General features: G+C 33.9%; 2 protein-coding genes, 1 non-coding gene and 1 pseudogene across 3 annotated transcripts; all 4 read right to left on the bottom strand.

Moving 5' to 3' along the window:
* Window positions 1–24,447: 24,447 nt before the first annotated feature.
* Window positions 24,448–26,872, bottom strand: LOC114387026 (probable pectinesterase/pectinesterase inhibitor 12). The gene is made up of 2 exons (XM_028347129.1): window positions 25,715–26,872; window positions 24,448–25,286 (listed from the first exon to the last, which is right to left on the bottom strand). The coding sequence occupies exons 1-2, from the start codon at window positions 26,646–26,648 to the stop codon at window positions 24,598–24,600; spliced, it is 1,623 nt and encodes a 540-aa protein (XP_028202930.1). The 5' UTR covers window positions 26,649–26,872; the 3' UTR covers window positions 24,448–24,597.
* Window positions 26,873–56,808: 29,936 nt separating this feature from the next.
* Window positions 56,809–60,088, bottom strand: LOC114387648 (pectinesterase/pectinesterase inhibitor PPE8B-like). Its single transcript, XM_028347853.1, has 3 exons — window positions 59,590–60,088; window positions 58,617–59,147; window positions 56,809–57,810 (listed from the first exon to the last, which is right to left on the bottom strand). Exons 1-3 carry the CDS (start codon window positions 59,891–59,893, stop codon window positions 57,176–57,178), a joined length of 1,470 nt encoding a protein of 489 aa, XP_028203654.1. The 5' UTR covers window positions 59,894–60,088; the 3' UTR covers window positions 56,809–57,175.
* A 9,929-nt stretch (window positions 60,089–70,017) lies between these two features.
* Window positions 70,018–70,102, bottom strand: LOC114388794 (annotated as a pseudogene).
* A 358-nt stretch (window positions 70,103–70,460) lies between these two features.
* Window positions 70,461–70,540, bottom strand: LOC114388792. Its single transcript, XR_003661586.1, has one exon. It is a non-coding gene; the product is annotated as a small nucleolar RNA Z199 (small nucleolar RNA).
* Window positions 70,541–72,089: the final 1,549 nt, after the last annotated feature.

Genomic DNA, 72,089 nt, shown 5'->3' on the forward strand with positions numbered 1-72,089 from the left:
AGCAAGAGGAAATGTCCCAAAAGCATTTTGGCTGGAAGCAGTAAATTGGAGCATTCATATTTTGAATAGAAGTTCAACCTTTTCTGTTCAAAATATGACACCAGAAGAAGCTTGGAAAGGGAGGAGGCCAGCGGTAGATCATTTCAGAATCTTTGGATGCATAACATATGCTCATGTACCAGAGGTAAAAAGAAAGAAACTGGATTGACAAGGCTGAAAAATGTGTCTTCCTTGGTGTAAGTGAGGTCTCAAAAGCATATAAATTGTTTAACCCATTAACAAAGAAGATTGTGACCAGCAGGGATGTTGTTTTTGATGAAGAAAACACTTGGGAATGGGAAAGGCAACAGCCTAGTCAAGTCATTTACAACAACGATACTGAACACTACCAAATATCAACACCTTACATGCCCGAAAACTCCACAAATTCAACTCCTATAACAGCTGTAACTTCACCAACAACCACTAGCATCAATGAAGAAGAAGCTCAATCTCATTCCCGTGTTAGAAGAAGGCCAATGTGGATGAAAGATTACAAGGTAACTGGAATTCAAAATCCAATTACTCACTTTGCTTTGTTTGCAGATTGCGATCCTACAACTTTTGAGAGTGTTGTCAAAGAAGAAAAATGGCGCAAAGCCATGAACGATGAGATTGATGCTATTGAAAGAAATGACACATGGGAGCTGTGTGATCTTCCAAGAGGACAAAAAACAATTGGTGTGAAATGGGTCTTCAAAACAAAGTTGAATGAGAACGGTGAAGTTGACAAGTACAAGGCTTATTTGGTTGCTAAGGGATACAAGCACAATATGGGACTGATTACACAGAAGTGTTTTCCTCGGTTGCAAGACATGACACAATTAGATTGGTGGTCGCGTTGGCAGCACAACAATCCTGGCAAATTTTCTAGCTCGATGTCAAATCCGCATCCTTGCACGGATACTTGGAAGAACAAATATATGTTGATCAACCTCCTGGTTATGTTAAGATTAGAATTGAGGAAAAAGTTTACAAATTGAAGAAAGCCCTTTATGGACTAAAACAAGCCCCTCGGGCTTGGTATAGTCGAATTGAATCTTATTTCATTCAATCTGGTTTTTCAAAATGCCCTTATGAGCATACACTTTTTATTAAAACTAGGGATGAAGGGAAAATTCTCATCGTTTGCTTATATGTTGATGACCTTATTTTTACTAGAAATTGTGATGCCATGTTTAAAGAATTTAAGAAGTCTATGATGGATGAGTTTGAAATGTCTGATCTTGGAATGATGCATTATTTTCTTGGCATAGAAGTGGTACAATCAAATGCTGGTATTTTTATTTCCCAAAAGAAATATGGGAGAAATCTTGGATAGATTCCACATGCAGAATTGCAATTCTGCAACAACTCCAGCAACATTTGGTTGCAAGTTGCACAAAGATCATGAAGGGAAAAAGGTTGACAACACATTATCAAACAAATTGTTGGCAGTTTGATGTATCTAACTGCAACAAGACCAGACATAATGTATTGTGTGAGCTTAGTTAGCAGGTACATGGAGTATCCTACAGAAGAACATTTGCTAGCTGCCAAAAGAATCCTTCGTTACTTGCAAGGAACAAGAGATTTCGGGCTGTTTTACAGGAAGGGTACAAAGTCAAATTTGTTGGGATTTACTGATAGTGATTTTGTAGGAGATCAAGATGATAGGAGAAGCACTTCAGGTTATGCATTCATGTTTGGAACAGGTGCTATTACATGGTCCTCCAAGAAGCAACCGATAGTCACTTTGTCTAGCATAGAAGCTGAATTTGTTGCTGCAACTGCTTGCACTTGTCAAGCAATATGGCTAAGAAGAATTTTGGAGGAATTTCAGTTCAAACAATTAGAAGCTACACAAGTCTTTTGTGACAATAACTCATCTATCAAACTCTCAAAAAATCCAGTGCTACATGGAAGGAGCAAGCATATTGACGTGAGATACTATTTCTTGCGTGAACTAACAAAGGAGAAAATTGTTGAGTTTATTCACTGCAAAAGTGAAGATCAAGTAGCTGATTTGTTCACAAAGCCTTTCAAATTAGCATCATTCCAGAAACTTAGAGCCTTGCTTGGAGTATGCACAATGGAAGAAGTCGTGCAAGGGACTTGAATGTGTTTTAGATTTGAGTTCATTAAACTTATATTAAACTTAATGTTTCAATAGCCTCCCTTAAACTTAATGTTTCAAAAACCTCCCTTAAACTTAATGTTTCAAACATAAGTTTAATGAACTCAAATCTAAAACACATTCAAGTCCCTTGCACGGCTTCTTCCATCGTGCATACTCCAAGCAAGGCTCTAAGTTTCTGGAATGATGCTAATTTGAGAGGCTTTGTGAACAAATCAGCTACTTGATTTTCACTTTTGCAGTGAATAAGCTCAACAATTTTCTCCTTTGTTAGTTCACGCAAGAAATAGTATCTCACGTCAATATGCTTGCTCCTTCCATGTAGCACTGGATTTTTTGAGAGTTTGATAGATGAGTTGTTGTCACAAAAGACTTGTGTAGCTTCTAATTGTTTGAACTGCAATTCCTCCAAAATTCTTCTTAGCCATATTGCCTGACAAGCGCAAGCAGTTGCAACAACAAATTCAACTTCTGTGCTAGACAAAGTGACTATCGGTTGCTTCTTGGAGGACCATGTAATAGCACCTGTTCCAAACATGAATGCATAACCCAAAGTGCCTCTCCTATCATCTTGATCTCCTGCAAAATCACTATCAGTAAATCCCAACAAATTTGACTTTGTACCCTTCCTGTAAAACAGCCCGAAATCTCTTGTTCCTTGCAAGTAACGAAGGATTCCTTTGGCAGCTAGCAAATGTTCTTCTGTAGGATACTCCATGTACCTGCTAACTAAGCTCACAGAATACATTATGTCTGGTCTTGTTGCAGTTAGATACATCAAACTGCCAATAATTTGTTTGAAAAATGTGTTATCAACATTTTTCCCTTCATGATCTTTGTGCAACTTGCAACCAAATGCTGCTGGAGTTGTTGCAGAATTGCAATTCTGCATGTTACTAGAAGATGAGGAGAAAAAAACACTGTTACTAGAAGATAAGGAGAAAATTAACTCCTTTTATTCAATAATCAATCAGCCAATAAATAGGCAAGATACATCAAAACTGCAAAGATACAAACTAGGGAAAATAAGTGCAACGGGCAGAGTGCTGCAACAACCTCCTAAAGACTTGGTAAACTCAGTTAATATCTAAAACTAATCAAATAAAACAAATACATAACTGCCAGCTAATTAATTTCAACAACCTCCCTTAAACTTAATGTTTCAAACATAAGTTTAATATACATAACTGTCAGCTAATTAATTAATTTCAACAATATCTGATTTGAGAATTGAATTACTATTAGAGGTACTATTTTATTCCTTAGTTGTGTGTGAAATATAAATCATAGATACATTCTACTTATATACACATGAATACATATATGCACTCACACACATATATTAATATAGTTTTTCTAATGTGTGCAACATTACACATAATGAGAAAGTAATTTCCTATAATATTTTCCCCTCCACAAAAACATAATATTTATTTTTTGAAAAAAAATCAAAAAAATATTAAATCACTATAATTGTATTCATCAATTTTTCATTTCCTATAATGTTTTTCATCTCTTCATGAAGTTTTAGATTAAATTTTTTGAGATGTGTCTTGAAATTATATTGCATTTTTTTTACTATAAAGCTTATATTTGTTCTCCTTAAGATTGAATGTTCATATTTGGAGACATGTCTTTGAGTTGGGTTTGAAGGCCAACTTTAGAAAGAAAGGGGTCCATTTTGTTAAGTTTAACTTTCACCCCACGCTATAAACTTATGGGGGGTTTTTATTGGTCTCAATGGGTTTTGTTATTGATACATATAATTCCTCAAAGTTTTAAAACTATTCATTTCCAAAAAGCATTATGGAATCATGCACTACTAAAAATACTATTTTTTATGACACGGGATTTAAGTCAGTCATAGAAAACCGTCTTTGTTTATATCAGAGTGGCAAATTTGTAAATATTGTTAACATTTTAAAAACAATTTTGGAAAACCGCCATGGAATGCTTCAGAACAAAGACGATCTTCGAAAAACCCGTCTTAAATGGTTACTATTTTTAATTAATATAATTTATCGCTTTCTCTTTCTCTCTTTATCGGGCAGTGTACCTGGCCACTCTCTCTCTCTCTCATTCTCGCATTCCTTGGTGTCGCCTCAGCTTCTTTGATTCATTGCGGTGATGCGGAGATGAGGAAGCCCAAAAACCCACCATCTCCTTCAAGCAACTCTACCACACCCATCACTGGTGGGAGAATGTCCTCGGCTTTTGGTGTCGAAGTGGAACCAGACTCGGTTCGGGTTTAGACTCACGGTCGGGGTCGACGATGAGATTCTCCCGGAGAAACTTCAAAGAATGCTCTTAATCTGCGACCACGTGTTCGTCGACATCCAGGCTCTGATCTGCAGGATCTTAATACTATACCAGACAAAGCAACAGGGGAGCAAAATTAAAAGCAAAAATAGAAAGAAAACTCTTTCTTTCATGGCGAACCAGGAGAGGCTGAAGCCGCAGAAGGAGAAGGCCAAGGAAGACAGATCAAAGGTCGATGATCTTCAAGGTTCTCCTATGAGCGTTGGTAACCTCGAGGAACTCATTGACGAGAGTCATGCCATAGTTTCATCCTCGATGGGGCCCGAGTACTATGTTGGTATGTTGTCTTTCATCGATAAGGATCAGCTCGAGCCTGAATGCGCTATTTTGATGCATAACAAGGTAGGGTTAGGGTATGCTGCTGATTTGTTGAATTGTTTTAGCATTTTGATTGATTGACTGCCCTAATTTGTGATGTATTTTTTTTTGTGGGGGGGGGGGGGTAGGGTTTAAACTTTAGTGGTTAGATTGTGTGTTTGTTTTGTGGGTTAGGATTTTGTGATTTTAGATTGAATTGCATGGGGTTAGAGACATTGTGATGTAGTGATTTTAGATTGACTGCCCTCTAATGCTCTCTCTCTCAATAGGGTTTTGATTATACTTATATTTTATAGCCTGTTTTGAAAATATATTAAGTTAATCAAAGGTATGCTCTCTCTCTCTCTCAATAGAAATTTTTTTCAATTTTTTTGCAGTAACACTATTTTGAGTTAGTCCCTTGGTGGGGCAATTTTAGCTTTCTCTATGTTTTTGGTAAAAGGATTTGACGTATGCAAGTGCATGATATTTGAACTAAAAATAAAAGAACAAAGTGCTTTAATTTGATTTGAATGTAATATCCAATTTCAACCAAATAAAACTAATGTATTGGTAACTTGTTTATGTTTTTTCTCTATTTTTTTAATTTATTTTATGTTAGACTTTAACAAATATTTTTAATTAAACAATTAACAAAACATTTTTTTACAGAACAATTTGATACAACGTAAAATATATTTTTTTATGAAGTAATGATCAACTATTAAAAATACCGTTTATTTTTTTATTAATTATTAGTAAAAAAATAATTTATTTACTAATTGATCCGAACCTAATTAAAAAGAAGGTTTCGAGATCTGATAAAAAAATTAGTAAAAATACGAGACCCGCAGATGAATTTAACAATTTTCAATTTGATAAGTTTTCATTATTTATTTAGTTATCAATTTAGTAGTTTTAAAAAAATTACTGGTTGAGATATTTTGTTGCAATATATAGGGAGTGATTTGCAATTTGTATAAACTTGCGACGTGACCCATTCTTCAAGCAAATCATCTCTACTGACCAAATCTGAAGAATTGCTTTCTCTTTGGTTCCTACTGCACTTTCTCTATGCCCGCCTCAACATCCCTTCTATGTGAGTATTGTATTGTTTAATTATTATTGTTTTTTTTCTCTACCTTTCTCTTTGTCTATTCTCGATATGTTTTTATTCAAAACCCTAGCTAGGTTGTGTCCAATGTTGATTTTATTTATGTTAGGGCAATAGTTGGTTTTGAAATTGTACATTGTTTTATAGGGAGGAGAGAGTATGGGAAGCCTATAACTCAATTTCTCATGACTTTTTTTGCAAATTTATCCTCATGTCAACTAACACCCTCCCATTTGCTACAATGGGATCAGGTTCACTTGCTGCAATGTCTGTATTTGAGTCTAAGTACAAGGAAAGTTTGAGTGTAAGTAAGCATACAAGGCTCATAGCCTTAGAGGAGTGCATTTGATACATTGTTGTTAAATGGAGGTGCCATGGCGTGACGGGTTTTTTGCCAGCTGCCTGCCATAGGCAATTTGTGAAGGGAGGCCTGCTATGGCAGCGCCATTGACCACAATGGCATGTTTATATGGTGGAATATTGGCCTTCTGGCATTGAGAACATTGATTTGATAATAGTCTGTCAAAATTTGTTCAATTTATAATCATCTCAATGGAATAATATGAAGTAAATATGTCAATTTCAAATCTAAATGTAATTGTGCATTATATTTGTTATAATTGATACTGTTGGTGTTTGTAACTTTTTATCATGTTGAAATGCTGCAATTTGATAGAGATTTGAATTTGATATAAACATTTAAATGTGCTAGTATATTTAATGATCGAGGAAGTGGAAGTAATGTTGATGTTTGTGTGATAACCAAGGTGAGTGCTTTGATGCCCAATTGTACAGGTTGTTCTTTGATGAGAGTCATCTAACTCTAATTTCTTCATTAATGCTTCACAGGGACATAAGGAATATCTCAGGAACCACCTTCTACTAAATCCTCATACCTATGTCAATCCAAAAGGCTTTGATTTCCCCAAAAAGATAGGTTAGTTGTGAATTTTTCTAATTTAATATACTTGAACTTGAGACTGCAATAAAACTATATTGTTTTGCTTAGTATTGTGTGTCAACCGTCAATAGTTTGCAGTCTAGCATGACATAGTATCTCACCTTGTGAAAACAATGATAGTCTTGGAAATAGGGTGTATTGAAGTATCAGACTTAGATAATAGCAAGTTATATAAGTCCCTTTCAACTTGTTGCCTCCTTGTAATATCTATGGTATGTTATGGGTTTGGGGCTATAGAAGATTTTTATTCAAAATCCAGCACAAGAAATATGAGTAGGGATGTTAAAATTCTGGTTCTCTTTATACAAGTACACATGCCACTATCTCACTTAAATCCCCACTTGATTAATCACATCCTGTGCATTTTTTCTAAATATTAATTTATTAAGTGCTATATTGTTTTGGGAGGAATTTGTATACTCCTGATTATCCATAACATGCTGCAGAATTGTCTGCAATTGTATTTTAATGCTTCATGACGGGTAAGATAGTGAAACAATTACAACTTCCTTTAGGTGTATTTCCCATTTAGTTGTTCTAGTTGCTTGTTCCTCATGACTTCTTGTTGCTATAATCCTTAGGGCACTATGGTTTGCAAGAGAAATATATTATAAGCATTGATACAATCTTGATTTGGCTTCATTACCTTTGATTGTATTTTTTGTTCAATAGTGATATACAAAGTTTAGAGTTTAGAATGAGAAAAAAATGGAACAAAATTGGGTAAGTCCAAACCATTTATTCCACATTTCATTTTTCTTCACAATAGTACAACAAGTTGAAGCAGCATGATTTGGAATAGAAATACAATTTAATTAGAATGCACTGATACAATTTAATCTTAATAATTGTCGTAGAATGGAAAAGAAACTAAGGCAGTTGTAAGAATAACCGTTGTAGAAAGCCAAGCTGAACAAAGTTATTATAAGATAGTAATTGGAATAACCATCTTAGTTTCTCAAACTTACTATGACGGTTATTCTAAACCGATGTAGAATGTGCATGTTGCGGACGCCATTTTAAGACAGGTGGACTGGAAACCGTCTTAGTATCTATTGGATTCTAAGTCGGTTACTGAAAAACTATCTTAGAAAGTAATAGTTACTAAGATGGCGATTTTAAAAGATCGCATTTGAAAAAGGAAGATTCTAAGATGGTTATTCAAGAACTGTCTTAGAAGATGTTATTATCTACGACGGTTCAACAACTGATTTAGAAAGTGTTTTACCAAATTATGACGCCGCATTCTAAGACGGTTCAAAACCATCTTAGAAGGTCTTCTAGAACCGACATAGAAGACCCAATTTGTAGTAGTGATGATTTCACAGCATAACAAGGGGTGTAAAAATTGTGTCCAACAGAATCATGAGTACAACGGAATCGTGATTCCGTTGTACCCAATTTTTGCACCCCCTATTATGCATCGGAATCACGATTATGTAGTGCATCTTGGTGTGGAGAAAAAAATGCATAATGATACCATGATTTCATTGTGGAAAAGGGGGGGGGGGTTAAAAGATGGCAGTACAATGAAAGTGTGATTTTGTTGGACGATGTGTAACGAAATCACATTTTCATTTTACATTTTTTTTTCTAGAAAAAAAATATACAACAAAAGTGTAATTCTGTTGTATATTACACAATGGAATCACACTTCTGTTTAATGATTTTTCTTAAAAAAATATATAATGAAACTTTAATTCCTTTATATATTGTGTATAATGGAATCATACTTCTATTGTACATTTTTTTTTCAAAATTTTAAAAAGTCTACAAAAGTGACATGTATTGCATACGGTTTCATAGAAATGCCAACTATATGTTCAGGTTCACATCCATAAAAATAATGGGATACACATTTAACGTTTGACATGCATTGCACAATGAAATTTTGATTTTGTTGTGTGACAAAATTTGTTGCACTACAGAATTGTGATTCCATTGAGCAAGAATAAACTAAAAAAAATGGAATTGTTATTCCGTTTGGACAACGAAAATGAAAAGAAAAATATCTGAGGACATTTGAGTGCAAATAGTGAAGAGAGGAAAGACAAAAGAGGGAGAACGAATGAAGAAATGGAAAGAGGGAGAGGAGAATGAAGATAGGGGAGGTGGGGTGGGGAGTGATAGTTTGATAATTACTCTTAATTGATAGGGACCACCAATAACAATTTTTTTGGGACCAATGATAATCACCAAAAGTTATATATGTCTAAATCCACATTCAAAATGGCCCTAGAACACAATTGTGAGTGGAAGGTGAAGTGTCAAAGAGAGACTTGCAACCGCAGTTGGCGTTTGGTTTTAATTTCAAAAAGAAAGCATCTATCTCCCCCATGTTAAATTAGATCACAATCTTCTTGTGTAGATGCATGACAACAAGACTAATACTCGAACTTGCAAAGCATTTTAAGTTTATGGTACTAAGTTGGTTGGCGGATGCATTTTTCAAAAGCTTGTTATTAATTCTTAGTAATTATGGGGGATTGGAATGAAGTTGTAGCTAAATTCTAATAGAAAGCTTAAGAATGGAAACATAACTAGCTTGGAAATATTTTTCATATGAAAATATTACTAATTAAAATGTAGAAAGGAATTAAGTCCAGCTATATGGGGCCTACTAGATATCATAAATTATTGAATAAAATTGTAAATTTCTAGCCAAACAAGGTTAATTTATAGATAATAATACATATCTTTCCATGTATTTAAAATTTAGTTTAATTTTTCTATTGTTTTGAAAATTGGGCTAGACCCATCCATCCAACTAGTCTAATTGGGAACCAATTTATCAACATGTCTATTAATAGAACAAAAATAAATCAATATCAATAAGTTAATGGTTTGAATGGAATTGAACTCGGTCCTTTATATAAATACTCTCATGTTTTTTAGCTTTGTTTGTCCCTAATTTAGTTAGTTGTTGAATAAATACTCTTGATAGTTCAAAATTTAGTTTTCTTTCTTTTTTCTTGTGATCTTGGTCCTTTTATTTATTTTGTAGTAATCCATTATTGAAGACACTTTGGAGAGATGTGGAGCACTATCACTCCATTTGGAGGATTTTGAAGATACTTCTAAAAATGTTGAGCTATCTTAAGCGGTCCACTTTTTGGCCAACTTAAGCTAACTGCCTCCGGGAGCATTGGTCATCATTTTAGGAGTGCTTAAGTGAGCCATAGGGATGAAAGTGTGAGGAATGAAAAAGGAAGAAAGAGAGTGAAAAAATAGTAGAAAGTTAGGTTGTTTGATTGAGACGACAAAAAGTGTAAAAAAGATAAAAGATTTGAAATAAAGTGGTTGGGTAAGAAAGAAAAGAAAAAAAAAATTAGTGGTTAACCAATTTTCCATTTTATCCCCAACACAAAAAAAATATTTTGTTGTCAAGCAACATGAAACCTATTATTTTATAAATTAAATTAAAAGCATATAATCAATTATGCCATTTGCATAACTGATTATATATCTTGTTTAACTTTCTTAACTAAATTGAAGGTATATAATCAATTATGCAAATGACATAATCAATTATATGCCTAAAGCAGAGGTGACTGAGAGCTATTTTAAGAAAAAGGTGGCACATCATCAATTATGTAATTAGCATAATTATTGATCATGTTCCACATTTGTAATTGGGGGTGTGCAACAACATGTGAATAGGTCTAAAATCACCTAATCCAAAATGATGTTTAGGTATGCGGGTGGGTTCAAATTAAAATATAGTTTAAAACAGTTAAGGTTGGCGGGTGTAGACGAGAAAAAATTTATGTTGGAACCCACATTTTCGTTGTATCTTTTACTTGCTGTTGTAATACAACATTGCATTATGAGTAGGAGTGATGGTGGATCAAAGTAGGTTGAGTATACCATCAAATGTTCTGTTGATGATACATAATAATTCTAAAGGACTAACATACTGGTATTGCTCATTGCACATTAATATAGAGCAAACACCATCATCATTTTCCAATTGCTGAGAATGAAAAAAAAATAGTTGACCTACATCTATAGATGACTGTCGGTAGTAGATTTCATGTACAAATTGGTCATTGGTTAGCTGAGGGGTGTTGTGCATTTTACTCCTTAGTGTCTTGAAAGAACACTCATTAGGAACTCACATTGGTATTGGAGTAGGACATTGAAAATAAACACCAATTTGATTGTGTTTGATTGATCCATTTGGAAAAATGAATGATAATTTCAAGTTAGCAATGGTTTGAGTGCTTGTTTCTCCCAAGAATGTCATAATATTGATATTGAATTTCGTTTATGAAGGTATATTGTGTGGAAGTGTGTGGCTATATTGAAGGTGTTTGGTATTATTTATAATTGTTTGAATATTTTCCCCGTTGACGTGTATTGAATTCTCATAAGGTTAGAATTGTCTTTTTGATAGAGGCTTGCCTGGAATCTAATGTTGATTACGACATGTCATCATTCTAATTTTGCTTTTATAGATATAGTACATAGTATTGTCAATTTCAATTGTGATTTTACCCTGCTATCTATCTAGTGAACTAGTCCATTATTGTTTTCAGGCTTTAAATTTAAATTGTGAGTTGTCAATTCAATGTTAGTTTTGTTGGTGCAGCATCTATTGCTTTTTTTAGAGACTTGGGTAAATTATGAAGTGTTGTCGATTTCGAATGTCATTTTACTCTGGTACATGGTGCACCAGACATCCATTATTACTTTTAGACTTAAATTTTAATTGAGTTGTGATAACTGCTAATTATGAGTATATTTTGGGGTTAAATTATATAAGAATTTATAATTTTTCTCTCCTAGTTCTTCCTTTTTGAGCAAATAATTGTTAAATTAACATCATTTAAGTTTTTGTGTATAAAATATTAAAAGTGATGAATTTATGATGCTTAGTGAGTCATATAAAGCCCAAAAAATTAGGATAATTAAGAAAAGTATGACTAATTAAGGAAAGCGGGATAATTAAAAAAAATAGAGCTAATTGAGGAAAACAAGGTTGATTAAGGAAAACAGACTAATTCAGGAAAGTAAAGGCGAACATAACGCGAGAAACCCGCTTATTACTAAGCTGATCTGCACCTATAAAAGAAGAAGAGAGAAGAATGAAAACACACACAGAAATTCAAAGAAAATACAATTTCTTATAGAAGACAAAGATTAGTAGAAAAAGAAGTAATCATGAGGAGTCATTCTTTCCTTCCATCCCTATTTCTTATCTTATTCTCTTTCACTTGATATTTTCCTCTTGCAATTGTAAAGCCTCTTATGACTATGAGAGACTAAACCCCCTTTGTCGGGAACTTAGCAGCCAACTACTCTTAATGTAATTTCTCTTCCTATCTATTTATGAATATTACATTTGCATTATTTTTTCTTGTGCTTAATATTATTTCTTGTGGCTTGATAACCCATTTGCATGGTAAGTTTTAGGGATAACGTTAGGAGACATTATTTTCTAATAGAATTGGGAAAATGATATCTAAATAAAGTCATCACTAGGGGCATATTGATATTTGTTTAACTTATTATACATCTCTATTCTTAATGCAATTTACTATTTTAGCTCTGGAAAGAAATTTGGGAGAGAAAATAGATAAATTAGGCTCTTTCATGCTGGGGACCAAAGTTAGAGTATACTAATAGATGAAGGTGTAAATTGAAATAATTATAAATAGAGAAAAATAATTAACATTACATCAAATAGGAGCTCTGGCAGGCTAAGTTTCCAACATTCTCATCTTCTGAATTTACTTCTACAATACTATTGGGTTCTCTAATTTTTCTGTCTTTAATTAATCAATTTAAATTCTTGTTTAATTTCTTCTCTTGTTTAATTTAATTTTTTGCCAATTTAAATTACTATTTTTCTCATAAAATTTTCAAGTCAATTTTTTTTAACTTCTTTTATTAATAAAATATTCAGCTACCTGAGTACAAACAAAGTCCCTGTGGATTCGACACTCAGACGTCCATTTTAACTTTACTACTTGGGACGAATTGGTGCACTTGCCAATCCATCAACAAGTTGTCAATTCAATGTCAGTTTTTTTGTAAATAATAGAGACTTGATTAATTTGCATAGACTTATAAATTTCAAGTGTGTGTGTTTTAAGAAGTTGTCATTTTTTATTATTTTTGTTGTTAACATAAACTGAAACAAATGATTTATTTCATTATGTAAAGTAAGTACTACAAACAACAACAATGGTACAAAATAGGCAATGCAAACTCACATTGACATAATGTTAAAGCAATGAATACCGACATAGCACACCATGGGAAAACCTCAAAGTAGAAACAACTAACACACGAATCATCCTCGAATTACCAACCTCGTTTAAATATTGGTTTGTGGGAAAGAGACATGTTACTATCACTATTACTACCATGGTCTTTAACCCAACAATCTCCTATACTCTTGTATTCATCTAATGGGTCCTCGAGATTGGAGGTTGAGTCATGTTGGTTGTTTGGTAGGTTATTGTTGTTACAAATTGTGACAAATAACTCCACAAATGGTAGTGTTGGGTTGTTGCAAAAAATGTTGAATGTTTATCGAACATCATGATGATCTGCTAGAATAAAACACGTGTACATGTGTGCTTGTCCTGACTCAAATAAGGGGTATCGAAAGTGGAGATGTTGGTGTGGTTCATTGTTTACTTTTTATTGAACAAGTTCAATCAATTGTTTAAGGATTATGACCTTGTTGATCATGAAAGTTTTTGTATTGTTACTAATGAAGGTGGTGCCCTCATCAGTGTTGCAAATTTGGTCGTTGTAGTAAACATAAACATATGTAGTTGGGTGACACATAGTGGTAGGGGTTCAGATGAATATTTGAAAGTTATACTAATGTCTTTTGCTAGTAGTGGTATTTATAGAATTTTTCGGTTGCATGCAGGTGTTCATTGTGTCACATGCACTAGTAAATGGCATTCGAGCTTGTCCAGCACATGGCCTCTATGTGATAAGGGTCGGTGCATTGAGCAATAATAATAAAAAATAGCTTGAATTGTTCATATAGGCTTTTGTACGTTGCATGCAGGTGTTCACTATGCGATCACATGCACTGGTAATTGGCATGCACCTGACCTTGAGATGTGATAAGAGTCAGTGTATTGAGCAGTAATAATAAAAAGATAGCTTGAATCGTTCTCAAAGGCCTTTTGAATTCTTTGATGTGAAAACTATGAAATAAATTTGTCACATATTTTTAAAGTATTGGAGATAAATTTTATAAATTGCATAACATGACCACTTAAACATTACTTTAAGGGTCATTCACCACCACGGTTAGATTGCAGACGACTTGGTTCACAGATCAACGTACTCATGTTAAACCCTAATATTTCTATATGTGAGTAGGTCTATTACGTTAACACAATTGATTCGGAAAATTAACCAATCCCTCCCTACCCGGGCAACTAAAACAGTTGTTTAGTTGTTATATTGTGTTCCTATATCATTTCATCATGACCAAACACGTTTTATTGCAGCACAATTAGACGACAATGACAATCTTAGAGGCATGCTAGAAATAATTGTCCAAAATCCAAAAATTGAATTTTGTCAAATTGTATGTTATTACTGAGCCTATTACTCAAACACAACCACCATCTCCACAACTACAACTACCGTCTCCATGACCACAGTCTCCACAACCATTATCGTAGAGCAACCTGGACCTTAATGATCCAGTGTTTCCATACAACAACCTTGAAACACAGGATGCCTTTTACATTTATACTTCATACACACAACTATTATCTTAAAATGATTCTTTTTCTGACACCCAACATACCTCCTTTTACCAACAAAACTACCATTCATCACAATATTTTACAACATCACCCCATCACAACAACCACAAACACAAACATCAAACCCAAATGAAGATCGCATCACTAATGAAGATCTTATCATATGATTTCACAAAGAAAACATGAATGATTTCAGTGAGCATGAGGATCAAGAGTTGTTTCATCACAACAATGATCAAAGCGATGACGGGGTGTTTTCATACCAACATCACTTCCGTTGCAATATCACTAACCTAGTCGTCCAGTGGACTTGAACCTCAACCACCTATCACAATACATTGATCATCACTATTTCATTTAGCAACAAGACTTATACAACCACCAACTGGTACACTCAAGGTTAACATGACCTTCGATGAAAAAACACAATGTATTCGAGTAGTCAAATAATACAACATTAGACATCATTTTAACTACAAAACAAATATATTATGACCAAAGAAGGCTAAACTTTGTCTGTAAATCACATGAAAATGGTTGTAGATGGAGCTTAGGCACATGCAATTCAAAAGAAATGATTATCAAGAGTATTAGAGCACACTTGTCTCGCGCCAATGCTCAGACATGATCATAGGTAACTCGAAAAATACGTCATAGCACAAATCATCCAACCCATTGTCAAAACGAACCCAACAGTCTCCATCAAAACGTTGATTGTAGAGATCAAAACGTTCATGAATTATACTCCATCCTATAAAAAAACAAGGTTAGCAAAGCAAAGAGCATTTGAGATGATTCATGGAAACTGGGAAGAATCATATACTAAGTTGCCAAAAGTTTTGAGAGCTTTGCAATCTTGTGTTCTCAGGATTGTGGTCGGTGCTCAAACAGAATTTGTGTTTGAAGAGGGAGAAATGGTACTTGGGAAAAAGAAAGCTTAAACGTGTGTTTTGATCATTGGGTTCCATACATTACTGGGTTTGCATATTGCAAACCCATCATACGAGTAGATGGTACATGTCTTTACGGGAAGTATACTAGCACATTATTGATAGCTACAACACAAGACGATGTTAATCATATCTTCATGATTGCGTACGCCATTGTAGGACGGGAGACAACTTCAGTGTAAGGTTCTTCCTACAGAATTTGAGAAGGCATGTTAATCCGCAAAATAACATTTCTCTCATTTCCGATAGGCACCCCTCGATTATAAGTGCCTAACCTAACCCAAGTAACTTATGAGTTGGGGACGCATCTTATTTCTTTTGCCTACGCCACATTGTACAAAATTTTCTTACTGCTCACGTAATGATTGCATGTAAATATGTCAATGTTGATCTTATGAACTACATGTCTTCGCTATTTACTTTACATAACATATTGCACGTCTACGTCAACTCCTTTGATTTACTACCACACGAACGAATTAATGTGGCAAGAATATGAAAGAGATCAGTGGGTTTTGATTCAAGGAGAAGGAGGAGTGCAAAGGGTGGTTTGATCTCAAATCACATTCCCGAAATGGACTAAAAAATTGAACGGAGTACCAGAAAAAAAATGTGAAATTTGTCCGCAATAAAGCCATAACAGAAAAAATAAATTGTCTTAACGTACCCTGATCTTCAGCTTTTCCTTAAGCAAATATTATTGTTCATTTATTTTATTTATGATGTAATGTATTTTGGTATAAATAAATTATCAAACAAAAAATATTATCAATTTCTTTAAAATTAATTAATACAAACAAAAAAATTAATTTAATAAAATGTTTCTTAAATAAAAATGATTGTTTTTAAAATATAGTATTTAAAAGAAGACTAAATTGAAAAGTTGGATTAACCAAATTCGACTTCATAAAAAAAAAAATTTCTTTTAAAGAAACCGATTGAAAAATTGTGTTGACTAAATCCAACTTTTCAACCAAATAAAAAAAGAAGTATATTTTGGAAATTATTTTAAAAAATAGTATATAATGAGAAGTTTTAAAAGAGTGTGTATATTGGTAAAAAAAAACCTCTTTCTCTCTCTCACATGATATCTACCTACTACCTAGTGCCTATTGCCTAGCCCTTTTAGTCTGTAGACATCATTCAATCCCTCCTTCACAAAGCAATGAAAGTCTCTCATATTCCCACCTACCATCACACATTCACGACATTACCTTCCCTCTCCCACACTCTTCACCACACCAACATGTTATGGAACCTCCAACCTTTTCCATGGGGTACTTGTCTATGCTGCACGAATCCACAATCGATTCACCCAACATAGATCCAAGGCACCACACACCCTCCACTATCAAGAATAGTTTTGCACCTCCAAGCATTCGATTTCATCTCCACCTTCCCTCTGTTGTAACGCCTTGCCCACGCCATCTTTGAGGTTTCTAGACCCAAAACCCACCCGCTGCACACCCCTATTTGTAACATGTTTTCATGTTTCATTGGACATGGGATGCAACGAGTTTCCGTTGAAATTGCTACAAATTTCTAGAATATTCTTAAATATAATATGTATGAAAATAGTAGAATATCCTAGAATTATAGTGTGTATGAATATGGTAGAATAATCTAGAACTATAATGTGTATGAATATGGTAGAACAATCTAGAACTATAAGTGTATGTATGAGATAGAAGAATCTAGAACTATCATGATACTAATCTATCATGAAAACTCTAGAAAGACCTAAAGTAATGTAGAAACATTCACCACCATTGAGAGGTTGGTGACTTGAGCCTATAAATAGGCAATTGGTATGTTGTAATTGATAATCCAAGAAATCAATGACATAGCCTTCTTTCTAAAACAATTCTCTAAAACTATCAACTATCATCTAATAAACTACCAACAATGGTATCAAAGCTACGTTCGGTCATACATTGGGCATAGTTATATTACCTACCTACCATTCCAAAATCCTCCCAACTACTTCAAAAATTTCCTTTGTACTATTAACCCACTCCAATAATATTTTTTCTAAGCTATGGATAACACTACTCAATCGTCTATTTCTGTCCCTATCTTCAATGGTGAAAATTATGATTTTTGGCATGTTAAAATGGAAACATATTTTTCATCTCAAGATTTATGGGACATAGTAGAAGAAGGCCTCACCGTTCCCGCAGATACTTCAGCTCTTAATGCATCTCAAGAAAAAGAGTTGAAGAAAAATAAACAGAAAAATTCAAAGGCGTTGTTCACCTTGCAACAAGCGGTGACTGATCCAATTTTCCCAAGAATTATGGGAGCTAAGACTGCCAAAGAAGCGTGGAACACATTGCAGGAGGAGTTTCAAGGAAGTGTTAAGGTACGTGTCGTTAAACTTCAATCTCTAAGAAGAGATTTTGAACTATTGAAGATGAAGGAGTCTGAGACAGTTAAAGATTACTATTCTAAAGTTAAAGAAATAGTTAATCAAATGAGAGCTTTTGGGCAAGATATTCTTGACAAGAAAATTGTTGAAAAAATTCTAATTACTATGCCCCAAAAGTTTGACCCAATCGTGACAACGATTGAGGAAACCAAAGATCTGTCCACTCTATCAAAGACAGAACTTGTGGGCTCTCTTGAAGCATATGAGCAAATACTGTATAGGCATAAAGAAGATACACTTGAAAATGCCTTCCAGTCAAAGTTTAAATTTTAGCCCCAAAACAAAGAAAATGGAGGAAAGGAAAATTATGGAGAAACTTCCAGAAGAAGAGAAGGTTCTAGGAATTTCCTTAAGAACAAAATAGATAAAAATCCTCCATGCAATATATGCAAAAGGCAAGGCCATGCAGAGAAAAATTGTTGGTTCCGTAATATGCCACAATGCAACCATTGCAAGAAGTTCGGGCACGTAGAGAAAAATTGTCGCAACAAAAATAGGCATCAAGCTAATATCGCAAATGAGTGTGATCAAGAACAATATATGTTCTATGCCACTCAAGACTCAATAAAAGAAAAAGGAGGAAGCTGGTACTTGGATAGTGGATGTAGCAATCACATGGCCAAGGATGAGACTATTTTCAAAAGCATTGACGAGTCTGCCAAAGTCAAAGTTCGAATGGGAAATGGAAGTGTGGTTGAATCAAAAGGCAAAGGCACTATCATGGTGGAGACAGATAAAGGTACGTGACTCATCCATGATGTCTTACTAGTTCCTAGCCAAAAAGAAAATCTTCTAAGCATTGGCCAAATGATGGAGAGAGGCTACACACTTCACTTTGAAGGAGGTGTATGAAAAATCGTAGACAACAAAAATAAAAGGTCTGAGATAGCCCAAGTAAAGATGAATAAGAGCAATAGAAGCTTCCTTCTAAATTTAAAATATGCAATAAACATTGCTATGAAGGTACAAGTTGATGATTCATGGCTATGGCATCGAAGATTTGGCCACTTCAACACACATGCCTTGAAGTTGTTACATGAGAAGAACATGATGAGAGATCTTCCAAGCATAAAGGAGAACAACAAAGTGTGTGAAGGATGTCTCCTTGGTAAGCAACACCGATTTCCTTTCTCAACAAGCAGAGCATGGAGAGCGAAAGATCTATTGGAGCTGATACATACGGACGTTTGTGGACCAATGAGGACGCCATCACATGAGAACAACAGGTACTTCATACTCTTCATTGATGACTTCTTTAGAATGACATGGGTATATTTTCTAAAAGAAAACTCAGAAGTCTTTGGAGTATTCAAAAAGTTCAAGGCCCTTGCTGAAAATCAAAGTAGAAAACGGATAAAAGTACTAAGAAGTGATCGCGACAAAGAGTACACCTCTCGCGAGTTTGAAAGATTTTGTGAGGATGAAGGCATTGAGCGACAACTTACAGTCGCATATTCTCCTCAACAAAATGGAGTGTTTGAAAGAAAAAATCGCACAGTTATGGAGATGGCTAGATAAATGCTCAAGGAAAAGGGACTACCTAACACATTCTGGGCTGAAGCAGTCTACACTGCTGTTTACATACTCAACAGATGTCCAACTAAGTCTGTAAAAGACAAGACTTCAATTGAAGCTTGGAATGGGAAGAAGCCATCAACAAAGCACCTAAGGGTCTTTGGATCTATATGCTACATTCATATTCTAGACGTGAAGAGGCACAAGCTTGAAGACAAGACTATACGAGGTATCTTCCTTGGGTATAGCAATATCTCTAAGGGCTACCGTGTCTACAACTTGCAAACTAAGAAACTCATCATCGGTCGAGATGTTGAAGTTGATGGGTACGCTTTTTGGAATTGGGATGAAGAAAAAGTGGAGAAGAACGTTCTTATACCTGCTCAACTATCTCAAGAAGAAGCTGAGGAAGAAGATCCAGGTGAACCACCTTCACCTCTACCATAACAACAAGATCAAGAACTAGCATCACCAGAGTTTACTCCAAGACGAGTAAGATCTTTGGTGGACATGTATGAAACCTGTAACTTGGTCATACTTGAACCTGGAAGCTTTGAAGAAGCGTCAAAGCAGGAAGTATGGGTCAAGGCAATGGAAGAAGAGATACAAATGATCGAGAAAAACAACACATAGGAGTTAGTAAATCGTCCCCATGGAAAAGATATCATTGGGGTTAAGTGGGTCTATAAGACAAAGCTCAACCCTAATGGTACCATACAGAAACACAAGGCGAGGCTAGTAGCTAAGGGTTACTCACAGCAACCCGGAATTGACTACAATGAGACATTTGCACCAGTAGCTCGTCTTGATACCATAAGAGCTCTAATAGCTCTTGCATCACAAAAAGGATGGAGTATCCATCAACTAGACATCAAATCCTCCTTCCTTAACGGCGTACTTGAAGAAGAGATCTATATGGAGCACCCACAAGGATTCGTGTCTGAAGACAAAGAAAGCAAAGTGTTAAGACTAAGAAAAACACTCTACGGTTTGAAGCAAGCACTTCGAGCATGGTATAGCAGAATCGATCAGTATTTCATGGATCGAGGATTCAGGAGGAGCAAGAGTGAGCCTACACTTTACATCAAGTCTCAAGGTCAGAACACTCTCTTACTCTCTCTATATGTACATGATCTTATCTACACGGGAAACAATACTAAGATGATGATGAAGTTTAAAGAAGACATGATGAAGACCTTTGAGATGACCGACCTTGGTTTGATGAGTTACTTCCTCGGTATAGAGGTAAGTCAGAGAAATGAAGGGATATTCATCTCGCAAAAGAAATACACAGAAGGCTTACTTAAGAAATTCAAGATCTATGGTTGCAAACCTGTTGCTACTCCACTCATAACAAATGAGAAACTACAGAAGAATGATGGAGCACCAGAAGCTGATGCATCCAAATACCGAAGTCTAATTGGAAGCCTCCTATATTTGACAGCTACACGGCCTGACATAATGTATGCTGCAAGTCTTCTATCAAGATTCATGCAAAGCCCAAGTCAAATACACTTTGGAGCAGGAAAAAGAATTTTGAGGTATCTACAAGGAACAAAAGAGTTCAGTATATGGTATACTATCGAAACCAACTCAGAATTACTTGGCTACATCGACAGTGATTGGGCAGGTTCGGCAGATGACATGAAGAGTACCTCTGGCTATGCTTTCTCACTAGGATCAGGAATGTTCTCTTGGGCGTCGAAGAAGCAAGCTACAGTAGCACAATCAACAACAGAAGCAGAGTACGTGGCAGCTGCTAAAGCAACGAGTCAAGCTATATGGCTTCGTAGGATACTTGAAGACATGGGAGAAAAACAAGACGAGCCTACTAAAATCAACTGCGACAACAAATCAACAATTGCATTGGCGAAGAATCCAGTTCATCACAACAGAACAAAACACATAGCAATCAAATATCACTTTATCAGAAAAGCTGAAGCAACTAAAGAGATCAAACTCGACTACTGTAGAACAGAAGATCAATTTGCAGACATATTCACAAAGGCGTTGCCGAGACCAAGATTTGAAGAATTACGAGCTATGCTCGGAGTCACAGAAATTTGCATCAAGGAGAAGTGTTGAAATTGCTACAAATTTTTAGAATATTCTTAAATATAATATGTATGAAAATAGTATAATATCCTAGAACTATAGTGTGTATGAATATGGTAGAACAATCTAGAACTATAATGTGTATGAATATGGTAGAACAATCTAGAACTATAAATGTATGTATAAGATAGAAGAATCTAGAACTATCATGATACTAATCTATCATGAAAACTCTTGAAAGACCTAAAGTAATGTAGAAACATTCACTATCATTGAGAGGTTGATGACTTGAGCCTATAAATAGGCAATTGGTATGTTGTATTTGATAATCCAAGAAATCAATGACACATCCTCCTTTCTAAAATAATTTTCTAAAACTATCAACTATCAACTATCATCTAATCAACTACCAACAATTTCACGATGAACTGTGAGGTTCATTTTAGCAACAACAAAAATGAGATTCTCCAACATTGCTTTTATTGTTCATTTCACAACATTTCACCTCATTTTGTTATGAAAGATAAACTATATGGGACCTACCAAATTTTCAAAACTTTCAGCATACTTTCACTCATAACAAACAACTCCCAATTTTATCGTTCATTCTTTTTCGCTGCTGTTAGGCCTTCCCCCTCTTTCATTCATTGGTTCCAAAAACTACGTAAGTGAGCTACTCATATAAAGAAGTAAAGACTTTTTAGACTTGATGAAATGATCCTATTACGAGCTGCTTAAGCGAGCCCTGCAAGGGTGAATTTTTGAGTTTATGAGCTCGCTTATGCGAGCTTGTCTAACAGGCTCATGTTGAAAAAGCCATATTGCTATATATAAAGGGACCTTTGACACGTGTTCTGGACAATCTGAAATTGCAATTTTCGAGGAACATAGATCGGAGAGTGTTGTGTGACATCTTCCATGCCCAATGCTTCTCCGGGGACCATCCTTTCATTAGATTCTTCATGTTTAAGTAGTTAATTTCATAGGAGTTTAATGTAATTATAGACTATTACTTCCATGTATTTATGTTTTATTCTTATTTAATAAAGATGGTTATTATTCTTCTTTTATGTTTGATGCTTATTTTTAATCTAATCTTATATGATCATATTATTTGAATTGTAATTGGAAATTTTTTTCGAATTACAAACTGAAGAATGCTACCAATAACCACATGCATACGAATGCCATAAAGTGTGTGTTTGGATTCCAATAAAAAAAAAGTGTACTTGAATTCAACTTAACTTAGTGTAGTTGAGTTCAATTTAACTTTATAAACTTAAGTTTAATTAAAAGTAAGTTTAATGTAACTTAATTGATATTTGGATATTTTTATTTTAGAAAGTACTTTTATCATAATAGAATTTTTTTTTGAGTGATATATCAATGAATGTCACTTTAAAATGTAAAATACTAAAATGGGTATGAATTTTATACTATTATTTTCTTATTGAAATTTTTTATCCTGATAAACTTTAAAATTAATTTCATGTGTTTTTAACTTTTACCTATAATCTACTAAAACACAAGAACAATGTTTATTTTATTCATCCCAATGTTCCTTTCTGAAATCTCTATTTGAGATAAAAATAATCTTAATCGCTGAGGTTAGGGTCCTACCAGTTTTTACCAAAGATCTGAAATTGCTTCAAGCAACTCACGAAGGCCAATCCCTTCTAAAAAAGTTTCCCTACCGGTCTTCCCTCATCCTCCCCTCATTTTTCTTATTCTCTTCCTCTCTCACCGCTGCCATGAGTTAGCCACCCACATCCTGCACTTCTTCTTCCACGACGTCGACAAGAGCCACAACCAAACCATCGTGAGAGTCACGGTGGCTACGACCAGTGACCAAGTCCCCTACGTACGCTATTCTGCGGGTGGTGATTATGGACAATACATTGATGGAGCAGCCCAAGGCGTCGAAGGTGATGGGGAGGGCTCACTTTTTCGCCTTCATCTAATGGGAAATGTTGTCTGCAATGTGTTATTGAAAATTAGAACATGCAATTAACGTTGGACGAAAAAGCAAGCCACCAGTAGCTTCAACTCCAACGGAAGTTTTGGTGTAAATGAAATTCAATTCACTAATATAAGAAATTGATAATGGAATCTATAAACTTAGCTTCTTTGGCTTAAGAAGTTAAACCTTAAATAATTTTATGGGTTAATCATAATATAATCTTAATATCATAATTGGATAGGAATAAGTAATAATTATATGTTAGAAACACTTAACGAAGTGAAACCCCAAAGACTATTTCTACTAATATAGATCAAAGTTTTCTATACACATTGGACCAAATTCCTTGATTAATTTTCTTACCTTAAACTTTTATAATTTCTACACTTAGACTTTATTTTCAATACTTTAATTATCTAGTTTATTTAATTCATTGTAATTACTCAATCATTACATAAATTCCTATTGAAATGATATTTTACTTATTTTTAAATTCCTATAGAACCTTAATTTTTTTTTCTACTTTTAGTTCTTATATTTTTTTTCATCTTTAGTCTCTTTATTGCAATTTTAACTAGCTCTAATGGTATTGTTGTTAGCATGACATTTTTTACCTAAGTGCCTGATGTCATGTATCTATGGTAATATGGTTCATGATGTCATCATATCATGTCTTTTTTTATTGATGTGGCATATGTTGATATTATGATAAAATCTAAAATGAAAGGTATTTCAGTGAAAAAAATAAATAAATAATGAAAAAAAAGAATAAAGAGATAGATGAAAATAGTACAATAAATTTTAAAATTATGTTCTCTTTAATCTACTCTACCAAACAAACTATATTATTTCTATCTATGCTCATCCTTCCTATTTCTTCTTTATCAAACAAAGGTTTTGAGTGTGTTCTGGTGAGACGACATATATTGAATGGTACTAGCGTCATAAAATTAATCAAATCAGCTGTGTAATTAGCCATGAACTTTTCTTATTTTACAATGTTACTTTAGTAAGTACCTTAGTAGTCATACTCCCGAGGATAGTGACAATTGTAAGTACCTTAACAATTAACGAACTAAACTTATTATACATTGCTCAAATCCCATCATCATAAGGAACGGACGTAGTATCAAGCCAACCATCTCCATTGATGAACTGCGAAACTGTGAAATTATAGGCATCACCATAATCCATCAAATGGTACCCAAACCATTGCACACGCTTCTCTGTGCCGGAACCAGGTCCATAGTTGTCATACTCTCCGTAATACAAAGTGTTCAATCCTTGCTCATTAGACCACTTTGTCCAACCCTTTGCGTCAATGAAGTCATCAATGTAGGACTCAAGGTAAACAGTGCGAGAATACACCCTCCATGGCCTCCCAAGGTAGCTCTTGAAGCTGCTAGAGTTGGAATAGAGATCAAGAGTTGCTATGATTGAGCAATTTTGGAATGAGATACCAGTGTCCTCATCTGGGCTATCTCTAGATTGTGCAGTGATTACTGTGAATTGACCAGGCATTGGTTTTCTTGATATGATGTTACATTCTTGTAGAATCACTGCTGCATTTCCAAATATGTAATCAATGGTACCATAAATGTCACACTCTCTATAGAATTGTCTAAAGGAGTGGACATATAGAGTGTCTTGGTAGCCATAAATTGCACACCTGTAGAAAGCTGTTAGGTCTGCATTTACCCTCAAGGCCACTGCTTGATGCTTCTCTGGCCCTGCGCTGTTTTCAATCGCAATATCACGTGCCAGAAAACCATCACCAAAGACAGCTGAAAAACATAGAGAACATAATCATGTAATTTCCATTTTGGCCACTTTAGAGAAAAATTGACATAAACAAGCAATAATCAAATCACTAAACAAGAAGATATTATTTTACAGTTTTTTTTTTATCAAAACATGTATAAGAAAATTTATAATTACTCGTGTACTTTGGTCAATGAATTAAACTAGATCTTCTTGTTATATTATTATATAGTCTAGGATTACGTGATGTTGGCATACATGTAACGAATGAGATTGACGAAGATCACGCGTCTTAGATTATGTAGTAATTTCTTCTAAAAAAGAGCTACTTAGACAGACAAAGATCCGTTAACTTTTTTGTTCTGTTACTTCTCAGCCCTGTGCCAAGGGGTAACCAATGCATGCTAAATTATTAATTGCACAAAATTTGAAAAGGGTGCAAAGGCTTCACCTAGAGTTGCAGATCTGAAAGTGGTCCAGCCATCACCGACGCTTCTGTTACCAGTTATGAAAGTCACATCACTTCCATCGCCAAGCATCATAATGTTGGTCTTATAGCTTGGGATTTCTATATTTTCCTCGTAAATCCCTTCTTTGACATAGATGACTATCCTATCCATGCTGTTATTCGGAGCAAAGTTGATGGCTTCAGTGATGGTGCTAAAGTTCCCAGTTCCATCTGCAGCCACAACAAGCATTTCATTTGGGTCATAATTTTCCCCATCTGAGTCTTCAAAGAGCCTTTGGTCACTGCTTGATGCCCACTTTGGAGCATTCATCAAAGGCTTGTTATTCTTTTTCGCATTGGGTGCCCCCATCTCTGGCTTAGGGAGCATTGAAAGAGAGTTACTGACATGCTTGTAAGTGTCGATCACAGATTTCACCAGAGATGGCTTCATTATTCCAGAAGCAGAATCTAGTCCTTCTAGACATGTGTTCTTGTTGGTGAGTGCTGCACTGAGGTAAGCTCTTGCATCAACTATGTTCTTGGAGTTGGAGGAACGGATCCCTGATAGTGATCTTTTCAAAGAAGCTAATGTGGATTGGTGGAGTTCCCTGCAGTCTTGAACAGCTCCTCTTTGCTTCTCTATGATGTTTGAGTGTCCAACGTTGTGGAAGAGATTTGAGAGCTTTGTGGTTTCAGATATTGCTACTTGGAGGGACTGAAGGAGGTAGTTGATTATGTTTGGACTTATGTTTATTGAGATGGATAGCTTCAATGAATTGGAACAAACTTCTGGGTATGGAGTGGTTGTGCAGAAAGATTTTAAGGAAGAGAGATTGGTATGAAGTGTTGTGGAAGCATTGGAAGAGTTTACAGCACAGGTGTGTGAGAAGAAGATTGAAAGCAGAAGGAAAAAGAGTTTATGTGATGAATGAGCCATGAAAAATAAGGAAAAAAAAAAGTAATGGAAAGTATTCAAAGGGGAAGTTGTTGAGTATTTGAATCCCTTAAATAAGACACTTGCTAAAGGAGTGATGGGGGACACTGATTAGAATCTAAAGTAACACGGGGTTTGTTCGAACTAATGTATGATAGCTGAAATATTGGATATCTGCCACAACCATATTGATTTTTCTCCTTTTTAGTTTAGGTGGGGTACCTTTGTTTGTTTCTCTTGAAAGACTTCTTTTTATTTGTATTTAGCAAAATGAAATAAGAGGCAAATCATGAGAAAAATAAAAAGTTACATTACTTTTTGGGTGTGTTGAGTAGCAAGTTGCTCTGGAGGATAGTGTAAAAAATCATGTATTTCTATGAAAGAGATCGAGTAGTACACTCTCGGACAGGAAGACATTGACTGCATGTTAGGTCATTCCTGTTTTCGTTTTGGAGCTGGCAGTTAAAATAATGCAAGCCATGGTGCGCCACAGCTACTAAAAAATTGAGGAACCTAAAGTACTTTGAGCTCAGAAGTTCAATTTATGTGTTTCCGTGTTGGTATCCAATTTTTTTGTTAACTCAGAGGTATCTAAGTTTCTATTTGTCACATAACTAATCTCTTCTATCATGATCGGCTATAGAATTATTAAGAGTAAAATTGACACGTTAAAAATAAGCTTTATTTTATCATTGTTCAATTAATATAATGAGTGTTTTCTATGAAACTCCTCTCCTGTTCTGAGTTGTATATATAATGTGTAGCCACATCAATTGAATGTTGCATTTTTCCTCACTTTTTTTATAAAAATAAAGTGACATTTTAATTGTAACTTCATTTACAAGTAAAAAGTTAAACCCTAAACTTTAATTAAGATATCCGAATGCTGCTGAAGGTATCCAATTGTCCATTTGGGTTTTCTCTTGTACATCATGCTCGTAAAATTTCTAGGTTACGTACTCTGCTAAAAGGTTCAGGATTCTGACACTGTGCAACCTTTGGGTAATATATTCTTTATTTTATTTGTTGGAAGGGGGTGATGACCGTGAATGATGGAATAATATGGCAACCCGTGAAGCGGCTTTGAAGACTGGATTACCCCACTAGCTATGGGTTTGCATTGAAAACAATTTAGCTATGTTAGTACAACTTCATTTGCTTCTTCTTTAACATGATGCTAATTAATTCATACTCTAATGTTTATAATTTGTACTAAAATTGAAGTGATCATTCCTATGAAACCATTTATGCTTCATTAATAGTTAATTAATGGTTTGTATGTGGCACCTCCAGACAACTTTACTTTGTGTCTTGAAATAATCACGTCAGAATCTCAAGTAGTCAAGCGTCATTCTCGTTTGTCCACAAATCTGCCAAATCTCACGCGTGTAGAGATTCTTTTTGGTATAAATATTTATAATTTACAGCACATACGAAAAGAAAAAATATATTTATATAGCTGTATAAACACATTATTGTCTCTTATCTGTGCACACTTCACGTGAAAAAATAGCGAATAAAGTGATGGAACCCCATTCCAAAAATAAAAGGAAGAGTTTTAGTCCCTTGTATTTTCCTATGATTTATTTATTTAATATGCGCTCTAAAAAAAATTTAACCAATTACTCAAATAATTGAATTTCTAATGTGATATGTTTTCCGCTCCTTTTTATAAAAAATATTCGGTGTATTATTTTTTTCTATATAAGAAAATATTGATTCTATTTTTTTGGTTTAATTATAAGAAATATAAATTTATGTTTAGATTTTATAATTACTATTTTATTTTATTGTGAAGTTTATGTTAACGAGATATTCATTAATTCTCTTTGTAAGTGGATATATCCAACTTTAAATGTATTGGAGCAACCTTTTGCATGACGGATAATTGTTGGTAAAAATAAATCATGACCTAATGGTTTTTCTTTTTAATAAGAGCAAAACAATAAGCAAGGCCATTTTACTACTCAAATTATCCCAATTTAACTTTCCTTCTCTCTCTCTTTCTCTCTATATAGGGAAGAGATCCACTTACTCCAAGAGTAAGTGTAAAGTCTTACTCTCAACCTGGATCCTTAATTTTATTTTAAATGAGCGGACGAAATTTATTTTATGTACACTTACCTTTTAGGTGTTCCATTTGCTATTCTTAATCGTCTGTCTATCTTTACTTTCTAACACTAGGAAGCTCACTCCATTCTCTTTTCCCACACCTAGTTTGCATTTCGTTTTCCTATAAAATATAGCAATTAAATCTCCTACGCACTACACATGTACCATACCTCTATCTCTCTTCCTCCCAATTTGTTAATGACCATTTATTGTTTTTCTCAATAACTATAAAACTCACTTCAAACATTTTGTCTCCTATACATAGCTTAAATTTCATTTATTTCTATTTTTTTATTTCAGTTATAGACACTATATAGGGACATGTATGCACATTCTGGTGCACCTAAGTAGGGACATGTACGCACAAAATTGTCACTTTATTATATCTAGTACTTGAGTTGTTGAGCAAATTATTCACATTATCTTTTGTGTGAACGAAAATAGCATGGTATTAATCAATGTGATAGATAAATGCAAAACTGGAAGGATGACAAGATTCATAAACTTTACATGAGTTGAACACCGCACGAGCAAATTACTCACTCTCTGTTGTGTGATCGAATACATGGGATACATATATACATATGAGTTCTGATTTGAATGACAATTGTTTTTTTTAGGTACTTTATCTAAGAATTCTAATGAATAATAGGTCTTATTCATTTGCACATAAACGGTTTGTTATAAAACTTGAATTTACTCCATTTTTTAGCCACCAAATTATAAACTTGTTGCATATATTCTTCCAATAAGACTCCACGGAGTCACCACATGCACAGTTCTTCAGTAAATAATTGTGCTCCATTTTCTTTAATTAACACTTCATCAATGTAAAAAAAATTATAATTGTTTCTTCCATCTCTCAGAGCATATTGCGTGAAAATCTTATGAATCAAATAATAATAACAATGATTAGTTACGATAATGAATAAAACGCAAGTTAAAGATTTGAAAGAATGCCATAAAGCTTACATTATTAATCATTATGATTTTTTTCTTGCAAGTCCTGTTGTTGTGACCATGCTCTCCACACTCATGGCATGCTTTCCTTTTAAACAATGACTTATTAAGTGATACTTCAAGCCCACTCTTCAATCTATTATTATGAGACACTTTTCCCCCATCCTTTTTTCTCCCCTTTGTTTGTGATAGTGTGGGACTCCTAGAATCAAACGAGGCACTTCACTCACTTGTTCTGGCATGCAAAGTTTGTTCCCAATGGTGAGGCTTGACTCCAAAAGTGGCATGCTGTCACCAGTAGGTAAACTTGTTTTCATTACAATTACTGACTTGTGAGTTTGACCTAACTCCAAAACGATGAACCTATATATCTCTTTTGACTTGTGCGTGCATCCTTCTTAAAATCCTAGATGTAGTGGATTGACCATCAAAGTTATTTTCAACATCACTAACCTCAATAAATTTGTTAGCATCCTTCGTCCAACGTTGCAAAACAAAATGATCAGGAATTTGAACAACCCCTTTTGCTTGAAAAATTACTAATGTGTCTACACAATATCCCCATAAATTCAAAAAGTTGGCAGTCACATTTAGCAACCTTTGAGTCTAAATCTACATTAACAATAAATGTATCTCAAGATCATAGCAACTAGACACCTGATAGACATGACTAGGCCCATCTCTTCTAATCTTTTTCTTAGTAAACTCATTGACCTTCCTAAGCTCATCTTGAAATTTTCCAAAAACATTTCTTGTATAAAAAAATTCAGCATGATGTTCAACTTTGGAGCCAGTACTCAAAATACGAGATTTATGCCTAGATTTGTAATCTTCCCTTTCTTTCGCTTCTAAGCGACAATCAACTGCCTTTTCAAAATTCACCACAAATTCTTGTAATCTTGTTCTTGAGTGTACAAAAGAATCAAAAAAGGCATTAATGCCCTCACTTCTTTGAGTAGTATTCATACCAGCAAAAAATGTACTCCTATTGAAAATAGGTATCCATGATTCTTTAATCCTGTATAATCCCTGAAGCCATTCATTTCCTTCTAAGTTATACTCTTTCATTAGGCGCTTCCATTCTTCTTCAAAAATATCAATACAAGGTGACTCTCGGATGCATCTTTTAAGCTCACGCTTGAAAGTAGATCTTTTATGGTATACATGAGCTAACTTTTCAGGAAACTTCTTTTTAATGTGCCACAAGAAAATGTGATGTCTTGTTTCTAGAAATACTTTTTTATAGCAACTCCAATTGTTAAATCTTGATTAGTTATGATAGAAACAGATTTTTTCCCACCCATTGCCTCGAGCCAAGTTTGAAATAACCAAGTAAAAGATTTCTCTGATTCGTCTTGTAAAATGCAAAACCAAACAAAATTGACTGATAATGATTATTCACTCTAGTAAATAGTGCAAGCGGCTTACTATACTTATTGGTTTTATAGGTGGTATCAAAAGTTATAACATCTCCAAATTTCTGGTAAGCCACCCTTGATCTAGCATCTACCCAAAGAAAATTTACCATTCGAGAATCATCATCACATTGGATTTCATAGAAAAAATTAGGATTTTCAACTTGTTTTCGTTTGCAATAATTGAAAACAACTTCAACATCTCCAAGATCTAAATTCTTTCTTCGAAGATTTCTGATATGATTCCAACAATCTCTATCGGAAAAATATGAGTCACTATTGTTGAAAATTGAAGCAACCTTCCCTGTAAGCAATCCTTCTTCCTCAAATTTTTCTACAAGACTTTGTGCAACAACACTCATCTTTTTATGACACCTCATATAACACACACTTTTGGGGCTAAGCATTACATGGTTGTGATCATTGCTAAATGATTTAATAACCCAATTGCTTGCTATGTCACCTCTTGAAACAATAGGTGAAGCTTGACAACTGGTTCGAAGAGTTGAGCACTTTCTTATACTTTGACAAATGTTATCATGAGTATCTTTATCCACTAAACCTTTTACTTTGTGTTGACCTTCACAACAACATACCAAGACTGTCATCTTTGGTTTACTTGATCGAATCCGTATTCCAAAACCATTCTTCTTAGCAAATGAATTATAAAATTCTCTAACCTTTTCAAGAGACTCAAACTCCAACCCAAGACAAGGCTGGATATTCAATTCTTCAGCATCATTTGAAGTATCTCCTGGCATAACCTCCCCATATGGAATTGGTGTATCCATGGGCATGACATTAATGGACTCAATTTCTTGTATTTCTATATTACCAAGAGTATCTGTCATCACTGTATTGGATAGGTCTGCATATTTTCAATAATAAAAATTTGCTAAAATCCAAATTTATGAAATGATTAGTTGTAGCACAAAGTATTTGCCATCATTGTACTTAATAAGAAAATTAAAATTAACAGAGCAAGTTTACGAAATAGATAATTGAAGCACAGAGGAAGTTTACTAAATGTATTATTGAATTATATAGACAAGGTCCAGGAAGTGGATAATTGAATTAATAAAAAAATAAAATAGTCAAAATTTTTCAAATTTAAAGAAAATGCATAGTTGGTGTAAGAAGCGAGAACATATGCAATGGAAATCAACTTACACTGTTCACTTGTACGATCTCAAGCTTGTGGCAACTTAGATTATCATTTCTTTAATCAAAGCATCAAAATGGAAATCAACAAAATGCAAACTAGGTGCAGGAAGAGAAAATAGAGTGATCTTCCTAGTGTTAAAAAGGGAAGATAGAAGGACGTATAGGAATTACAAAAGGAACATATACAAGATAAGTGTGTATAGGATTTTAGTTGTTAAATATAACTAAAATAAATAAATGGAAATAAATGAAATTTAAGCTATGTACAGGAGACAAAATGTTTGAAGTGAGTTTTATAGTTACTGAGAAAAACAATAAATGGTCATTAGTGGATTGGGAGGAAAAGAGATAGAGGTTTGGTATGTGTGTAGTGCGTAGGAGATTTAATTGTTAGATTTTATTGGAAAACGAAACGATAAACTAGGTGCAGGAAAAAGAATGGAGTGAGCTTCCTAGTGTTAGAAAGGGAAGATAGACAGACGTTTACGAATTGCAAATGGAACACATAAAAGGTAAGTGTGCGTAGGATAAATCTGATCCGCTCATTCAAAAAAAAAAATTAAGGATCCAGATTGAGAGTAAGACTTTACACTTACTCTTGGAGTAAATGGATCCTGTAGGGATTCAATCAATCAACCTAATTTGATTCTAACAAACAATCATCAATCCTAACCACATGCTTTCTATTCATGTAGAGAAAAATTATTGCATAAAGAGGAATAAAACCCCATTGTGTTCCCATACTCAAAATCATGATGAAAACTAAATGCGAAAGCGTACCTAGATTAGCCATCACGGAATGATGAAAGGTTGATGAGGATCAAGATTGGTTTTATGATCTTCCAAATGTAAAGAGCTTTATTTTCTTATTTGAATTTTCTCTTCTAATAGGGATAAAGAGAAAAAGAAAGCGAAACTGTACGTCTGTCACTCCTCTCTACAAATGGGGACCATAACCTCTTATATTGGTAACTGCCATCAATTACCCCAAATTTGGTAATTATAATTTGACCCCTCATCAAATTATAATATTACTAATGGTATCTACACAATTAGCCTTTCATGACATATATGCCCTTAGCCATAATTTTATATTGATTAGATCACTTTAATATTTTGGCTAATAAAATAATGGTCCTAACTCATTCAATTATGTGATATATATATATATCCAAAAGTCAATGTATGCAACATAGAACATAAAATACATAAAAGTGACTAACTCCCACTAAACCAAAGATTCCTCGAACTGTAAAACACCCATGTGAGCAACATGTTCATGAAAGACCTTGGGTTGAAGTCCCTTAGTAAGAGGATCTGCTATTATGGAGTTTGTCCCTAAGTGTTATATGGAAATTTATCCACTCTGTACCCTTTCCTTAACAACTAGGAACTTGATGTCAATATGCTTCGACTTGGTCAAGCTCCTATTGTTGTTAGTATACAATACAATTGATTTATTTTCACAATATAACATAAGTGGTCTTTCAATTTCTTCCACAATTTGCAGCCCCATGACAAAATTTCTCAACCATATTCCATGATTTGATGCCTTATAGCATGCTACAAATTTTGTCGCCATAGTGGATGAAGTAGTAAGGGTTTGCTTCGCACTGTGCCAAGAAACTGCACCACCGGCTAACATCAAAATGTAACCCGAAGTGGATCTCAAACTATCTAGGCATCCTGCAAAATCCGATTCAAAATACCCTGCAAAATCCAACTGATCTAACCTCTTATATGTGAGCATATAATACTTTGTTCTCTTCAAATACCTCATAACTTTTTTGGCTGCTTTTCAATGATCCATTCCTGGATTGCTTAAATATCTGCCTAATACTCCAACTATGTATGCTATATTCGGACGAATACATACTTGGGCATGTATCAAACTCCCTACAGCTGATGCATAGGGAATCTTTTGTATTTCCTGAATTTCCAAATTTCCTTTTGGGCACTGTTTGAGATTGAACTTGTCTTCCAAATGAGAGAATTACTTGATGAAATTTGTGGTACCATTGACGAGATGCATGTTTTAGCCCAAAAATGGATTTTGTCAGTTTGCAAACCATATTCTTTGGGTCTTCTAACACAAAGTTTTATGGTTGCACCATATAAATTGTCTCATCAATGTTGCCATTGAGAAATGTCGTCTTAACATCCATTTGATGAAGCTGCAGATCATAATGTGCAATAAGAGTCATGATTGTCCTAAAAGAGTCTTTCAATGAAACTGGAGAGAAAGTCTCTTTAAAGTCAATCCTTTCCTTTTGGGTATAGCCCTTCGCCATAAAGCGACCCTTATACCTCTCCACATTACCTTTGGAATCCCGCTTGGTCTTAAATATCCATTTGCAACCAATGGGTTTCACACCTTCTGGTAATGGGACATGTTCCCAAACCTTGTTGTCTTGCATGGACTTGTACTCCTCATTCATTGCTTCAATCCACTTTTCTGAGTTGGAATCTTGCATGGCTTGATGGAAGTTGAATGGGTCATCTTCCATCATACCATTATTTTCCTCATGTTCCTGGAGAAACACCACATAATCATCTGGAATAACATTTCTCCTTTCTCTTGTAGATCTCCGCAAAGGTACTGGCTCATGAAGCATAAGTTCTTGAGGATCTTGAGTTTGTTCTTCATGTACAACCAAATTATCTTGAGTGAGAGATTCAATAACAATATCTTGTAGAGGTTTCAAATTTGCTTAATCAAAAGCAACTGTATGAATCGGTTCTGGAATTGTTATTGATTCATCATCTAAGACAAACTCAATATCCTCAAAGAATGTGGCAGTTACCATCTCAAAAATTGTCTTTAATTTGAGATCATAAAATTTATAGCCCCTAGATCTTTTAGAATAACCAATAAAGTAGCTGCTTACTGTTCGGGAGTCCAATTTCCTTTCATTTGGCTTATAAGGCCTTGCCTTAGCTGGACATCCCCAACACGAAAATGTTTCATACTAGGATTTCGCCCAACCCAAAGCTCATAAGGTGTTTTGGCAGCTGCCTTAGTTGGTACTCTATTTAGAATATAAGTTGTAGTCTTTAGTGCCTCTCCCCAAAGTGACTCTGGTAAGTTAGAATGACACATCATGCTTCTTATTATATCCATAAGAGTTCTATTTCGTCTTTCAACTACACCATTCATGCTAGGTGACCCTGACATGGTGTACTGTGGGACGATTCCACATTCCTCTAGGTACCAGGCAAAAGGCCCTGAACATTGTTCACCTAAACCGTCATATCTGCCATAGTATTCACCATCACGATCAGATCTAACACTCTTGATTCTTTTGTTGAATTGATTTTCAACTTCAACTTTAAATATTTTGAACACATCTAGAGATTGTGACTTTTCATGTATAAGAAACAAGTATGCATATCTAGAGTAATCGTCTATGAATGATATAAAATATTCATGACCATTCCATGAAGGTGTATGAAATGGCCCACTAATGTTCGCATGTATCAATTCCAAGACGTTTGTAGCTCTATATGCACCTAATTTCTTGCTTTTGTTCTGTTTACCTTTAATGCATTCAACACAAACATCAAGGCTTGTGAAATTAATGGAATCCAAGATTTCATTTGACACAAGTCGTTCAATTCTATTCTTAGAAATGTGACCTAAGCGCTTATGCCATAATTCTTCTGAGTTTGTAATATCAATTCTACGCTTAGTACCACGCATTTTCACATTAAAGGATTCACCATAAGAAGCTACAGTGTCAACTAAATATAGATTATCATAAGCCAAGAGTCAACCAGTTCCAACAATATCTGAATTGAAAGACAACCTAAACACATTATTTCCAAATGAACACAAATAACTCAATTAGTCCAAATAGGAAACTGAAACCAAATTCCATCTAAATGACGGTACAACAAAAGTGTCTTTCAAATCCAAATAAAAACTAGTACATAATAATAATCTAAAGTTCCCTATAGCTTCCACTTCCACCGATTTACCATCTCCAACATATATCCATCTTTCAGAATCAATTGGCTTCTGGTAACTTAGGTAACCCTTTATTGAAACACTGATGTTACTAGTGGCACCAGAATCTAACCACCAAGTGTTTCTAGGTACTGAAGCTAAATTGACCTCAGAACAGACCAAAGTAAGAAACATACCTTTCTTTGCACGCTAAGCATGATATTTGGTGCATTTCTTCTTTACATGTCTAGGTTTACTACAAAAGAAATAGTCATCACCTTGATTTTGTTTCTTTTGCCCTTGTCTTTAGAGGTACTTACAACATGAGCACTTTCAGTCCTTTCTTGCTTCAGTCTTTTCTTTTCTGGCACACAATATGAAATGAGCTCATTAAGAGACCATTTCTCCTTCTGACCATTATAAGAGAGATCTTAAACTGACTAAACTGTGAAGGCAGAGAAATTAGCATTAAATAAATAAGCAAGTCTTTTGATAGCTCAAACTTTAGTGCCCTTAATTTTGAAGCAATATTTGACATTCCCATAATGTATTCCCTGACATCCTTTGCCTTGATACTTCATGAAAATTAAGTTTTGAAGAAGAGTAATTGTTTCTGCCTTATCGCTTTTTTTTTTTTTGCAAAGTGCTTTTCAATTTTAGCAAATAATTCTTTGGCACTAGTTATATCATGAAACAGTGCCCCTAAAGACCTCAGGAATGTCGCGCTTAATGATCATAAGACTCATGTGATTTGAGTGATCCCACTTCTCATGAAGTTTCCTTTGTTTAGAGGTACTGAAGAAATCCGTAGGAGAATGGGATTTCTCAATCCTTAATGCAAGGTCTAGATCCATGCAGCCAAGAACAATTTGCATGTTCTATTTCCAGTCCTTAAAAATTTGTACCATTAAGAACCATAACCGAATTCATATTAGCAGATATAAAAGCAACAACTGAAAAGATCAAAACAAATAATACAATAAGGTCACATAACAGTCATCAATGCATTTAAATAATGGTATATCCCATCTCAAGATATCTAGTGCTCCATTAATATCAAGTCTTTGGACAGTGATATTAATTGTTAGTGATATCCTTGTTGTAATGCTCAAACATTGATAATAAAAGCATATCAAATAACAACCCCATCTTTTGATGTGACTTATCATTCACATGCAAAACCTCATAAGTATCACACGTTTAACATCACAGGTGTGTATGTAAAATAGTTAAATGGTAAATTTCCTTTGGGTCAATCACCATTCATATAAATAATCACACACGTTAACATTTCTCATGAACAATCTACATAAGAGAGGTCACTTTGGTGATATCTTGATTCAATTAGCTCATTTAAATGCTTGTTAGTCGCTTTATACGACTAACTTTTGTATAGAAATCATTTTCCAGAGCTTATATAGTTCCCCAATTTATGGTTATTTTGGAGTAAATTTAGTAAATAAATCTTATTTTATGGTTAACGCTGTCTCTAGAACATTTCCATTGGATTTAATGATGAAATATGTGCATTTTCATGTGAAAAAGAGGCTAAGTTTTGAATTGCAAAAAGTAGCAATTGGGCTAAGCTCAACAGTTGGGCTAAGTGCTTATCCACCGTTAAGCACGGCTTCTAAGCGCTTAGTGCAAAGGAGAATCTGGCAGAGCATCAACATCAAAGCCGCACGCTAAGCATGATATCAGTGCGCTAAGCACAGTAGGTGCCTTCAGCCAGGCTACGCGCGAGACTGACGCTAAGCCCAATTCCACTTACTCGTGCTAAGCACGAAGGTGGCGCTAAGCACAATGTCGCGATTTTAGAGCCTATTTAAAGTCTGTCTTGTGCAAAATTAGGGTACACTTTTACAGAATACCCAGGGCATATAATTCCACAGTAGCCACAATGCCTATTTCGGGAAAAGAACCCTCGAAGCAGCAAAGAGGAACAACTTGTGCATTGAAGCCTAGGTTTTTTCATTTAAGAGAGATTATTGAGTAGAGAGTGAGTGTGAGATATTGAGAAGAGGAGGAGGAATCCCCCTTATCGTATAAGAAACTATCATTCTCTGCTTTTAATCTCATTTATTGTTAGGGTTTCTTTGTAATGGCTGGCTAAACATCCTAGTTAGGGATTTCTAATGAACAACTGATGTAAATACACAATATATAATTGATTGTGTTTTCTGTGTTCAATGCTTGATGTTTGTATGCTTTTGGTCTGATCACCCATTTGTGTGCACAGTTAGGTGACTTTAGCATTGAGAAATGTATTGTTGCCTTAGAACTTGATTGAAGCAGGATCAAAACTTAATCTTGCATGAGGGATTTGCGGGTTAAGTTTTGGTTTTAATTATGTTGTTACAATAATGCTGTTTAGTTTAGGCCTAGTCTTAAATGAGGGATTTGCGGATGAAGCTTAGGCTAAATTAGGCTAAACTTTCGTAAGCTACTTGAGTTGAGTCTAGTCTTACATGACGGATCTGCGGACGAAACTCAATTTAAGTTAGTCTAAACCTAAGAGGGCTATCTAAATCGGGCCTAGTCTTACATGAGGGATCTGCGGACAAAGCTTGGATTAATTCGGTCTGACGAGGGATCGAGGGTTTAATAATTTAGGCTACAACATAGAACACAAGAGCATGATTGATTAGAGAAATATATTTCTATGCATCAGCTTGTTTGTTAGAAAGACCTAACATTTCTACCTACTGCTGTCATTTTATTTACCTTGCATTTTATAGTTTTTATCATACAAGTTTAGTTTAAATTTTGTTCGAAATTATCACTTATACATGTTCTCTCAACAATGCTTCGATTTTGAACTTAATTCAGGCTAACATTAGTTCCATCTGTTCGATACTCAGATTCATCCGTTTTAATTTTTAAATACTTGACAATCCGGCGCGTTTTCCAATAAACCCTCATTGAAATTTTCTTGAGACATAAATGCACAAAAAGTAACTGCAATGGGGAGCAAGCAATGCCAAAAAATCAAAATGATATACCATAGCTAAATTTTGAACATTGATGCACCAAATCTAAAATTAAAACATTTCTAGAGTAAATTATTTTAACTTTATTTATTTATTTCAAATTTTAGAAGCCCATGATTGTTTGTTTAATTTACTATAGCGGTCTTTAAAAGTAAGAACCTGTAACCTTTAAATGAGCGGTGCATTTAAATTTATACCTATTATTCCACATGAAATATGTACATGATACTCATAAAATGCATAACCTATTAACACATTGAATTCATTTAAAATTTAGAATATGCCAGTAGCTTGAATAAATAAAATTTCCAAAATCATACATGAATCAAGTACGGGTGGCTCTGATACCAACTTGTAGGGATTCAATCAATCAACCTAATTTGATTCTAACATACAATCATCAATCCTAACCACATGTTTTCTATCCATGTAGAGAGAAATTACTGCATAAAGATGAATAAAACTCCATTGTGTTCCCATACTCAAAATTATGATGAAAACTAAATTCGAAAGCGTACCTGGATTAGCCAAAATGAAATGATGAAAGGTTGATGAGGATCAAGATTGGTTTTATGATCTTCCAAATGTAGAGAGTTTTATTTTCTTATCTGAATTTTCTCTTCTGATGGGGATAAAGAGAAAAAGAAAGCGAAATTGTATGTTTGTCGCTTCTCTCTACAAAAGAGGACCATAAATTCTTATATTGGTAATTACCATCAACTACCCCAAATTTAATAATTATAATTTGGCCCCTCATCAAATTATAATATCACTAATGGTATCTACACAATTAGTCTTTCATGACATATATGCCCTTAGCCATAATTTTATATTTATTAGACCACTTTAATATTTTGACTAATAAAATAATGGTCCTAACTCATTCAATTATTTGACATATATATATATGACCCAAAATTGATAACAGATCCCTTCCCATATATATTCTAATTCTATCAATTAATATGTTATGGTTGTAACCCTAACTGACACAACTAGAGATCATTTTATCAAACTATCTAAGAAGTATCAAATTGTCCATGTTCCCCTTTATTAATTATGTAATTCAAGTAATTGTCAGTGTTGTGTGGGACATGCATATATTATGTTATTTGGGACATGTATTTTTCTTGCTAGGTATTAGATTTGGACAATTGTACTTCTATTTTAATTTGAACATGTATCAAAGCCTTTAATAACATGATTAATTTTATATTGTGCTTGCGAGTTATTAATTTAAAACTTCTTGCTAGTGTAACACTACTACAAAAAGCAGTTTTAACATCGGATTATCAACATCGGTTTTGTACAAAACCGATGTTAAGTTAAACGCGGTGACATATTTGTAAATAAAATATCCTTCTTAACATCGATTTTCCAAAAAACCAATGTTAATGCATACACGTTAACATCGGTTTTATAAAAACCGATGTTAACTAATGATGTTAACATCGGTTTTTAAAAAACCGATGTTAACGTATGATATGTTAACATCGATTTTTTGGAAAACCGATGTTAACATATTATACGTTAACATCGGTTTTTTAAAAAACCGATGTTAACGTGCATGCATTAACATCGGTTTTTTGGAAAAACGATGTTAACGTTATTAGTTAACATCGGTTTTTCAAAAATCGATGTTAACGTATGATATGTTAATATCGGTTTTCCAAAAAACCGATGTTAATATAAACTTTTTGTTTAATTATTTATATATTTTTTAAAAAAATCATATATTGCGTTATTAATTATATTTTAATTAAAAAAATATAATAATTAAGAAACAATTATAAATTCAAAAGGTAAACATTTAAAAATTAAACTAAATTTTTAAAATGAATTTCGTAATTTTAATTTTATTATTATTTAATCAACAAAATTTGACCAAACTTCATCATATTTTTTATCATTTGACTAAGCAAAGTTTTTTCTTCACTGCTTAAATGACCAACATACAAATGGAGGTGAAATTTACAATTTTGGTTATTACAAATTTAATTTTTTACACTAATATTTAATAATAAATTATTATGTACAATTTTTTTTTCTCATGTTAGTTATCCTAAAAATTGTAGTAATAATAAATTTTAACTAATGAATGATATAAAAAAATTATTCGTTCACATTCCAGTGAATGATATAAATTTTAACTAAGAGAGGGTCCTCACCGCCGTACACACTATATAAGTTATTTCTTGACATCCCAGTGGCATTTCAGTTCATTCGTTCACATTTTCCACTCCCTCTTTCGCCACTCAGAGACAAAGATGAAAGAGAGAAGAAAGTGAAACGCAGTATAGCCTTGCCGTTTTTGAAAAGAACGCTAAACGACGAAGCAAAACGCGTTCGTAACAGTAGAAAAATCATCGACGGTATGGCCCTGACTGTCACTGCCTCTTAGTTTATTATTTTTTTGTTTCATTTCAATTTTTCACCGCCATGAAATTGGATCTGATTCAGTGATTCTCAAATTCTTCAAGTTCTCTCACTCGTAAGAGAAACATTCAAACGATTCACTTTTTTCACGTTTTTTTGGCAATGAAAGCGAAAACGAGAAGCACGCTTTCTATATATTTTTTTTTGTCATATATGTGATCCTGACTAAATATTTTGGTTCTACCCTAGCTTTAATTTTTTCAAATATGCTGAACTATTGGAGGAAAAATGAAGTTAATAAACTCTTGCTACAAAGTTAAAAAAGTATTCATATATATATATATATATATATATATATATATATATATATATATATATATATATATATATATAGTTTATGACTTCTATTTTTTATTAAGTAAAATAATAATAAAAATAGTCTAATAATAAATGCATTGAAAAAACAGTACCTTGTATCATACGGATATATATTATTATTTGACGTTTATATTATTGAATGAAATTTTACATGAATTCTAATTAATACAGATTATTTTTTAATATTTATATTTAAAATAAAAATGTCAAAAAGTATATCTGAACAATTTTCTATTTTTTTATTTAATTTAATAAAATGTTGATTTAATGACACGAGGACGTAGTAGTACTAGTTACGTTTCTACCCTTTTGTTATTTATGTTCCGATCGAGTGTACTACTATTATTGGATGAGTTTGGTTATATGAATAATGAAAATTGTGTCACACGGAGACAGAGCAGAGCAGTTTATATTTTCAATAAGGTTTAACTCGTTATAAAAAATTTGATTAAAAGAATGCTTTAAAAAAAATATATAGGTTTTTAACACTTCTCGTTATAATTAAATTAAACTCATGTCATGTCATTTTCTAATGAGACATGCAATAACATGACTTGATTCATATGTAGTAAATATTTTATCTGGACTAATTTAGTACTTACGATCGAATACCCTTCTTTATTAGAGAGTTGCTGAGAATAGTTGTAGATAGTAATTAAGACACAAGTCTCTGATTCAATAACAGGGAACTAGTGGATGGCACAACGTTTGAAGCCATAAAGAAAGTGGGTGACCCTGTGACTGGGCCTGTCCACAGTGCAGTTCTGTGATCTTCTGAGAGGTAATAGAAGTTGTGTGTGTGTGTGTGTGTGTATATATATATATATATATCCGAAAAGAGAAAGAAGTAAGACAGTTTTTTGATATAATTTAGAATAAATTGTTCTCGTATCTTCTGAGTGCTTGTTATACTTAATCTTACTCTTTTTTTTATCATACACAAAATTGTCTTATGTAGGTATTCATTCAGTTATTTCTTTGATTCTTGCTTTCATTTTGGACCGTGCTGCTCATCATCACAGGTACAAATGTTTGTTACCAATGAATATTTTTATTACATGTTCACTGTCATTAATGACAATTGATATATGCTATACAAATTGTGTTCATGATGAGTGAACCTTAGATTCTCGTTTGAGATTGGATACAATGATTCTTGCGGAAAGTTTGCATTAATCATTGTATTCAATCTTGAATTGTCCGTTTGGACAGTTTGGGGAGACTGATATTTTTAAGGTAGATTCATGTGTTAAGGTTAAAATTATTTTGTTTAATTTGATAAAATTTTGGTAATGCATTTCTAGTTGTTCTCTGAGTGCATACTTGATTATCGGGAAATTAATTTCACCGATTTCATGTCGTGTACTTGAAGACCAATGCAAAATGCTGCCAAAATTTTGTCAAATTTAACAAAATAGAATTAACCCTTATGTATAAAGCTACCATAAAAGACGGTCTTCCCGAATGGGATAGGGCCACACTTTTAATAAAAAAGTGAGATTTTCATGCATCGAATAACTTTGAGAGTATGACCGAGTTATTACTTAGATGGATCGAAGTTGGACGAATGAAAGTCGCATCAGCCCAGAATATGAGGAAGGCGTCGAGCAATTCTTACAATTTGCTTCACAAAGAGGTCGACCGGATGAATATGGAAAATATTATTGTCCTTGCATCAATTGTTTGAACGGAAGACGACAAATACTGGATGACATACGAGAGCATCTGTTGTGTGATGGAATTAAAAGAAATTATACGACGTGGATATGGCATGGTGAAATGACAGACATGCAGAGTGGGCAACAATCCGAACCGTTTGATGTAGAAATGGGAGATCGCTTGGAGGATATGATTCGTGACCTTGGACAAGAGTCTTTCCAGCAAGCACATGCCCCTGTGTATGAAAGATTGCAGGGTGACTCAAAGAAGCCTTTGTATCCGGGGTGTAACAATTCCTTGACGCTATTGTCGGCGGTGTTAAGTCTGGTTAATGTCAAGGCCAGATATGGATGGAGTGACAAAAGCTTTACTTCATTGCTTTAAATAGTGCACGATCTGCTTCCACAGGATAACACATTGCCTAAAAGCTACTATCAGGCAAAGAAGATATTATGTCCGATGGGTATGGAGTATCAGAAGATTCATGCTTGCCCTAATGATTGCATACTGTACAGACATGAATTTGAAGAAATGTCTAAATGCCCTAGGTGTGGGGTGTCACGGTACAAGGTGAAGGATGATGAGGACTGCAATTCTGATGAAAACTCAAAGAAGGGCCCTCCAGCGAAGGTGTTGTGGTATCTTCCCATCATTCCAAGGTTTAAGCGTTTATTTGCTAATGAGGACGATGCAAAAGATCTTACCTGGCATGCAAATGGGAGAAAATCTGATGGAATGGTCCGTCATCCAGCTGATTGCTCCCAGTGGAAGAAATCTTAGACTTGGACTAGCCAGTGATGGAATGAATCCATATGGCAATTTAAGCACTCAACATAGTTCATGGCCAGTTCTACTAGTAATTTACAATTTTCCGCCTTGGTTGTGCATGAAGCGAAAATACATGATGTTGTCTATGATGATATCGGGCCCAAGACAACCAGGAAATGACATTGATGTTTATCTAAGTCCGTTGATTGAAGACCTGAGAAAGTTGTGGGAAGAGGGGGTTTTAGTGTTTGATGGGTTTCGCAAGGAGACTTTTCAAATGCGTGCAATGCTTTTTTGTACCATTAATGACTTTCCAGCATATGGGAATCTCAGCGGTTACAGTGTTAAGGGTCATCATGCATGCCCCATTTGTGAAGAAGACACAAGCTACATACAACTGAAACATGGTAGAAAAATAGTGTATACTAGACATCGCCGTTTTCAAAAAGCTCATCACCCTTACAGAAGATTGAAAAAAGCTTTTAATGGAAGTCAAGAGCACGAAACTACGCGGACACCGTTAACTGGTGAGTAGGTCTTCCACCGGGTTGAACACCTTAATATTGTATTTGGAAAGACCCAAAAGAAGGATAAAAATAAGAGTTGCATATGGAAGAAGAGATCCATTTTCTTTGATCTTCCGTACTGGTCTGATCTAGATGTTAGACATTGTATTGATGTTATGTATGTAGAGAAAAATGTATGTGACAGTGTCATTGGGACACTCCTTAATATTCAGGGCAAGACGAAAGATGGTCTAAATACCCGTCAAGATCTAGCTGACATGGGCATACGATCGCAATTGCATCCAAGGTCTGATGGTAAAAAAATATATTTGCCTCCAGCTTGTCATACTTTATCCAGAAAGGAGAAGATCAGTTTGTGCCAGTGTCTGCGTCGGGTTAAAGTCCCACAAGGATATCAGTTTGGTCAATGTCTCAGCATATCTGTTATACAGTTGTGGATTCTGTAAGTCATTTTAGATTACTATTAATTACCAAAGTAATTGTTTTAAATTCATACATAATTAACTTTGACTTAACAACACAGCCATCTGACTGAGACAAGTGTGCGAGCGGGGAATTCTGATGTGTATGGATTCCTCGAGCCACAGTCCATTCAGAGATCTGGGCAATCACAATTTGAATCCGAAAGTTACATCAAGAGTTGGATACAGAGTTCAAAACGAGATGTTTACCTTGGAGCCTACCTGAATGGGTAAGTCAAACACAATAATTGAATTTAAATAATCTATACTACTACAATAACCCATATTCGTCTCTACTGCAGCGGACACTGGCAAATGGTCGTCATTCTGCCTAAGGAAAACCTAGTTATCTGGTTTTGTTCTTTACATAACAGGCCAGACAACTACCTTAAGGGAATAATTAACAGGTCAGTATTGTTTTCAATACATTTTCATTGGCATAACTCAGCAACATCAATAGTTTAATGTTCCTCATATTCAACACTAGTTCTTTGAAAGGACTTGATGATACTCCACAACCGAAATCCAAGGCTGCTGCTAGGTGGATTGTTGTTAAGGTACGTGATTTAAATAAAAGTTCTACTTATATATATTTTATGTGTGTGTACACTAATTGTAGTTAACGTTTAATTAATATCCAAATTTCATTATGTATTTAGTGTAATAGACAAAAAGGAATCACTGAATGTGGCTACTACATGATGCACTGGATGTCCACGATAATCTTAGGATCTTTCAGGAATAATTGGGAGACGGTAATTGTTTATTACAAACAAATTTGGTTTTTTTATAATTGTTATTACATTATTAATTTATTTTTTTATTTGATCATGCAGTATTTTAATGAAGTTAGACCATTGGAAGCAGAGAGATTCAAGGCACTTCGCATACAGTGGGCACAATATTATCTAAAAGTTAGAAATCAAACATAGGATGTTAGGCAACTATGTAACTTTAGGTTAATTAATTAGTTTACGTACTTTGCATTACAATTTTTACAATTGTTGTTTCATCTTAACATTGAACAACCTTTGTTGATAGCTAGTTTTTTGCTAAAATCTATTTGAAAATAGAATGCAAATGATATATGTTGTGTGCTGTGTGGTCTGATTTTAAATTTACAGGTTAAATTTTGGTTTTTTTGTAAAAACAGAGATATTATTTAAAAAAAATTCTTGAAAACAACATCGGTTTTTTTATTAAAACCGATGTTAACTGTCAATAGCAACACATTCGTTAACATCGGTTTTTTGAAAAAACCAATGTTAACTATCAATAATAACACATTCGTTAACATCGGATGTTAAAATTCAATAGTAACACATTCGTTAACATCAGTTTTTTTATAAAAACCGATGTTAACTAATCAATAGTAACACATCCGTTAACATCGGTTTTTTTATAAAAATCGATGTTAACTGTCAATAGTAACACATTCGTTAACATCGGTTTTTTATAAAAACCAATGTTAACTGTCAATAATAACACATTCGTTAACATCGGTTTTTTGAAAAAACCAATGTTAACTGTCAATAATAACACATTCGTTAACATCGATTTTCTGTAAAAAATCGATGTTAAAATTCAATAGTAACACATTCGTTAACATCAGTTTTTTATAAAAACCGATGTTAACTAATCAATAGTAACACATCCGTTAACATCGGTTTTTTAAAAAAACCGATGTTAACGTAACATCGGTCTTTTGACAAAACCGATGTTAAAATTCAATAGTAACACATTCGTTAATATCGGTTTTTTATAAAAACCGATGTTAACTAATCAATAGTAACACATCCGTTAACATCGGTTTTTTGAAAAAACCGATGTTAACGTGGGTTAACATCGATTTTTTATAAAAATTGATGTTAACTGTCAATAGTAACACATTCGTTAACATCGGTTTTTTTAAAAAACCGATGTTAACTGTCAACAGTAACACATTCGTTAACATTGGTTTTTTTAAAAAACCGATGTTAACTTTCAACATTAATATACATTTTCTGGGTGTAATTCATATTAGCAACATCGGTTATTTATATAACCGATGTTGGTAATTTTACATTAACATCGGTTTTTCAAAAACCGATGTTAACGATAATACTATCAACGTCGGTACTTTCAACATCGGTTCAAAAACCGATGTTGAAAGTCATAAATAACCAATGTAGAAATCATATTTTCTAATAGTGTAACTTGTCATTTTGGTTGTACATGATTATTCTTTAGCTAGCTTTTGCATATTTAGATGCCTTCATTTTGGAATGAGTCAAACCAATTAGGTACTTCATTTTTATTAATTTTTGGTGATTTTTTGGAATTTCAAAAATATATTTTTATTTTAATCAATCAATCCAACTATCCAAATCAAATCATCTTGATTAAGCCCAAGTTGCTTAACTAAAACTAACAATTGAGTATTTTAAAAAGATACTAAAAATTAGATAAATTAAGAAAAACTAAGTCAATTTATGATGATTATTGTATTTATAGTGGAAATAAATTAAAATACAAAACATGCATTTGATATTTTTCATTTTAAAAAATTATAAAAGTTATTAAATTGATAAAAATTATTAAAATGATAATGTTTGAGTCATTATGTTAATGGTACGAAGTATATATCGACAGAGAACCTGATTGATCAATTTCAATGGAATTTTTCTTTTCAACTACATTTTTTTATTGACAAGACTTAAATTCAAAACCTTATTTAAGAAATTTAAGTTTAGTTTCACTCAAATCAACCATATTTTGGTATTCTAATAACAATGTCACATTTTTTTCCTACTTATTATATGTTTTCCAAACAATTAGCATTTTTAAAGTAAATATTAATAATCATTTAGTGGTAATTTAGATGGTCTAATTTTCTCAACACCATATGCAAACTTGGTGAATGCAAATTTCTCAACAGTCCCCACCCCATACTCAATTGCTATAATATTACATTGAGTCCTTTATGCATTTAATTTTCTAGGTTTTTTACTCAAAATCACTAGAATGTGTTGTTTTTTTTTTATCATTCTCATATTTGTAGAAGATGATAATTTTATTAAAAATCTTGGGGTAAAATTTATTTATGGTCCTTCAACTTTTGTTGAAAGTTGATTTTAGTGCTCAAACTTCAACTTTGATAAATTTAATCCCTGGACTTTATAAAAAGATGTGATTTTCATCTCTCCTCATGATGAAAACTGAAAATCATTTTTGATAAGGAATGAAACTATTATTTTTTTAAAGTTTAGGAATCAATTTTTAAAGTTAAAGTACTAGAACTAATATCATTTTTTTTTATCATAAATATAAGAACTAAAAACATATTTATCCAAAATCTTGAAAGGTTTGATAGTGTTTTTGAAGGTTGAAATAAGTGAAAACATAATTATGGGGAAACAAATTATATGTATACCTTGAAGATAAATAGTGATGAAACTCTTATTGAAAAAGTGAATTTGATCGGTGTTTTGATTATACGTATGAAGTGAATTCGATGAAGAGTGATAGTCATGTATAAAACAATTGATAAATATATTTTCTATTATGAATTCAAATGGGCTTAAGCAACAATTTTATTTTATTGTGTGTGTGTGTGTTTTAACAAGGCAAATTTACATGAATTTACTTATTTCTCATTTTATCATCAACTTAATTTATTAAGATAAACACTTTCTTTCTGGCATTTTGGTGGTGCTCCTACTTTGTCAAAGTTTAGCCAAGGGTGTGTTGGGCTTTGCATGCAACTGGGGAAGAGTTTCAACGCAGCCCCTTCCTGGAGATATAGCCGTGAATCTTATGAAGGAAAATGGATTTGAAAAGGTGAAGCTTTTCGAGCTTGAACATGAGGCAATGAAGGCTCTTGCAAATTCTGATATCCAGGTAATGGTTGAAATTGCCAATGTTTATTTAGAATCCCTAACGAACACCAAAGGTGCTAACGATTGGGTGGCTCAAAAATGGTGTTGATAGTAGGTAAGCTGATTAATAATTTTGTCTCATGTGATATTGCGTAGACAAAGAAACATGTCACCTGAATAGAGGGAAAAAAGATTGAAAGAAGAAGCGGGGTGCGTACGTGAACAGGGTTCTTATTTTTTACCACAATGATTTTTTAATTAAGAAAGGTAGGGAAGGTAATAGAAAATGGAAGTAGAAGATTTCAAACACATAAAATTAAAACTATTTAATGATAGAAAAAATTGGTTAGTTACTCCCTCTGTTTCAAAATGATACTCATTTTAGATTGTTTTACATAAATAATAAAATAATAATAAATAGATGAAAAAAATAATAAATTTAATAAACTAATCTTAAATTAAATAATCATTAATTTATTTATAATTTTTTTATTCACCACTAATATTATAAGATATATAAGTAAAAATAAAGTAATTAGTGTTACATTAAAATATAAAATGACAATTATTTTGTTCATTTTTTTTATATAATAACATTGAGAAACCAGTGCATAAATATATTATTACACTTATTTTCAGTTACATATTATTTGCAAAAGAATCTATATATATATATATATATATATATATATATATATATATATATATATATATATAGATTCAAATTAATTAATAATTAAAGATTTTATTTATTATTCTCTTAATAATTTCATTAAATCTTAAATTAATTGATTATTTGATTCAAAAATATATATACTTTTTATTAAATAATATTTATTTATATATTATATATATGTGTGAGTGAATGAGAATTTTGACATTATCATTTTGTTTTGCTTTTTTTAAATGCACTTTCTTTTTTCCTATTCTCATTTCTTATTTAATCACAAATTTTTTCATTTCATTATCTTTTGACTCTCTGTCTTCTAGGTTTTGATTTGTGTTTTTTTCCTATAAAATTAGCTTTTTCCCCCTAGAATTAGTTCTTCTATATGTAATCATTATGATCATTCAATGAGACTAATTAAAATTAAATTAAATAGATAATCATATATGTCTATATATAATATCCATTTAATTATATACATAATTTAAATCAATATTTGATATGACAATTATTTTTGTTAATAATTAATAGAAAATTGGGGAAAAAATTGGACATATTTTAAACTTAAATGAAAACAATTTATTAAAATACTATTTTCAGAAACATAATTAAAAAGGAAATTATTTTTTAAAATATTAATTTAATAAGATAAATTCTAAAATGCAACGAGAAAGCATGAAACATCCGTATCAATTTTTTTCCTCCTTTTCTTTTGTCTCTTTCCTTTATATTTACATAACACTGGATAAAATATTTATAATGTTACCTTTTACGAAAGTGCCACATGGAAAAATATCACTTTTGATAAAAAAAAATTAATCATTGATAAAGTTATTAGATACATCCAATCAATAACAAGATTATAACAAAAAATAAACTAAATCAATTTTTTAAGAAAAATGTCAAAAAAGAACATACAAGATATTACTAAAGTAAAGAGGTTTCTACTTAGAATAACATCTCAATAATAATAATCTACGGGATCATGTGTATATATAAGAATATATTTAAATATTAATTGACATATCTATTAACCTACATATATAAAAATTTAAACTAAAAATTAATAATATATATTAAAAATTTAAAATAATATAAAAAATTACTCATATAAATTGTAAAAAGTGAATTTAATACCATGCAAATCACGAAGTACTAAGCTAGTTGAAGTAGTAAAAACAACGGAAATATATTCTTATTGTTTATTTTTTAAAATGCCTAAAATTAAAGTTAATGTCAAAATAAAAAAGCATTTATAATTATAATTAAAACACATCAATTATTAATGAAAATACATAAAACACAAGTGAAACCAAGGTCGGCCAAATAACAAATGAGACCTAAAACAAATTTTAAGAGAAATGCTCTACTTAAAATAAAAAATTATATATTGAGTATTTTATCTAATATATGTGTGAGCTTATTTGTTTTATAAAAACCAAAAACAAATATTTTCTTGTTAATGGATATAAAACTTTAACTTTAGTTGTTTAACTATTCGACTGCATATGAATGTTTTACCATTATTGAAGGTGTAAACGGAAAAACTCAAAACACTAATAGGAGTAGCTTTGTTATTACAAAGAAAATTTACATAGATTCAAAATTACAAGTAGCTTTGTGGTTAAGATTCTTTTTTTTACATATATTCTTCTTTTTGGAACTAATCTAGGTATGTAGTTGTGGGCAATGAACCTTTCCAGTCCTATAGGGACAAATACATACACATCCTTCTTCCAACACTCAAAAACATCAACGCCTTAGACAAAGCTGGCTTAAGTAAAAAAGTGCAAGTGACCATCCCTTTGAACGCAGACATCTATAGCGATCAACATCTACCTTTTCCTGAGCTTCTACTACGACTCCAGTTTCTGGAAGGAATATGCCTTCTTAAACGCCACATCGGATTCTCTAATAGACAAGAAAATCACATACACCAATGCCTTTGATGGAAACCTTGACACCCTTGTTAGGAAGAGCTAATCCTAGTTCTAATGCAGAGAAGAGTAAAGCTATTTTGGATCAATTTTGTTCTGTCTATTGTCATTTTCGAATTGGTATAATAAGTGAATGAAGATTAGTGTTGTAGAGGCAGAGCCATTTGGCACTGTCAATAGTGGTGTAGAGGGTGGGGAAGAAAGGGTGGTTGAGCTTCTTGTCCATGACCTTGGCGGTGAACATGACAGAAAGGGAGCCGTCGTTGAGTTTGGCGAGGTAGACAAAGTTGATGTCGCCGGAGCCTAGGCGAAGGGAGAAGCGAAGGTTGGAGGGGAGGATGTGGCAGCTGGGGACTCCGATCGGATCTGGTGGATGGCGGCCCAATGGGGGTCGGAGAAGGGCGTGTAGGGCTTGCTGTTAGCGGGGAGGTAGAAAGCAGCTATGGGAAGCAGAGTCGGCATGAGCGTGGGGCTTTGTTGCATGGGTGTCAGGCATGGAAGCGAAGTCGGCATGGGAAGCGGAGTCGGCACGGGTGGGTCTGTTGGTGGTGACTTAGGAGAAATGGGTGGTAGAGTGAGAACATAAAGGTGATCCAGGATGAAGTCAAGCTTGATGTTTAAAGCGCTTTGGGCCTGGGAAAGTGCGATGGAGTTATGGGATAAGGTGGTAAAGCCCCGGTTGAGGCGGTTCACTGCTTCCTCTAGGTGATCAATGGTGGTCTGGTGGGTATTATGCTCCAGCATGGTGATTGTGGACAGGTCGGACCAATTGTTAGGAAGAGCTAATCCTAGTTCTAATGCAGAGAAAAGTAAAATCTATTTTGGATAAATGTTGTTCTGTCTATTCTCCTGTTCGAATTGGTATTTATAAACATTGCAAGCAAGTAGGCACCATTACCAAGCTATGAAGGTGTCAATTATAATAACAGAATGGAAAGATTTGTTATAATAGAATTTGCTAGCAATACCTAGAGGATATTCTTTGTTTCCTAGTGTTGCCTCCTTACACATAATGGCTAAGGTATGTAGACCTCTTGGTGTTCCTTTGTGGTCTGGTATCAGTCATAGTAGTGTTGTTATCAAATGCCTATTATTGTTGGAGAGGTTTGGGTGGCCAACGTATAGGGCTAAAAGGGCCAACAATTCCAATGCTGAAAGGTTCTACCAAGGCCTAATTTATCGTATAAATCAAAAGAAAGGACCACCTAGGAGACTTAATGAGATGCCAGATGTGTACATATTTGGATTGTTGGATGAGAATGCTAAGAGCATTGAGCTTGGTGACTTTGAGCCACATTGAGGCATGTTCAACTATGATGGGAGCATTAAGTAGCATGTTGAATTGGGGAATGGGAAAAAACTTGTGGTTGCTAAAGGGGTCAAGTACTTGAAGAAACAATGGTGTGTGCTTTCTCAAGATGCTAATATTAATGACCCAAAGATGGAGGATAACTTGAAGATTGCATGTGAGGGGTTAACGGGGTGCACTACTCTGGGTAATATAATGGGTCATCTTGTGAGTGGTTGGATAATATTATCGAGGCTTCATATGCCTTTAATGCGTACTACCAATTAGTGACCAATCAAAGCATAGATGGATGTGAGTTCAATGGTTTAGGAAGCATCGATCACTGACAAAGACCTTTCACCCCCAAGTGGTGCTTGCAAATTTGAAGTTGGAATTGAGGTGGTAGAGCAACTTGATACTAGCCCTTCACCTGAACCAACAACAACTAAACCCAATCCAAACAGGCCCAGTCTTGGGCATCAGACCCTGGGCCCAAGAAGTCCTTGGCAGTGGAAACTAGGCAACCAAACTTAATTGCCATGGTTGCAATGGTAGTATTTAGTTTGATGCTTATGATCATCATTTAGCTTTATGTTTTTTTTTTCAAATTGCTAGCTAGACCTTAAAATAACAACAAATTTGTTTTATGAGAGTTGATTAGTTAAAATAGATATAGGACATGTACATCTTAATAGAAATAATATGTAGAATTCATTAATGAACATAATGTATGAACAATGATATATGTTGATTTTTTATATCCTTTAGTTTCACTTAGGGTTCATGAACTAGTCTTAGTCCTGCCTTTTGTCACTATTACTAATTAAAGTGATAATTAATACCCTTCCTCTTTATCGGTTGTTCTCACTTTCTGTTTCAAGGTGTATGCTAGCTTAACATTGAAAGATCATGATTATTGTGACAAAAAGAATATTTAATGGGAAGTACACCTCAATGTTGATGAGGACTAGAAAAATAGCACACATAATGCTGACTTATTATCACAAAATTAATAACGAAAAAATATTCCATTTTTTCATTTTTCTTGAATAATACAATATGCTATATATATATATATATATATATATATATATATTGTTTAGATTTCTTTTAATCGAATAAAACCAACTAAAATACTGTTTGTGTCTACCAGCTAGTATGAAACATGTTTGAGATCATATCTCTCCATCATGGGGTCTTTTCTTCAAGGATATGAAATCTCAAACCATGTGTTTGAAACATTACTTCTAAAATTGTCAAATCTCAAACCATGATCATACCTAAATTGTGTCTACACTTGTAAATTGATTATTTTCCTTAATTGCGATCGATGAAAGGAAAGATAGGAAGCTATCAGACCCTTAAATTAGTGATGATAAATGGATGGATCAGATCAATCTTAATCCATATTCTAATGGACTAGATCAAAATAATCCATTAATCTATTTTGATTCATTAAAATTATTTAATGGATCAAATTGAATCTGATCCATTTGATAAAAAAATTCAACGGGTCCATTTATTAACACTTTTTTCGTGGATGAATACCTATCCTATCCATACACAAAAAATATATAATTTAAAACTTAATTATTTTTAGTTTAAAAATAATATATTTTAAAAAATTCACAATAATTTCTAAAATAATATAGTCCCAACATACGTCGATCGAGGTTGTTTTAAGCTAATCTCGATCAAGGATAATTTTTGGCAAACATTGTACGAAACTATATTTTGGCCAACATCAACCAATGATATTTTTAGCCAACATTGATCAACTTTTTTCAGTCGATGTCAGCCAAGAATTTTTTTTGGTTGAGGTCGCCTAGGTTGTTTTGGTCAATGTCGGTTAGTGTTTGTTTTTGGTTGACATTTGTTAGGGATTTTTTGGTCCACATCAGCCGAGACTATTTTCTTGCTACGTTGATCTTCGACTAGGTTTTTATTGGTCATGTCAGTCAATGATGTTTTTTTTGCTGGCATCACCCATGACTCTTTTTTTGTCGATACTGGCTAGGTTTTTTTGTCAACGTTGGTCATGACTATTTTTTTGTTGGCGTTTACTAGGGTTTTTTTCGGTTAACTTTAGTTGAGGCTAATTTTTGAATGACGTTAGCTAGGGTTTTTCTCAGACAACGTCAATTAATGCTATTTTTTGATTGACGTTGGCTATGATTTTTTCAATCGACATCGACCAATGCTATTTTTCAACTAATGTTAGAGTTTTTTTTATTGATAGTCAGTTGGTGCAATTTTTTTACTAACATGGCTAGATTTTTTTGGGACAATGTTGGTCGGTAATATTTTTTGGCCAATGTCAACAAGAATAAACCTAGCCGATGTTAGCAAAAAAAATCCATGGTCAATGTCGACCAAAAACCCTAGCCACATCGACCAAAAAATAGCCAAGTTGATGTCAACCAAAAAAATCCTAGTCGACATTGGTAAAAAAATAGCCTTAGCAATCATCGATGAAAAAACCCTAGTTGACATTGACAAAAAAAAATAGTCTCAATTGATGTTAGCCTAAAATCATCATCAACCGATGTCATCCAAAAAAAACCCTAGCTGGAGTTGGCCAAAATATAGCCTTGGCAAAATTCATTCGAAAAAACCCTAGTCAACATCATCTAAAAAATAACATTGGCGGACATTGGCTGAAAAACATCATCAACTGACCTAGGCCATAAAAACTCTGGACAACATTGGAAAAAAAAATAACCCCAACCAAAGTCCGTCGAAAAAAACCCTATTTGACATTGTCCGAAAAATAACATTGGCCTCTGTGGTTGAAAAACTTCATTAGTCGACATCGGCAGAAAAAACTTTGGATGACATTGACCAAAAAATAGTCTCGGACAATGTCGATCGAAAAAAATCCTTCACAACATTGTCCAAAATGTATCATCAACCGACTTTGGATGAAAAACATTTGATTCAACTCGGCTGAAAAAACTCTAGCCGACATCGTCAGCCAAAAAAACTACCAACCAATGTCGGCCGAAAAATTCTGGTTGATGTTTGCCAAAAGAATAGTCTTGATTGATGACAACCGAAAAAAAAAAAATCATGGTTGACGTTGGTAAAAATTGCCCATAAATTCTTATTATTAAGTTGGATCAATTTTGATCCATTAATAAGTATTGATTAGAGGATCCATTTGATTTTAAAAATTAGTGAACGAATCATTAACCAACCATAAAATTAAATGAATGAATTTGTATCCATCCATTTGTTTTATTTTTTAGTAATATATGGATTTGATGAATTCATTATAGATGAATTGAATGGATGGTGGATAAATGGATTCATTTTTCACCCCACCTAAAACATTTCTTCATGTAAAAAAAATAAAACATGGAAGATAATTTCAAATACAATTGTAGGTCTTTAAAGGGAAATATTCAATTTACACAAATGTCATAGGTGGTGAAATTTGTCAAATGGCTATATTTTCAAGAGAATATCTTACCTTGCATGGGAACAAACAACAAAGTGTTAACAGTTGGCATCTACATATTTCTATAAAATGAATAAAATTGTTGCGCTTGTACATCCTTCTCTCTTGAACCATTTTCTACAAAAGGAAACCTCACCATACTGAAAAGAAATAAAAGTAAATCTATTAAACAAAAAGAGGAAAAATGCAAGAATAAAATTAATGAGAAGATGAGAAGTATTCATTATTTCTGCACAGATTTAACATAATTGTTGATGAGAAGCATCTAACTCTCAGAATACAAATAGGGAATTATTATCTACTTAATTTTAGCGCGCGTCAAAATTAAATATAAGCGTACAAGAATCACAGAGTAATTAACCTTGATCAGCTGAACACGAACTTGACACATCACGAAGCCAACCAAGCAAACATGCATTAAATAATCAAGTACTAATTAATAATGTGAACACCAACTATAATCTCTGCAATTATTTTATAATTACTATTTTCTTCTTTAATCTATATGATAATCACTTGTCGAAGTTTGATGAGGAAAGGCAAAATGTGTGGCAGTGATCGAATCTCAAAGTCCAGGAGTGAATGTTACCCCGGTTGATGGTAACCATAGCTCCCCCAAAATGAGATTGGCCACAGTGAAATTATAAGCCTCTCTAGAATCATTCATCACATGATACCCTGGCCATTTGACTCTATTATCAAGCCTAGCTCCTGGTCCATAATTCTTGTACTCAGCATATAACAGAGTGTCCAAATACAATGTTCCATTCCACTCTAGCCACCCTTCTGGACTCAACACATCACTGATGTAGGACTGCATGAAAATTGTTCTGGAATACGGCTTCCAGGGTCTACCGAGGTACGTTGAAGTGGTGTTGAGATATGGCAGAAGGTCATAATCCGCTGAAATGTTGCAGAATTGGATCGAGAAACCGGACGATCGATTGGGGTACATTTCACCTTGAAATGTTGCAGCATTGGCATGGCCGAATATGAAATCCACTGTGCCACTGATTCTGCATTCTCTGTAGAATTGGCGCAATGAGTGGGCATAGAGGCTGTCTTGGTAGCCAAAAATCCCACATCGGTAGAATACAGAGAGGTCAGAGTCTGATCTTAGAGCAACAGATTGGTTTCTTTGGGGACCTGCAGTGTTCCTGAAGGTAATGCCTTTTGCTATGAATCCTCTGCCATTCACAGCTTCACAGTAAAAGTGTATGAGAATAAGAATTAATTGAATCAGAAATTTCAGCAATATTGAAAGAGGCAATTACTGTTTTTTTTTAATTTCTTTTTATATTTAAGTTGATTTAAAGTTTTACTAAAAATGCAAAAAGAATAAAGTGAAATATTGTTTTGTGCCTATTTTCATAATAATATATCAAAACTTTTTTTTACAATACAAAATGAGACAAAAGGAGTGATGCAATTAATAAAAACAATAAAAGATATTATGATAAATTACCAAAGGAATAATATTATTCTTTAATTTAATTAAAATATACTTGATTTTTTTAAAGGAAGAATATATTTACAGTTTTTACACTGTTAATTGAATATATATTATCATATATGACAAAAACTATCGACTCATATCATAATGATGTAATACATTAAACAATTTTTAATAAGTTGAGAGTCTAAAATTTATTAGATTCATTGTATAAAAGTTATTTTTTTTTCTTCTATAAGAAATGTTAATGAAACTCTTTTACACTCTTTTTTAAATTTGTTAAAAATTATTAATTTTGACATGTCCTACTTATTCATTTAATGATTTTCTCTCGGTTAATTTTAATAAATTCTAACTTATCACATAGAGAGTTAAAAGAATACTGTAGGAGAGAGTGTCACTAGTGTCACTAGTATTCCTCTTTTTATTATTATAAGTTAAGTATCTCTTAATCAAATGGTGTAGAGTTCGAATCCTGATATCTTTAGGTATGAAATAAAGTATAGAAGGAAAGTCCCGCATGGTTAAAAAAAAAGGAGTTAAGTGTCCTTACCAAAGGTAGCGGTCTTGAATGTGGTCAAATTTTCACTACGACTCAGATTACCGGAGATAACAGTGGCATCCATACCCTCACCAATCACCACAAGGTTCCACTTCTTCTTGTTAATCACAACGTTCTCTTCGTAAACACCCTTCTTTATGTGTATCACAAAGCGTCTCATGCTATAAACAGGTGCTGCTTGCACAGCATCCATCACCTTAGTAAAATTCCCAGTTCCATCAGCCGCAACTACAGTATCTGCAGGCACCCCATTTGTCTGCAGCAACATCTTATCCTCTGCTTCAATCCATGAAGGAAATTTTACCCTACTATTTCTACTGCTGAAATCATTCACATAAGGCTTCACCAGGGTCAGTAACTTTTGGAGCAACCACTTCGCTTGGTCAATTACAGTGGATATTAAACCCTTCACATTCCCATTTGTACCTTCAAAACCATCCATGCATGTATCTGTATTCGCAAGTACAGCACTAAGCCATGTCCTCAAATCAGAGCTTAGATTCCCTGTACTGTTATCATTTCCTGCAATAAACAATATATACTTTATTATTATATTTGTTAGGATAGGTTAAGAGTATGTAATTAATGTTATCTATTGTGTTTGTGATTAGTTTTAGGGTAATTAATTACTAGCTGCCTCTCAATTTCAGAGGATTTTGATACCCTTTTTACTTGACCAAAATGGGATTATATCCACATTACTTACATATAGCTAATGAAATACATTTCTATGTTAACAAATACTTTAACTAAAGGTCTTATTTGTGTGTGTATATATATATATATATATATATATTTGCATGACATAGATCTAACACGTTTTGTGTTAGACATTCTTAAAAATAGCATACTAAGTCACACTTTAGTGTTAAAGCACATGAGTAAGAATACTACATTGTAATTATATGTAAAAACTTAAGGACACAAAAATTCCGTGAAAATAAGGAGAGACATGAAAAATCACCTTGGGAACTTTGAACAGCGGAAATGGACCAGCTGAGTTCATCAGCTGACAAGTCTAACAAATCAAGACACGTGGAAACGGCAGCATCAGGAAGATGAAAGTCATTTTTGACACTTCTAAGCTCAGACTTGAGAATGGAGGTAACGTTTTGCAAAACATCACCTACTGTGGTCACCGAGCCTATGAATTCAGAAGGAGAAACTCTCAGGCTACCGTGTCCCGTGAATTCAGAACGAACAAAGAAGATGATGAATGTAGTGGTCAGAGTTGAAGTACTCAGCTGTTTGGTAGAGAAAACAGCCATTGGAGTGAATTAAGCCTAAGACGTGTGACAAATGTTTGTGGGGTTAATAAAAGTGATAGTATTGTTTAATAGTAGTATTTGGAAGAAAGTTCCCAACTCCTAGGGAAGAGAACGATGAAAGAACGTGTTGTTTAATGAAGGGATATAGGGGTTGATGGAAGTAATATATGTGTGATGAAGGGAAATTCAAACAAGTTATATCTTTTAATTTTCATCGTTATGACAGTGATAAAAAAGAAACATATATATATATATATATAAAAGTTTACTCTCAACTGTCGTTGCAAGTTTTAATTGAAGAATAAATTTTTATCATAAAATAAATGTTAGGATTTCTATTTTGCAAAAAATATGAGTTTTTAAGATGTTTGGTATATATGAAAAGTTTTCGTTTAAGAGAACTAATTTGCAGAATGGAATGAACTGGTTAGCACTAGCGCATTGGCAGATAGCGGAATTTAATTAAGAGGATTCTGTTAATGAAGTGGTTAGCACTAGCATAGCACGGGAAGATAAGGGAATTTAATTAAGAGGGTTCTTTTAATCACCAAAGGGTAATAAAATGGAAGGGGCTACTCTGCAGAGTGGGAATGTCTAGTTCGAGTAATCTAAGTGTTAATTGGAACCACTATGCACATGCACTAATGGAGTCACTACTAAAAAATATAGATTTAATATCGCACAATTAACATCAATTTTTTAAAAAATCGATGTTAAGAAAAACACGGTGACATTTTGTAAATAAGTCGAGTTAGTTAACATTAGTTATTTAACCATTTGCCCCTCACGCTCAGACCTTAGCCTTTTCTCCTTTGTCCTCTTTCTTCTTGCTACCACTATCATTGAAGTTGTGTTGAAGGTACCACTGCCATTGAAGCTGCGACTATCGCAAAGGACTTCGTCTCTGCCGCGATTGTCACTGCAACCTGTGTGTCTTTCCGTTCACTCTTAGTCACTGCGATTGAGGTACGTCTCTGCCGTGATTCTTCGAATGTTTGTGTCACTGTGTTTTGATCTAAAATACTGTTCATTGTGTTTTGAGAGAATGGTTGTCCACGAAAATGCTGTTAGTTCTGAAAAAATAGTAGCTTTGTTCACGTGGTTACACAAAATGATCACTGTAGATGGTTTTCAGAACCCTATTTTATTATTCTATTTTTTTGGCTAGTAATGTGAAATTGTGATGGTAGTGTTTATTTTATTGCCTTTGATTTTTATTTTGCTTCATTTTTGTTTCTATTTTTAAAACGCAATTTGATTGGAATGTTGAATGGTGTTGTTCTCCACTGCATGATAGTTAGTTTTAAAAAAAGTTAAAATTGATCCAAAGACAGTGGTATAGTTTGTAATGCTATAAAAATTAGTCCTTTTCGACAGTTACATTACAGAACACTCTCAATGGTCTAAATTAATGTTTCCAAAACTAAGTCCTAAACATTGGAAGCTACATTTCTTACATGATCTGAAGAGTGAAAGAGATCCTTGTAGACCTTTTTTGTGATTCTGAGCATGTGGCTACAAAAGCGGCTTGTAGATCAGTGGCCCTCTATTTATATTATCCTTACTTATTGTGACACCCTCTACCCCTCACATATATATTAATAAAGGAATAAAAAATTCAAATATTAATTAAAAGTATTTTTAAAACATTTTTAAATATAAGCCTTTCAAATGGGTAAAAGGCTCACATTCACTTTCTTCTACATCATATTCAAACTTGTCCAAATAAATAATAAAGTCATCTCGGCTCAAAGAAGGTCATCTAAGTTTCATACAATTAATATAGAACCTATATCCTAATGTCACATCCTATCAGAGCGTAGTGTTCCCGTGTCCTCTAGCATGAGGTTCTTCATAGTCATCTACCTATTCATCTGCTCCCCCGAACACAAAGTTCAAGATCATCATAGGATCCAAACACAAACAGCAAACCAGGAGTGAGTTATCAGATTTCTAACTACTAGAGAGAAACAACACAACATATAGTAGCCAAATACAATTTACTTAGCATATCTCACACTATTTCATCACTTTGTCATTCATCAATCACTCTTTTCAATCATCAATCATAATACACAGGAATCACACACTCCGATCAAGACATAATAACACATCAATTTCATAATAAACAATTAGCAAGCGTATGCAGCACTTATGCTAAGACTCAAGCCTATATGCAATGTGGTACCATGTCAGTGAAAAACCTCGTCGGGCGCCTAGGAGTACATGACAAGACAAACCACACAATAATAAGTCAAGTCACTCTCACTAGGTAATATCATAGGGAGACCAGTTAGGGTCACAGTATTTTGCGAGAATGCTCCAACCATATGGGATCAACATAGGCTTAAAGGAGCACTCAAACCGTGTGACCCCCAAGGCCTACACTCCAAAGAGTTCGTCAGGGCCTCTCCCTCCTGATTCAGGTCCAACCCAGAAAACATTTTAGCACACAGACTCTATCTATGAACTGTACAAAACACACGACTCCTCAATTGTTCTCAAAATAATTTTAACTCGTCGCCCTTTAAGGGTCTTATCATTAACTCGTCGCCCTTAAAGGGACTTAACATCAACTCGTCGCCCTAAAAGGGACTTTGCATCAACTCGTCGCCCTAAAAGGGACTTAGCATTAACTCGTCGCCCTTGAAGGGACTTATGATCGTGTGATTGTACAATTCATAGTTCACAACTCAATGCACACAACACTTCAATGAACATATATATCTCAATCATATACATACACAATTTATCACATACACTTAATCCCAATCACAATGGTATAATCTCAATTTAACATGTTATCACACCTCATGAATCATATACACTTTATCTATGAACTATGCAATACACACATTTACTCAATTGTTTTCAAAATCATTTTAACTCGTCGGGTTCCCACAGTGGATCTCATCACAATACTCGTCGCCCTTAAAGGATCTTACAATTGTGTGATTGCACAGTTCATAGTTCACAACTCAATACACACATCTCATCTCAATACACATGTATTTCATCATCCGTCACATGTTCAATTTATCAGATACTCACAGTTTCAATCATCATTTCATAACCTCAACATAACAATTTATACAAAAGATTTTATCACCACATGGGATGTAAAGCCTCTAAAATAGTTTCTCACAATTGTATCAAAATCATGGGTTAAACACAAAGACATCAAGAACACTCAAGTTTATCAATCAATTCTCATCAGGACATCAATTGGTACATAGAACACAATAATATTGCATTCATAATTGATGCAATCCTATCCCGCAAGGGCATTGGGTAGAAGATTCCAAGTAGATTGGGCTAGAGATCCAAGGGTAGGCCCTAGGGTTCTCATGAGCCTTAGGGTAGATTTCAAGCCCATGGGCTAAGTATGAGCCCGCTTATCTTTGTAAATATTAGAATAGGTTTTTCCTTCGTTTGGGCGTTGTATTTTGGCCATTCTAGTAGTATAGGGTTTTAGCCTTGTATTTCGGGGCATTTTGAGTAGTCTTTGTAGTAAGGACTTTTTTTTGTATTTTCATGTTTTTTTGTCATGGGGGTGAGCTTAGCTATTATAGGGGGTGTGTAGCTAAGTTCTAGCTTCTCATCTAAAGGAGGTGAGCTTAGCTATTAGAGAGGTATGTGTAGCTAAGCTCTAACTTCTTTAGGAATCTTCTTAAGGAAGCTTCTCAAGGAGGTGAGCTTAGTTATGAGAGGGGTGTGTGTAGCTAAGTTCTAGCTTCTCAAGGAAGTTTTCTCAAAGAAGCTTCTCAAGGAAGTTTTCTCAAGAAAGCTTCTCAAGGAAGCTACCTAGTCTATAAATAGAAGCATGTGTAACACTTGTTGTAACTTTGATGAATGAAAGTCTTATGAGATACACTTCAAAGTTCCACTTCTCTCCCTCTTTTATTCCTTCAATTTCGTGCTCCCCCCTTCTCTCTTTCTTTTCCTCCATTAAAGCATCCTCTTCAAGCTTCTTATCCAAGGCAATTCTTGGTGGTGAAGCTCCTTTTTCCATGGCTTATTCCTTAATGGATGGCGCCTCCTATCACCTCTTCTCCTTTGTCTTCCGCTGCATCTCCATGGTGGAAAATCACCATTAAAGGACCCCATTGAAGCTCAAAGATCCAACCTCCATAGAAGCCCCACAAGCAAGCTTCCATCACAATTTATCACATACTCACAATTTAAATCACCATTTCATAATCTCAATATAACAATTTATACAAAAGGTTTATCACAACATGGGGAGTATAACCCCTCAAATAATTTCACACAATTATATCAAAATCAATTAATCTAAATCATAGGTATAAAAATAAAAATACCAATAACACTCAATTTTATCAAACAATTTGTATTAGGACATCAATATTGTATTTATAATCATAAAGGAAAAAAATTATAATTCAATAAACATCCTAAAATAAACCCAATTTAATCCTCTAAGGATTTCTACACATGTGCATTCTAATCCCCAATTGCGATAAACTCATTCCTTACCTCAAAGCGGGCTCACGTGTCTTCCAACAGTGATAGCGGCATCTTTAGCAGGTTCCTGAGATTCCTCAATTTTTTCTCTCTGATTGCTCTGATAGGGTTGCCAAACGTCAGAGGGAAGAAGGGATTGAAGTCTCCATTTTATGTTGTCTCCGTGCGATTCCATTATCTCCCTCCTTGAATATTATCCTGCAAATCCCAACGGTAAAATTGTGCGGCATTGAATTTCTAACAACATATAAAAATTTCACAACCATCCAATGGTTAACGAATTTGGGATCATATTTTTACTGAGACAACTTTGGGTTTCTATGGTAAAGGAAAAGTTACAATGTGAACGGTATTTCTCTCAGCTCCGACCTTTTCTCGTAATTCCCAACGGTGAAAAGCCTCAGATTTGAGTTGCGAATCGGTGGCTTAAATTTCCCAATGATCCAACGGTGAATTACTCTGAGATCATCATTTTCCTGAGATAGGTTTGGTGGCATGCGGGAAAAAAGAGAGGGTTTTGGGAGGAAAGGAGGGAAAAACGAAAATGAGGAGAAGAGGAGGCATCGTGAGTTTGAAAATTGACCTAACATTGCTATTTATACCTGGGTACTTACAACTTATTATTTAATCTATTTATTTATTTTTATTATTTTATATAAAGGAACTCTATTTTATTTCCTATCAAATGAATAAATCAAATATATATTTTTTTCAAAGCATTATTTTATTACAACCATTTTTATTTATTTATTTATTTATAAAAACCTCACTGTTCTCTAAAAATTTATTTATTTATTTATTTATTTTTACTAAAAAACCTTTTTAATTTATTTACGAAAAATGGGATGTTACAGTTGCAAATGCTCTTTCTAGGAGACGCATATTGCTTTCTTCCCTTGGAGCTCAAATTTTAGGATTTGATAACATAAGGGAATTGTATGTTTCTGATAAGTACTTCTCTCCCATTTATGCTAGTTGTAGGCATAAGGCACAAGATGGATTCTACATTGCTAAGGGGTATTTGTTCAAGGAGGAAAGACTTTGTATACCCCAAGGATTCATTAGAAAGTTGTTGGTCAAAGAGAGCTATGAGGGTGGGCTAATGGGGAATTTTGGAATTGATAAGACTCTTGTCTTCCTCAAGGAAAAATTCTTTTGGCCCCATATGAACATATGAAAAAAGATGCCCATAGGTATTGCACTAGGTGTGTAGCTTGTTTACAAGCCAAGTCTAGGGTGATGCCTCATGGGCTATACACACCCTTACCCATTTCATCTGCACCCTGGGTAGATATAAGTATGGACTTTGTCCTTGGGCTTCCTAGGACCTAAAGGGGTGTAGACTCTATCTTTGTGGTGGTGGATAGGTTTAGCAAGATGGCACATTTCATACCATGCCACAAGGTAGATGATGCTAGTCACATCTCAAGACTTGTTTTTAGAGAAGTTGTGAGGCTTCATGGTTTGCCTAAGACTATTGTCTAATAGAGATGCTAAGTTCCTTAGCCATTTTTGGAAAACTTTATGGGCTAAGCTAGGAACTAAGCTCTTTTTCTCCACCACTTGTCACCCACAAATTGATGGGCAGACAGAGGTAGTGAATAGATCTCTATCAATATTGTTAAGGGCTCTCTTAAAAGGCAATCACAATTCTTGGGATGAGTACCTTCCTCATGTGGAGTTTTCCTATAATAGGGGGGTTCATAGAACTACCATGCAATGACCTTTTGAGGTTGTCTATGGGTTCAATCCTCTCACACCTTTGGACTTAATTCCCCTTCCACTTGACACTTATTTTATACATAAATAAGGGGTATCTAGGTCAAAGTTTGTGAAGAAATTACATGAGAGGGTTAGGAACCAAATAGAGAACCAAATAAAGGTGTGTGCAGCTAAAGGCAATAGAGGAAGGAAGGAGTTGGTGCTTAATAAAAGGGATTAGGTTTGGCTCCATCTTAGGAAGGATAGATTTCCCTACAAAGAAAAAGTCAAAACTTAGCCCCAGAGGTGATGGCCCTTTTCAGGTCTTGGAGAGGATCAACAACAATGCTTATAGGCTAGACCTCCCAGAGGAGTATAGAGTTAACAACACCTTTAACATTACTGATTTGGTTCCTTTTGCAGGTGTAGCTGATTCAGATGATGAGAGGTCTACAGATTTGAGGACAAATCCTCTTCAAGAGGGAGAGGATGATGCAATCCTCCCAAGGAGGGGACCCATCACCAAAGCCATGGCTAGGAGACTCCAAAAAGATTAGGCCAGAGATGCAAGAGAAGGCCCTAGGGTTCTCATGAGCCTTAGGGTAGATTTTGGGCCCATGGGCTAAGTATGAGCCCACTTATCTTTGTACATATTAGATTAGGGTTTCATTATTTTTGGACCTTGTATTTAGGGCTCCATAGTGTTGGGAGGATACCCTAGTAATGTATGATTTTTCAGCCCTTGTATTTTACGGCTCCTAGACTAGTTTTTGTATTAGGGGTAGTTTTGTAACTTCACATGCATTAAGTGCACCATTTGATGTCTGTGTTGGGAGAGAAATTTAATTGAATTGGGAAAAGCCCGCCCAATCCAATTAAATTTTGGATCAACCTAAGGGGGAGGTGAGCATTTGCTTGCTACACCCCATTGCCACATCATATAGTCAGACTTTGTGAATGTCCTTCATGTTTTACATGCCTCATGACACCTAAGCACACTTAGTGGAGACTCTTGGACTTGATCTTGGGTTAGTGGGCTGAACCATAGCTAAAATTCACTAGTCATAATTAGTGAAATTTTGGCTCCACAAATTCAAATTCAAATTCAAGTGAAATTTGAATAGAAATTCAAATTTCCTTCCAATTTTGTATGACACTTAGGCTATAAATAGAGGCCTTGTGTGTGCATTTTCTCAACTTTGATCATTTGAGAAATTACACTTCAAAGTTCATACCTCATTTGAGGCTAAATTTTGTGCCCTTTCTCTCCTTTTCCCTCCACTCATCTTCTCCTACCTTCATGTTTTTATCCATGGCTTCCTATGGTGTGAGCTTGTTCTTGACTCATCTTCTCCTTGAAGTGGCGTCTCCAATCACCTTTCCTCCTTCTCCATTCTGCTGCCATTGATCTTCAAGAAGCAAAGGACTTCATTGACGAAAAAGATCCAAGGCTTACGAGCTCCACATGGAGCTACATCATTTACCAGTATGATCATTTCATCTTATATTGAAAAGGTCCATAATATAGGCATGTTCACTTTTGTCCAAAATTAAATGAACAAATTTTGTAGTGTAAACCAATAAATTGACATTTATTGTCCTTATATATTATGTCTGCAACTGTTATTCCAACTTTATATTTTCTATTTGAGTTAATAAATGGGAGTTTCATTATCAAATGATACAAAACTAGTATCTCATCCTTTTTTGATAATTGGATTAAAGGTGTTGGGTTTCATCTTTTTGTGTTGAAGTTTTAGTACCAATTAACTTATTGAATATTCAGATGGCTTAGTTTGATGTTTTGTTTGATTTTACTTGTGTTCAATATTCAATTTTTTAATTGTGGTTGATGATAGTACGCATTATAGGTGGGCCATGTCTCTCATACTAAATTGAGATGCATAGATTTTTTTTCAGTAACTTGGGAGATTGAGTAATGAACTTTACTAGTTTGAAGTTGTACGTTTTTTTGTCCTCCCCATAGTTGCATGATGGTCACTTTATTTTGAGATTTGGCTTCTTCATAGTAGGGACTAGGGACTGTGGTGTTAATTGCATAATGGTCACTTCAATTTTTTAGTCATGGTTGATGATAGTGTGCACTGTAGGTGGGCCATGTCCCTCACACTAAACTGAGATGCTTAGATTTTTTCAGTAACTTAGTATCTTAATTGTCCCTTATTTTTTTAAATGATTCTAGATCAATGATGGATTATTATTATTTTATAATGTAATTATGTAGTTATCATCTAAAATATTAGAATGGGACCCAAAAAGGACTGTGCTAAGTGGGATGATAAGAAAACTAAATTTTTTGTAGAATATGTATCAAAGAGATAGATGCTGAGAACATGCCATGAACTCATTTTAGTGAAAAAAGCGTGGAAGAATTTAGAGAATTTTTTTTAACAAAGAACAGAATGTGCTTATGCTAGGATTCAATTAAAAAATAAACAAGATTCACCAAAAAAAAAGATTTTGAATATTTTGCCAAGTTAGGTGAAATACACTTGTCTTTGTTAGAATTATGAGAAAAATACCATCGTAGCACATGAAGAATGGTGGGTTTCAAAAAGTAAGGTATGTTCGTGTTTTTCTTATACTATGCAAATAAATTTTTTATTTATGTTTTGATTCTCCGTTTTTTAATTTACTTATTTATATTTGACTATAGGAAGGTCCAAATGTCTTGAAATGGAAGCATAATGTCCAACTGCTTAGATTTGTTGGAAAAATGTTTCAAGAGCACAATAGCTAATGGATTTTCTGTATTAATTCCATATCAAGATCCACCGACATATAAATCACCTAATGTTAATGGTGAGGATAATGCAATGCATGGAGAAACTCAATTTCATGAAGGTGGGGCTAATGATTATCAAGGTGGTAATGAAGATGTGAATGAAGAACCACCAAATGTAATAATGCCAAGTCCCTCAAACGTCAATGCAAAGAGGAAAATGGCAGGAAAAAGAGACAAAATCTAGGGCAACAAATAGACTTCAACAATCTTTTGATCAGGTTGTTGATGTGTTGGATCGGGTCTCAAATACTACTATTACCAAACCAAAACTAGAAGACCTTTACAGATATGACAAGTGTTTGCCATTATTGAATGGCGTTCCAAACTTGGTGAAGGGATCACATTTATATTTTTTTGGCTCTGAGAATCTAAACTCTCGAAGAGAATTAGGTAGCATTTTTATACTATATGGAGAATGATCATGAGATGAACTTTGATTGGCTTAGTACTTTTACTGAGGTGAGCATCCCTCGAGCTCGTTGTTAGGATGTTTAATGTATAGACCTAGTGGTTGTGGCTCTTACGATTGAGATTTTAATATATGTTATGTTGTTTTAATTGTTATCTTTGTTGTAAGTTGATGTTTGACACTTTGAATATTTAGACTTGACCTTTTAATGTATGAAATTGATGTCACTTTAAGATTTGTTGTATAATGGAAGTATTTTAAATGTCTTATTTTAAGTAGTGATTAGATTTATATTTTGATTTAAAGGATGACAGATAGTTAAGATGAAAGTGAGTATAGCTCTAACATGGAAATTGAAGTGTTAAATAATAATACTAATATGTTTCCACTGCATGTTGCAACTACTTTGGTTGCATTCTTAGTTACAAATCATGCATTGAAACATGTTGCAAAAAAAGCTAAAACCACTTCAATTCTCATCAGTCACAAGTGGTATGTAGAATAAATCAAGGAAATAAGAATAATGTTTTTTAGCAGCTCCAAATAAGGAAAAATGTGTTTAAGCTAAATCCACTGTATTCCACATCTTTTATAGATTAGGCAGCGAACACATAAAACAAGTTTGCTCTACATAAAAGCATGAGATTCCTTCTTAGAAATCTCCCGTCAATACAAAATAAATTACTAAATTAAAAATTGAATTCTAAATTCAATAAGTTGCAAATTTTGCTCAGTAACAGAATTGTCATTCTCATTGATTCAAAAACCTCTGCCATGTGAATTTGATTCAAATTCTTCACCCCGGAACACAAAATCAAAACCTAAACTTAAAAAACCAAAATTGAGATCTAAAAAATGAAATTGAGATTTCGAACAACATGAATGACAGAGGCTCTCATCTAAAATGATATCTCTGCTCTCATTATCGTATCGAAATAGTGCACACTGCACTAAAGTAGAAAATCACTGAACCAAAGCCATGAAAAAATTCAACTAAAAAGATTAATAAATTCAAAAAAAGTATATATATTTGTGATTTGAGATAAGAAATTGGTAAGAGTTTTTGGTCACCATGATTCAGAAACACGGACCAATGTAAACATTGTCTCTCTTGGCGGTTTGCTCTAATCAAACTCAAAAATTATTTTTTTAAAAAAAAGAGATTTAATCATCAAAGACTTAAATACTATGAATCATGGAATGAATCCAATCATATTGTTGCAATTTTTTTTCTCAATACATGATTGATATACAAAAATGAAATAAAAAACAACGAAGAAGAAACCAAAGTTTCAGAAATAGAGAAAACCAAATCGAACTGAATGGATATAGAACAACCTTTATTGCAGATGGAAGAGGTGCACAAGAGAGACACAGTGAAAGAAAAACTTGTTGGTGCACTTATTTATAAACAAACGCCGACATCAGGATTGGGTACTCATCGACTAACGAGAGGTTCAACCTTGATGCCGCCCACGACTGGGTGGTTTCCTGCAACATGATGTGGTTGGCGCTGTCGACCGCAATGGATTTGGAATCCGTGGTGGTGCACGAGATTGGGCACTTGCTAGGGTTAGGTCACTCGTCAGTGGAAGAAACAATTATGTTTCCAACGACTTCTTCACGAAAGAATAAGGTGGTGTTGGCAAAGGACAATATTAAAGGGATTTAATTCCTCTATAGTCCAACCCTAATTTCAATGGCACCACCGCTATGTCAGCATCGTAGAGAGATGCCAGTGACGACAGAGGAGGAAGAGAGGAGTTTGGGGTCTAGAAACTGGTCGAGGGGCGTTAGGCTTCTCCCTCTAGCCGAGGGGCGGTGTCTCTTCCAGTTCTCTCTCTCTCATTTTTTAAAGGGACAGAGAAAATGAAAAACATCATAATGACAACATCAATTTTTAATAAAAATTAATTTTAACTGATAAACAAAAACATCAATTTTTTTAAAAACCGATGTTAAGGAATAAAACACAACATCATTTTTCAAAACCGATGTTAATTAAACAACAACAACATCATTTTTTTCATAAAATTGGTGTTAAGTGATAAAACATAATATCAGTTTTTTAAAAACCAATGTTAGCATTCTCCTATCAGCATTGCTTTTTTAAAAAAACTAATGTTAATAGTGACATTTTATTTACAAAAATGTCACCACATGTTTTTCAAAATCGATTTTCGTCACAATTGATGTTAATTGGGTGATGTTATCCTAAGGCCTAATTACTAAGCAGTGCAATAATAATGATTGGTTATGAACTAATAAGACCCAAGTGTAATACTAGTAATTGATTACGACCTAATAAAGCATAGTGTAACTCTAATAATTGATTAATACCTAATAAGGCCCAAATATAATTAACCAATGCCCAACTAGGCCTAAGTGTAACACTTATGATTGTCCAAGACCCAATAAGGTCCAAATGCAATATTGATGATTGACAAAGACTCAATAAAGCCTAAGTATAGTATTAATGATTGATCAAGGCCCAATACAACTTACTAATGATTGATCAAGACCCAAGAGTAACATTAATGATTGGTTATGACGACCCAATAAGGCTCAAGTGTAATACTGATAATTGAGAAATGGATCAATGATAACACTAATGATTGATTAAGGCCCAATAAAACCTAAGAGTGTAATTCTAATGATTGACCAAGGCCCAATAAGGCTTTAGGTCAATACTGATAATGATTAACTTAGGCCCAATAAAACCTAGGTGTAACACTGATGATTGACCAAGGTCCAATAAGACCATGTTTAGCGCTGATGATCAACTAAGGTCCAAT

This window comes from Glycine soja, chromosome 15 (assembly GCF_004193775.1).
Source record: "Glycine soja cultivar W05 chromosome 15, ASM419377v2, whole genome shotgun sequence".
NCBI classification, from domain to species: domain Eukaryota; kingdom Viridiplantae; phylum Streptophyta; class Magnoliopsida; order Fabales; family Fabaceae; genus Glycine; species Glycine soja.

What these genes read in the sequence shown, in the direction of transcription:
- LOC114387026 (XM_028347129.1), bottom strand. Translation starts at nt 26,648, where the DNA reads ATGGCTCATTCATCACATAAACTCTTTTTCCTTCTGCTTTCAATCTTC. An exon ending in TTTCAGATCTGCAACTCTAG is followed by an intron (nt 25,287 to 25,714) that starts GTGAAGCCTTTG and finishes TATGTTTTTCAG; the next exon opens with CTGTCTTTGGTGATGGTTTT.
- LOC114387648 (XM_028347853.1), bottom strand. Translation starts at nt 59,893, where the DNA reads ATGGCTGTTTTCTCTACCAAACAGCTGAGTACTTCAACTCTGACCACT. An exon ending in CGCTGTTCAAAGTTCCCAAG is followed by an intron (nt 59,148 to 59,589) that starts GTGATTTTTCAT and finishes TGTTTATTGCAG; the next exon opens with GAAATGATAACAGTACAGGG. An exon ending in ATTCAAGACCGCTACCTTTG is followed by an intron (nt 57,811 to 58,616) that starts GTAAGGACACTT and finishes TTTACTGTGAAG; the next exon opens with CTGTGAATGGCAGAGGATTC.